Genomic DNA, 72,089 nt, shown 5'->3' on the forward strand with positions numbered 1-72,089 from the left:
ATCTTGCTTACTGAACTTGAGCCTGGAACTGATTAAATTCGGGGAAAACTCTCATTTTGTGAAGCTTCTTTCTGATTGTACTGTGTGTGAATCGAGAGAGAGAGCTAGAATCAAAACACCATTAGTTGAGTGATATTCTTCATCTTGTAATTGAACAGAAAGTGTTATGTTCAATAGTGTGCTAAGTGTGTGTAAACTGTATTTGATTTTCATCATATTATAGTGAATCCTTTCGGTGGTTGGAAGAAGGGGTGACGTATGAGAGTTTCTCCGAACATCCATAAACAAACTGTCGTGTTCTTCATTTCTGTCATCTTTTCATATTTATCTTGTGCTTCAAACCCAAGTAAACAATTTCGCCTTGAATCTGTTTCAAGTGTTTACACAAGTTTGCGTAGAATAGAAAGAGATATTAATCCCTAACAGGATTTCTATCAAACCGTTTTTCATAAGCCTTCATCATTAGCCAGACCCCGTCTCTATTGATAAAGATGATCCTATCATACTATTGCAAACATTAGACAAACAATAAATTATGTAATAATGATATTATGGCTTTTAATAAAAATATTTAATTTTTAAATTATTTATATAATTATATATTATTTTTAGATCTTAATGCCTTAAAAAAATATATGCATCTCTAGGACTTGAAGAATTATCGTTTAAATAAAATGTAATAATATAAATTTTTTGAAAGCTAAGATTTTATAAAGTAGAGATCGTTTTTTAACGAATACGGAGGATAACTATGAAAGCCCTCTTCCCGATTATCACCAAATATCGAACTTAAAAAAATCTCTGGTTAAATATACGTTTATATAAATATAATTATACTCGTACTTATTAATTTACCGTCAGGTTTACGATAAAAATCCAACTAAAATATTAATTTTGTTTCAAACTACATAGCTCAAATTGAACATTCCAAAAAATTTAAAATTAAATATTATTATATTATTATATTATATATGGATATGGGTGTGATGTTACTTTTCTTTAATTTTAAATATATATTATAGATTAATTACTTTGGGTTGGTTTTAATTTGTGTTGAAAATAATCTCAATATTGTTTGAATAGTTCATTTTCTTCATCTTTTTATACATTTTCTTTTCACCACAATTCTAGCATGTTAAAACTGTAAAATCACATTCTAATGCAACTTTGCAACATAATTGTCAAACCACCTTAGTGAATAACAAAATTAACTTTGTTGTTGTATTATAAATTGCTAGTAAAAGGGAACTAGGCCCAAATCCAAGTAAAATAAAGGCCCACATTTCTATTTGTTTATGTTAAAATCAAGCAAAGTCAAATAAAATCACATTCTTTAATTCCTTTTGAATTTAGACAACAAATCCTTTTTTTCAAGTAAATTTGATTCTTAAATTGCATAGGGATTCACTCAACTTTATTTTATTTATTTGTTTTTATTAATTTCAGAAAGTTAAAGGAATTATGGATAATCTATTTACTTCAAAGTGTTTTTTTAGTAGAATAGAATATATTTCATTTGATTTTTATTTTTATAAATTACAAATTACAAATCATCCCCTTCAACTAAGACGTGTTGTTGGTGAGAATATAAAATTTTATCATCCTTTAAAACTCAACTACAGTATTAAATATTTTCAGTTATTTTTATGTGCAAACAATTTATAATATCAACCTATAAATTATATATATGACTTAAATTAATATTTAAGATTTGAATGGTCGTTTTTATTCAATAAAATTCGAATTTTAAATTGTGTTATATAAAATTACAACTTTCACAATATTAGTCATTTGAAACTTTGTCTCAAACATACAAAAGTTCATTTTTATTTTATATTAATATAACATTTTTTCTTTCTAATTACCACACTTGTAAAAGAATATCAACTCTTCCCACTTATCACGTATTTCGCATTCGACAAATTAGAATGCATAAATTTCGGGAAAAAAAAATTAATTCAAATATATAATACAATTCAAAAAAAAGTCTCAAAACTCAAATATTAATTATACCATATATATTAGAAGTTATCTTTTCTGTTTGAGTATAATTACAATTTGTTTTGAAACAAAAATTTTTTAGTTAATGTAAGATGCAATACATTGATTACATATCATATTCTATGTGTTAACTACCGGTAGAATCTTAGATCAAGTCAAATAAAGAAAAATGGAGAATTAATTAAAAGAAAAAACTATTTAATTAAGATTAAATAGGAATTTATTAAATAAGTATTTAATTAATTAAAATAAACTTAGGATAAATCAATACGACATAGTTTTAATGATGCGCTAATAATTAAGTAAAACTAAGTTATGCAAATGTGTTATGTGTATGAAGCGTGAGCAGTAGAGCTGAGAAAACGCGAGCAGACGTCTCACTTCAACAACAGAATTGAGGAAGCGCGAGCGGACGTCTCACTTCAACAGCAGAGTTGAGGAAGTGCGAGCAGATGTCTCACTTCAACAGCAGAGTTGAAGAAGCGCGAATAGACGTCTCACTTCAACAGCAGAGTTGAGGAAGCACGAGCAGACGTCTCACTCCAACAGTAGAGTTTAAGAAGTGCGAGCAGACGCATTGCTTCAACAGACATCTTACTTCAGCAACAATTTGAAGAAGCGCTGACAGTTAAGTTATTTTAGTAGTCATTTAAAGAAACCAATAGCAGTGTTACATCAACAGTTGTGTTGCGATAACAGAAGACTGTCACTTGGCATACAACCACTAGAGAGTCGACACGTATCTACAAATGAAAGTCGATTGTTACCTACGTTTCAATATAAAAGGACTTCAAAGTACAGCGTCGAATCCCTGGATTTATGAATGGCGAATCCCTAGATTTCTGAACGGCAGATCTCTGAATATTTGGATTCTCGGTACGGCGAATCATCCCGGTCAATTCACGTATCCAAAAGTCAGATTCGACCATTGCTACGCTTCAATATAAAAGAGCTCCAGAGTACAATGGCGAAAGAGTCGTTGTGACCTTCGAACACAAAAGATACGAAGAACAAACTTTACAACTCTCGATCAATCTACTCTCTCTAGCTCATCTTTCATAAGTGCATTCTGTAATGCACAGTTAATTCATTGTATTATCTGAGAGTATACTCAGTGTTGTAAGTTGAACAGAACGTTGTATGTTCAACAGAGTGATAGCTAGGAGTTTAGAAAAAACAGTTATTAAGTCTTGAGTTTCTGACTGGGTTTGTGTAGACACTATACAAACCAAAGCCTCCTAGTGGAATTCTTCTGGAAACAGAAGGGGTGACATAAAGTTTTATCTCCAAACATTCATAAAACTCTGGTGTTATTTCCTTACTGCATTTCACAGTCTTGTATCTGTCACTTCAAATCTAGCAAGCACATTCCGCATTTGAATTCGTTCAAGAGTTTACGACGATTTATGAAGAATAGAAATAAATTTTAATCTCTAACAAGATTAAAATTGCATTAAAAGTCAAAGTTAACTCAACAATATTCCACCCCTTCTATTATTGAAGTCATTCCTATCATAGAACTAGTAATATTGAGACCAAATTTAAAATACAGTTTGAGTATAATTACAATTTTTAATGATTCCTCATTGAGTTTAATTATAACTCCAATTTTTTTAAATATATATGATTTTCAAATATGCACATTAATGAGTTATGAAAGAGGCTTAACCATAATTATATCAAAGACCACCTCACATGGCTAGAAAAGGCTTCCTTTAATTTACTATTTTGTCATTATATTCCATCAAGGAGAGGCACTACGAGAAATAATATAAATCCCATAATTTAATTCATTTTCCCATTAATAACAATTTATCAATTAAAATATATTTTATTTTTTTTAATTATCATTATATATTAATATTTTTCAAATTATTTTACTAAGAAAACTAATTACTCAAAATTAACACTAATAAAATCGTTTTTAAAATAATCTCAATTTTAGTATAATAAATCTATATGAAAGAAGCAAGTTCAATTTTTCGACATTCACCCATCCTTGCCCCAATTTATGAAAATAAACATTAAAATTGAAAAAGAAAAATTAATTACACCTAAAAGATTTTATCTAAGTTACCATTATTTTATAAACTCAACATCATAGTTGTACTTTTTTTTGTGTGTTCATATATCAACTACTCTTTTCAATTTTATATATGCAAAATATAATTAGAATTTAAAGGATTTTTTCATTAAATAAATATCCATAGTTCAATTTTGACTTACACATTTCATTTTTAATATGGAGTATATGATTAATCACTTATCATCATAATTCATAATCATAACACTATTATCATTATTTAGCTTTACATATTATTTACTAAAAAAAAAGACAAGGCATGTGACTTTTGTCGCTTTACATGACTAGATTGCTTTTATCTTTCAAGCGGTATCATTTGACTTAAAAGTTTCTACTCGTAATAAAAAATAACATAAATTGAGTAATTTTTTTTATTAAAAATAACAAAATTAACATTCTCATTAGTCATTATTGAATACTTTGCTTAAAGCAAAGAAAAACATGGGAGTGTACAAGGCACACAAAACAATAAATAAAAAGAAGAGGTCCCCAATTCATATTTTTATCATTTAAGTTCAATGAATTAACTATTACATTCCCAAAATACTAAGTGTGACTTTTCTATCTTTCTGCCAGTATGCTACATTTGTTGACCCTTTTTTTATTACTTCTTCATGTGTTTGTGTTTGTTGGCAAACCTATAGAGTGGTCAAAACATTAGAAAAAAAGTAAATTTGCTCATTGTAGCAATGAAATGGTTTCAATCACTTATTCAAATCACATTGACAAATATCTAAAAAAATAAACTTATTTGATGAAATTGTGTTGTCTAATACAAAGTCTAAATTAAACTTTTTACTTATTTTATATTTAAAATAAAATTTTATTGACTCTTTTCATACTAAATACAAATCAAAATAATCTTAACTACTTAGATAATTGTGATTAAATATTTTTTACAGAAAAAGTTCTAGTAAGTTAATAGATATTTTTAAATAACTCACACTGACTTTGAATATAAGAATTATTGTGTTCTATCAATAAATGAGCCTCTTATAAATTAAATTATTATATTTTTTGAAAATATTAAATACTATGATTTTTTTAGTTTATTCACTTTTTCAATAAAAAAGAATTTCTAAACAAATATTTAAAAATAATGCTTATCAAATAAGTTGAAATACAAAATTTGAAAAAACAATTCTTGTATAATTTATTATTACTAGGTAAATATATCATCATAAATATGTTAAAATTATGCCGCAACTAAAAAATAAGCCCTAGGAAAAAAAACAAAATACCTATGATCGTGGACGGACCCAGAATTTCGAACGGGGTGAAAAACATTTATGGTGGACTTAAAATAATAACGAGAAAATTTTGAAAAATATAAGTATATAAAAGTAAATTTTACCATTTTTTTAATAATTAGATAAAAAACAATGAATTATATTAAAAAAAATTTAAGAAATTAAGGGTAATGTCATATTTCTACCGTAAAAAAAAGGCAGGGTGAGCTTCAGCCCACCCGAGCCCCTACATAGATTCGTTCCTGCCTATGATAGTACATTGTTTGAATAAAATTATCTCCTATTTTGATAATATATATGTCAATTTAAATTAGACTCAGGAATTTATAAGGTATGAGATTTGAATGTGAAGGAGATAATATTTACATGCAGGGCCGACACTGAGAAGCCCTCGAATTTTGGGGGCCTATGTAAATTTAAATTTTGGGCCCTTAAAATAGTAAAAGAAAAAAAAATTAATTTTAATTAATAAAATAAAATATAAATAATTAATATATTATAATACAAGACTAAAAAAAAGATAAAAAAGTTATTTTTATAATATATATTTAATATTAAAGGAGAAAAAAGAAGAAAAAATAATATTAATAATATAATATTATTAAATATAAAAAATGGAGCCCTATAAAAATGGGAGCCTTATGTAAGTGTATTGGTTGCCTTACCCAGGGTCTGCCTGTTTACATGTACTATTGCAAACATTAGATAAACAAGAAAATGTATTAGTAATATGTAATAATGATATTATGGGTTATAATAAAAATGTATTTTAATTTAGATAATAGTGTTATTTATACTATAGAATATGTTCCACACATCTAATTTAATTATTATCTTTAGAAGATAAATGAAAATGACCAACAAATGAGACTTAGATGGATATGATTTAATCTTAAGGAGGTTAAGTTTTTAAATTTGAATATCATTAAAAATAAATTTATTTTATTAAAATAGGAATCAGGAGCCATATTTATGATAGTATTTGGTAGAAATTAAATCCAAATTAAAAATACTAAAAAGGATTTTAGTTCTAGTATTTATTGGTATAAATTATGCACAATTCTAGAATGTTTTAAGATTTAAGTGTGTTTGGTAACACAAAATTGGAATTGAAGTATAATTCTAATTACTATGTTTGTTTATATCATTTAAAATTAAAAATTAAAAATAGAATTATAATTATAATTTCAGTTGAATTCAAACGACTTTATAATTTTCAATTTTATTAATTTAAGCTCGGAAATATAATTTTAATATTTATTTTTTTTATGTTTTTTAAACAAAACATATTATTATTTTATAATTTATAACAGTTAAACCGGTATTTTTTTTATTTTAATTTAGAAAGTTAAAATATAGAATTGATTTTTTTTAATTTTTATAAGTTAACATTTTAAACTGTATTTTTTTTTAGCAGTTTTTTAGAATTTAAGAAGTTAACCAATCTAACTAATATATTTTTTATTTTATTTTAGTAAGTTAATATATATATATTTTAATTAGAATTTAACTATAGACAAAAACACTTATCAAACTAATATTTTAATAATATAAATAATATATATATTCAAATTACTTTTATTATATATTTTTTTAAAAATATGAGAATTCAATAACAGTTATAGTGAAATTAGAATTTTATTGACAATTTTAATTATCTAAACCTACCCTAAGATCTTATAAGTAATTAAGTTGTTCCTCTTTAAAATATTGAAATAACAGTGTATATATTTTACTCACTCAATTTTATTTTTTATACCTTACAAAATAGTTTGAATCCATTATTTTGTTACTATGGATTTACTATATTTATATACATTATTTCAAAATAAATTTATATACATGACTTTGTTAAAGAGATAAATGGTGAAATAATGGGGAAAGTCGACACGAAATAACCTATTACAACGACACATTTAATTGAGGAGACGAACATTCTCTATGACAATTTTATTAAATAGATTTTTATTTTTAATTGATGATGTCATTTATAATAATATTTTAAAAAACACCGTGATTCAGAATAGATGCATATAGTAGTTCTCATTATCCGCATATTCTTGGACATACCATAACTGATGATGTATATTATTGCTATTATTTTGGATGTTGTTTTTTATATTTTGTCTGATGTATTGTTGTTTCTGTTTTCAGTTGTTGTATTTTTTTTTCCTGTTGTCATTATTTTATACAAATTAATAAAGTTAGCGTTAACCCTTAACCCCATGATTTTTTCTTCTTTTTACTTTGTTTAATTAATTATTTTTTAGATACAAATAATATAAATTTAATTTTTAATTGGTCTAATCAAATTATTACTCTATTGGGTCAATTGAAATTTGAATTTTTTTTCATTTTCATTATTTGAGCCTCCTGTTATTCAAGTTATACAAAACCATATTTTTTTTTATTAATTATGGTGGTCGTGAACTTATTCACTTATTATTTGTCTAACATTTATAAATAATTAAATAAAATATTTACGTAACTAATTTAACTATTGAATATCAACTAATTAAGGGTGTTGAGTAAAGTGTTCAACAATTATTTTTGGATTATTCGAATTTCTCTATTTGAATTTTTAAAAGATTTTTAGCGAAACTGAACCGAATTCAAATAAAATCGAAACGAAATCAATTTTTTAAAATATGTTCTATAATAAATTATTTTAATTATTTAATTTTATGTAATAAATTATATAATATATAATTAAAATAAGAGAAACAAAAAATTCAGCGAAAGCAAATCCACGAATCCGACGTGGCCTGCCACGTTGCGTCCACGTCCCAAAACTCACATTTCGGGTCCCGAAAGGTTATTTCGGGACCCGAAATGAGCATTTCGAGACCCGAAATGACCATTCAGGGACCTTTTTAATTTTTTCTCCTACCCACGTGCATTTTGGGACTCGAAATGAGCGTTTCGGGACCCAAAAATGCATTTTTAGGATCCGAAATGAGCGTTTTGGGACCCAAAATTACCGTTTTGGGACCCAAAATTACCGTTTTGGGACATTTTTAATTTCCTCTCTCCTACCCACGAGAATTTCGTGATCCGAAATAAGGGACATTTTTAATTTTCTCTCTCTTACCTATGTGCATTTCAGGACATTTTTAAAATTTTCTTCGTCCTACCCACGTATCATGTCACGTCGATTTGTTTTCTCTGAAATATTTTTTGAGTTTATCATTTTCTTAAAATAAATAATAAAACATAAATTCAATTTTCAAGTTAAAACTGGTCAGATATTCAACCCTACTCTTGATTACTGATTCTAGTCAATTCACTGAAATTTGATATTAAAATTATTGACATGTTTTTTTTTTTCCCGAAGTTTGAATATATTGAAAAAAAAAAAAAGTTAGAAAGGCTGAGAAAAGAGTTTGAAACATTGTAAGCCTAAATTTAAAATTTTGGCCATTTATATATTTCTGATATGTGTAGTTTTATTACAACAGTATATATATATATATATTACAAAGAAGATAGTTTATGTGTTCTTCCATCTCCTTCTATTGCTTAAAATATGCACCTAACAGTGACTATGGTGGTCTCCTCTGCTCCCCAGTCCACCGTCTCTCTCTCCTCTCTCAAGCCTCCATAATAATATATTAAGTTATCTCCATTTTCCTTCGTGCTTATCGAGACGATGGCTATCTCACTCTTCTTCACTTCCAATCCACTCCGAGATCTCTGCTTCCGACCTCTATTTCATCTTTGATTCTCATCGCCTTCACTTTTCTACTCCATCAATCTCAACGATTTTTTTTGGTAATCCATTACTAACTTACTAATTTCTTGATGAATGCATATTCTTAATCCTGTTGTCTTTCTTCTCAGACTTGCCGATTGGAAAAGCCGGAACGAACAAGTATAATTCGATTCTGCAAGGTTTGTTTTCCATCTTCATGTAATTGCAAGAGATTACTTAGCAGAATCAACGAGGATAGTGACAAGAGATTGAGTTAATTGTTATTGTTATTGTGATTGTGATTTGTGATTGTGATTGAGATTGAGATTGTTCACGTGAAGTTTGTGAATATGCCGCACCGTACGACTTACTTTTTTCCGAGGCATTTTCCGGACAATGAATCCGAATCCTCCTCAACAAAGTTTGTAAAGGATCACGAGAATATAACCGCACAGACGAACTTTAATGACGATAGTGACTTTAATAATCGGAAGATTTCTTCGAACGAGATCGGGGGAAAAGGAAAGAGTATTTCCACGGATGATCTTTCCACGGGCGACAAAGTTCACGAAAAGCATCGGTCCGCATTCGTGAATTGGTTGGACGATAGGAAAGTTCAGAAATCTGGTCACGTGAAAATAAGGTTGGAACGTAGCGACGATAGCGATGGAAATAATGAACAAGAGCCTCTTATGCCTCCAGAGTTACCATGTATAATTAATGATTCATTAATTCCGTCAACGAGGACGACGGATGTCAGTCGTCGGGAGGAGACTGGTGCTAGCTATGCGGCTTCATCTAGGGGACAGAGTACTAGTTGCACGGGGTTACCGTCTTCATCTTCAGCGCATGAAATCTCCACCAGTTTTGAACCGCCATTGGATTGGAATTTATGCAGTAATGGGGGAAGTCTGTTTTCGGGGACAACATTGGATTGGAATTCTTCCAGCGGCATTAAAGGGGATGAAGACAACAAGAGAGTGACCTTGATGCAGAAGTCGCGAGAGAGCTACTGCTTGCAGCTCAATTTCGCCCGAAGGTTATCGGATGAATCCTCACTTTCCGGTGAATCATTGCTCCTTCAAGATTTTTGCGGACCAGGTGTGGTTGGAGTTCTTTGTAAAGCAGAGACAGTCTCCTATCGGCTATGGGTACTCCTCTAAGATCTCTCTTAATTTATTTATCTTCATAGGATTCTCTGATTGACATCTAATTGCTATAACCTAATTGTATCCTATCAGATCAGTGGATGCTTATCATATTCTGATAGGATCTCAGATGGATTCTATAACATTTTAGGAATGAATCCATATCTATGGGTAATGTGCAATGAATATGAAGAAGGTAGGCGTCTGCCATCTTTAACAGAACTTAAAGCTGTTGAACCAAGTGATTCATTAATGGAGGTAGTTCTTGTTGATACAAATGGAGATTCCCGTCTTAGGGAGCTAGAAGATAAGGCACAAGAGCTGTATTTTGCTTCAGAAAATTCTTCTATGTTGGTGGAGAAACTTGGGAAGCTTGTCGCTAATTATATGGGGTATGTCTTGACATTTTCTTTGCTTATTGCTTCACCATTTTTTCTCCTTGTAAAGGTTTCCCTTCATATTTAAGGGGCTCTTTTCCTGTGGAACAAGATGATCTAAATTCCCGGTGGAGATCGGTTAGTCAGAGACTAATGGACCTCCAGAAGTGCATTGTGCTGCCAATTGGCAGCTTGACCTCGGGGATATGTAGGCATCGTGCTATACTTTTCAAGGTGACATTTCTAAATTTTATACTAAAGAAAATCCTCTTTATCTGATTGATTTCCTTTCAACATAGATCATAAGAAAGAAAGAAACCATATGTCAATTAAAAGCGTTTGTGTTCTATTCATGAATTACTTATGATGGAAAGAATCCTATTTGGAAACTAGTATTTTATCCTCTTTGGATAATTGTCTAACATACAATTGAAAGTAACTTTTTTTTTTTGGTTTTGTAAAGGTTAGTTTTTGGATCATAATCAGATTTATTATTTCATTTGGTACTTAATTACTTCCTTTAACATGATTATAGTGTATTTGTTTTACTTCATTTGGTATAGACATTGTTTACTTCATAACCAGATTATATTACTTTTTAAATAATTGTGATTTTTTTAACAAAGTTCATTTTATTGAGTTTTTAATAAAATGGCACAATGCCGTTTTCAATGATCTATTTTGTGTCAATGTTTTGATACTTTTGCAAAGATCCACCCATGTGCAGACCATTGTGATTCTATACTAACACAATAAATAAATATTTCAGATCATGATCAATATAATACTCCTTTTTATAATTCCCAAAAAAAATATTCCTTTTTTATAACGAAACAGCCCAATCATTCACCAAAAGGCAAAAACACAAAGAAAAACCCTTACTAGAATCATCCCTATACTCTCCAATTATTTTTATTTTCCCCGTAGGAACTAATTCTGTTCATTATTTATTTTTCTTCTGAAAAACGATAATTTCATAAATAACCATAGTCTATGGTAGAAATACAGGCTTGTAAATACAATGTCTATGTTAGATAACAACATTGACATTATTTTCACTGATTTATGTTCTCTATTGTTTATCAGAAATTGGCAGATTATGTAGGCTTACCATGTAGAATAGCCCGGGGTTGCATGTACTGTGTAGCTGACCATCGTTCTTCCTGCCTTGTTAAGATTGAGGATGGAAGAAAGATTTCCAGGTAGCTATGGGTTGGCTACTGAACATATACATTTCTTATCTTCCACGAGAAAATTTAAAGTTTGAAACTGTTGTATCAGTATATGTGACTCTGCTTGGATATAAAAGTTTGGTGGAAATAGACTGTAGAATTCCATTTTTGAAAATGGCTTGATATGCTATTAACCAACAGTTGGATAAATGTTTGTTAACAGGGAGTATGTAGTTGATCTAGTTGGTGAACCTGGGAACATCCATGCTCCAGGTTCCTCGATTAATGGAGGAGCTCGTTTATCGCCATCACCATTTCGAGTTTCTCACCTTACAGAATTTCAACATCCCTCTGTGGATAATGTATCATATCATCAAATCCTGAGCTCAGAGCATGGATGCACTATGGAAAATTCTCCATACTCAGGTCATTTTTCTATCTTAGTGTTCTTCCAAATCCTTTCTGTATGATAACTGGTTTTCTAGAGTCTCGTGGCCTCAATTCAAGCATGAAAAAGTTTAGATATGACGAATGTACAAAACGATTTAACATCAGGTTTCAATTCAGAGTTGAAATAGGATTCTAAAGTTGGGGTGTTCATTTGATGGCCTAAATGAACTTGGATTTGGATTATCTAACTTGGTCTCAAAGTCTACATTGGTCAAAATCTTTTAAGGCCTTTGAACTGTAAAAGCTAAGGGTCTAAACTCTAAACTATAAAAAGCTTAAAATTTTCCATTTCTCAAAAAGTTCATAATACAAAAACACTTTATTTATAGAATATTAAAATTTCCCAACATCTATCTAATGGTCTATAACTTCTCAGAACTCATGCCTAAAACACATTTATAAGGCGCAAAATGAATAAAATGAATTTTCTTCTTTTTTAGAAAATGAAAATTTCATTCAATCCATACTCAACGCCCACATTGGCTATGATATAAATATAACCAAGTATGTACAAGCCATGTCATGTGTACATGGTCATAAATTTAGAAAATGACAAACAAAGGGCGATGATGCTCATTAAGAACACCCAGAAACTGTATGAATCTCAGGATGACACTCAATTTCTAACTGTCATAGTTGACCCCTTGAAAATATAGGATACTGTTCTCTTTCCAATTTTGTCATCTCCTTCTTCTTGGATCTAGATTTCTTCTTTCTATTCTGATCCTTAATGGTTTCTTCAACACATTGAGTGGCTTTGTGGAAAACAATGGACATATCATTCTGGCTCGTGGGGATGCTATCACTTAAAGAATAAAATGAATAAATGTGTTGAAACTATAAGTGAATCATCATGTTTTCATTTTTCTGTATCCAAAAACATAAACCAGGTCTTCAGACGCCACATTTTTCTGAAGTAATTTCAATTTTGAAGTCATACTTTTGCAGGCAGACAAGAAGGTTCCCAGCATACACAGAGTGTTAACTTACAGGAGAACCCAAACAAAGTTGCTCTATGCCAGAGTAATGATCTCTGCATAAGAAGTTCATCCAGAATTAAGGAATCTGGTGTGGTTGAATCATCGGTAGATGGATACTTGGGACCTAGTCTAGAAAATACAGTTCTACAAACGGAGATTCTCTCGACTGAAAGTTCATCAACTGTTGCGACAACAGCACAACCTGAACTGACCAATTGTTTACCAAGATACTTGAACCTCGAACCTTCTCTTGCAATGGATTGGCTTGAAATCTCCTGGGATGACTTGCACATCAAGGAACGAGTTGGAGCTGGTAATCCTACTGCTAGATCTTTATACTAAATTTGTTCTTAAAAGGATTTTTATTATATTTCTCGAAAGCAATTACTTGTTGTAATTAGTTCTTCGTTCTTGCCTCAGGTTCTTTTGGAACAGTGCATCGAGCAGACTGGCATGGATCGGTTAGTGTTACTTCTCCTCTCAATTAAAAAACAAAATAGTAGATTTGAAGAGAGTAATGATAAAGATCAGTTAAAACTAACTGAAGAGTTTGAGTACTCTCCCTTTCATATATTTAGATGTAAAAAATATTTACTCAAATTAGCTTATCTTTTCCCCTTGGAGGATATGAGAATACTTTCTGATTCCATTTCAGGATGTTGCTGTGAAAGTGCTAACAGTTCAGGATTTTCAAGATGACCAGCTAAAGGAATTTTTAAGAGAGGTATTTGTATAGGGCTTTAGCATCATATCATGAGGCCATTTAGATTTTGAGATTATAAAAATCTGGTGATAAAATATTTCTTGAAGGTTGCAATAATGAAACGAGTTCGGCATCCAAATGTGGTTCTCTTCATGGGTGCTGTAACGAAGCGTCCACATTTATCCATAGTGACTGAATATCTTCCTAGGTGGGTGATCACATTGCACAATTAAGTCTACACTTTAAGAGATTGAATTTGTTATTAATTTTCTTGTAACTTTGTGAAACAGGGGTAGCTTGTTCCGTCTGTTTCATCGCCCTTCTGGCCCTGGTGGTGATATATTGGATCAAAGGCGGAGACTACGCATGGCTTTGGATGTGGTTTGTACTGAAACACTTATCAATTCTTCTTATATAGATAAAAAAAAAAAGGTTTGATTGATTTTCTTATGCAGGCAAAGGGTATTAACTATCTTCATTGCCTTAACCCACCTGTATTGCATTGGGATCTGAAATCCCCAAATTTGTTGGTTGATAAGAACTGGACCGTAAAGGTAGAAATTAGTATTTGTCACAATTCATTTGAAAATCGCCAAAATTAATATTGTAAGTGATTGTTTTTTTATCCATACTCAGGTATGTGATTTTGGGTTGTCTAGATTCAAAGCCAACACATTCATATCATCAAAATCTGTGGCTGGAACGGTACACTTATATATTTTGTAATAAGTCTTGATATATATTAGTGCATTATTCTCATTTATTGTTTATTTTGTTGAATTAATCAGCCGGAGTGGATGGCACCTGAGTTCCTTCGCGGTGAGCCCTCAAACGAAAAGTCTGATGTATACAGCTTTGGAGTGGTCCTTTGGGAACTTGTGACAATGCAACAACCTTGGAACGGGCTTAGCCCTGCTCAGGTGTCAAATTTTATAAATAATTGTGTGAATAAGTTAAAATTTTCAAAAAATATTCATAAATTGGTGGTCAGGTGGTTGGAGCAATTGCTTTCCAGAATCGAAGGCTGACAATCCCACCCAATACGTCGCCTATATTGTCTTCACTGATGGAATCTTGTTGGGATGAGTAAGTATTGAATGAATTGATGTTGGTCTAATATATATCTTGTTAATAATTAAAAAAAAAATGGAAATCACGCAGCGAGGCAAGTATGCGGCCAACGTTTGGGAAGATCGTGGAGACGCTAAAGAAGATGTTAAAGTCTCCTTTGCAATTGATGCAGATGGGAGGGCCAATAATAACTAAATAAAGTATGTAATCTCTCTTCCTACTCAACTAATTAATCATTCTTTTTAGTTGAAGAAGAAACTTGTTACCTGCTACATGCAATTGTAAAAGCAGAATAAGTGGTTACTGGTTAGGCATCATTATCATAGCAATAATAATAATTATAATAATAATTCAAGTATTTTTTTCTTTCTTTCTTTCTATCACACTGAATATGGATTTGGAGTTATTTGACAAGTTGTGTAGTATGGTAATGTTTAGATTTAAGATGGTAGTGCCAGATTCAGCTTATTTGTTAAGTTATAATTATAATAGTTTGGAAGAATAAGTTATTTACTAATAAACTGAATCCAACAATGGTGAATTAGTGAATAAGTTGAACTAAATAAATAGGGAATAAGTTGAATCAAACTAAATTTAAATGATAAACCAGTTGACCCTAATATGCTAGATATTTAGGACTATATTTTGTTTATGATAAATATACTCATTTAAAATCATAAGGTTAATTATATATATATATAAATATATATATATATATATATACATATATATATATATATATATATATATATATATATATATATATATATATATATTACTTAATAATGCAACATTTTTTATATTTAATTTGGATTATGTGCTACTTTCATTGGATATCTCAATAATTGAGTTAAGATGAATTATTGTTTTTCTTGTTTAAATAATTAATTGATTATTTCTTTCCATTTCACTATTTTTTTTTTGCTAAAACTACTTAACCATTTAATAAATTGAACCGAAAATCAATTGAAACAATAAAATGAAACTGAATGATCGACTTGTGTATGAAATCATTAAACCAAACTCAAAGGTTTGATTAATTACCATCTTGCTCCCTTATATTCTTTGGGATTTTTTTTGTTGCTAGTATCTCCAATTTTGGGAAATCATTGCATTAATATGCTTATACCATATTAATTATAAAACAAAATATTACAAAATGTAATAATATGTTTTTTTATATAATATATTTAAAATTAATATTATTATAAAGAAATATAAACTTCTCTTATAAAAATAAAGAATAAATAATATTAGTCATGTTAAAGCATCCCCATCTGTAGGTACAAATCTGATGGGTACAAATCAAGAGATTACTGGTACAAATGAGAAAAAGTGGTTCCCACCCCCACTTTTTTATGAAAAAAAATAAACATTTAAAATTTTTAAAAAATAAACAGTTTTATTTAATTTTTTATTTAAAAGATTTACCGTTTTTTAAAATATGACCGTTTTTTCAAAATATGACCGTTATATTATTTTTTTTATTCATATGATTTAGTAGTCTATTTTTTTCAAGTATTATTGTGATGATAATTTCCTAAATTATTTTTAAAAATTATTGATTTTTTTTAATTTTTTGATATAATTTATAAATATTAGTTTTATTAATTTAAACAAATTAATATAATAAAAAATAAAACAAGATTACTTGAATTATTGAATTAAAAAAATACTGTATAAATTAGATGATGTGGATAGTAGGACCACAATTGTACTTGAGATGGTTGGGGAATAGAGGTATAAATTGAGAGGTATAATTTATTTGTGATATGGCTGCTGATGTGCCACATATTTGTACCTATATGTATGGCACATATTAGATGTTTAATTTTGTTTATTTTAGTATTCGTAGCAAAATAAAAATGGAGTTGCATAGAATTTTTGTTAGTTATTATTTATATTTCATTTTCTTTCTATTTTCTCAAGAGGAATTTTTTAAATATTGTTGTGAGGACCTTAAAACTCAATTATCTTATATATATATATATTAACATTTTATTAATATTTAATTTTAGTTTTTAACATATTTAATATATTTTATTTATTTATTTATTTATCTTATTTAACACGTTTTAAACTTATTTAGCAAGTATTTGATTCATTTTATTATCTTTAACATATTTTGGACTCATTTAACATGTTTTTAGTTCATTTAACAAGTTGTTAACTCATTTTTGTTCATTTTAACACGTTATTGACACATTTAACACATATTTAGTCGGTACACATTTGGCACATTTAACCTGTTTGTTTAATAAAATATTTGACTCATTTAATCCTATTTAACATGTATTTTCTCTATTTAACCTGTTTTTTTTTAATTTTTTGATATAATTTATAAATATTAGTTTTATTAATTTAAACAAATTAATATAATAAAAAATAAAACAAGATTACTTGAATTATTGAATTAAAAAAATATTGTATAAATTAGATGATGTGGATAGTGGGACCACAATTGTACTTGAGATGGTTGGGGAATAGAGGTATAAATTGAGAGGTATAATTTATTTGTGATATGGCTGCTGATGTGGCACATATTTGTACCTATATGTATGACACATATTAGATGTTTAATTTTGTTTATTTTAGTATTCGTAGCAAAATAAAAATGGAGTTGCATAGAATTTTTGTTAGTTATTATTTATATTTCATTTTCTTTCTATTTTCTCAAGAGGAATTTTTTAAATATTGTTGTGAGGACCTTAAAACTCAATTATCTTATATATATATATATATTAACATTTTATTAATATTTAATTTTAGTTTTTAACATATTTAATATATTTTATTTATTTATTTATTTATCTTATTTAACACGTTTTAAACTTATTTAGCAAGTATTTGATTCATTTTATTATCTTTAACATATTTTGGACTCATTTAACATGTTTTTAGTTCATTTAACAAGTTGTTAACTCATTTTTTTGTTCATTTTAACACGTTATTGACACATTTAACACATATTTAGTCGGTACACATTTGGCACATTTAACCTGTTTGTTTAATAAAATATTTGACTCATTTAATCCTATTTAACATGTATTTTCTCTATTTAACACGTTTTTTAAATATATTTTTGATCCGTTTAACACTTTGTACCCATTAAATATGTTTGGACTTGATTGACACGGTTGAACTTCTTAACACGATCTCGCTCGCAAGCAACTTCGCAGACTTTGTGATAAGATAAACTCCCTATTTTAATAAGTAGAGTGATTTCTTATTAAGGAAGCAAAATAGGGTTACATTATTTTTTACTACGACAATTGAATTCGCAGTTATGAAATGAACCACTTTATTTCTTCAAACAAATATAGTTGTGTTTCAATGAAAATTACAAAATAAACCTCTTTATTTCCTCAAACAAATATACTTGTGTTTGAACAAATAAGATTAGACTATTTGAGAGTTCAATTCTAGTACTCATATAAAAATATTCTAACTAATATTTAAAGATCAAGAGAAAATTTACTTCTTACTTTCAATTTTTAAGAAAGGATAATAAACAAATAAAAATAAAAAGGTAAACCAGAAAGACCAGATCCATACTGCACACTAATAGATTACCTTGTTTGTAATTTAAAAAATGAGAAATTTGTTGGAAAGAAAAATAAAATGGCGAAGATGTGAAAGCGAATGAAGTGACGCAATTAAATTAAATGAAAAAAATAATAAATTTCCTTCTTTGTAATTCTTTTTCTTCTCTATCTTTAATTTTTTTTTTTTATTTTTCAACCTATCACATGATATTACATCATTTTTTTTATTTTTTTTTCTCTCAATTTTTCTCACTTATTATTACTCTGTTTTAAAATTATTATTCTGTTTTAAAATGTATATAATTAATGAGTACCAATATATGTATTAAATTAAAAAAATAGATTTAATTTTCATTATTAAAGTAACATGTTATATTAATTTATAATTTATATAAAATTAACTTTTATAAAAAAAAATATTAAATATAAATATGATAATCATGTTGCTTTTTCCTATTATATATAAATGGACGTATGTAGACAAGGGCGGGCTCAGGTGCTTAAATGGGCTTAAGTCCGTCCGTGTATATATATATATATATATATATATATATATATATATATATATATATATATAATAAAATTAGAAATCCGTCCGCATTAACTAATTCTACACTATTTTTAATATTGAAAAAATATCTTAAATTTATTTCATTAATTTATATTCCACTAATTCACTGTTATTTAAGTATTCTCATTTAAAATTTTATATTTATTTCTCTAATTCGATAGAATTTCATCCTTTTTTTCTTTCTAATTTACTCCCCTAATTATCATATATTTTAATTGATGTAATTATTAACTTAATTATGTATATAATATTATTTAATTTTATTATATTTCATTAAATATTACCACCTTGAGAATTTATGGTTAACTTCACTTATTTTTTTTCATAATTTTACACTATTCAATAAAATATTTATTTAATTTTTACATTACATTTTTTTATTGCTACTACGGAATAAACATTTTTAGCCAAGACGAAATTTCGCAATAAAAATAAGAGATTGTTTTGCCGATTTTTTTGACACTCTATAATAAACGAGATTTATGTAAGATTATAAATATATTTTATTATCGATGTATTTTATGTTATAAAATTTTACAAAGTTTAACTTATTTAAATATTATAATATAACGTCTTCTTTTAATATATAATTTATCATATTAAATTTAAGTTCACCTCAATGTGAGTTTATGGTTCCGTCTATCTATCAACACATATGATGCTTAATTCTAATTTGTCGGGTCAAAATTATATTAATTTGGATATATACATGTCAATGAAAACGAATATTTGGGTCGGGTCAATACAATACAATTATAATAACAAACAATAAAAAATTCTACGAAGTAATCGAAGGATTGAACTAAAAATTTTCAAATAAAAAATGGAAATAAAATAAAAAATTTATAAATCATTGTTATCATTTTTATTTCAAAAAAAAAAACTTCATACATCAAAGTAAGTTTGTGAACCCAGCATTTCCATGAAAGTATGAAAGTAGGGTAAAAAACCAAACTTTAGATATATTTATTTTATTTTATTTTTGTTTGGTTAGTGTAACGTAAAAAATTGACCCTTCACGAAAAAGTGTTTTCGTTATTCGCGACCCATAACTCATAGTGCTATTGAGTCTCGAGTGAGACGAGGAATCAGAATAGTAAGCTTGACTAAAGTGTATTTAAAAACACCGATTTAGACCAACTTGACTTTTTTTAGAGTCGTCACATAATTTACTTTTCGAGAAATTAAGAAAGAAAAATATTTTGCGTGTTCAAACACATTTTAGAGAGTCTGTTCTTAGTTCGGTACTTGATTACACATGAGAAATGGCTCCCGCAATATGTCTCACATGCCTATCACGTTTAAGTCTCTACTTTAAACTTTTGACCATTTAAAAAAAATATTATTCTACATATTTATCCAATCCTAGAGCATGCGTCTAAATATAATTCAAGTCTAAAACATGTTTCTAATTTTGTATCATTATGTTTTTATGACATGCGTCTATATTATGGTCTTAAATCTAAAACGTAAAGAATAAAATAAAATGGTAGTACATGTGAGCGAGAAATGAGTCTTGAAAAAAAGGGTGTCCACAAACCAAAATAAAAAGTTAGTTTAAAAAAAAAATAAAATCCAACCTTAAATTTAAATTCATTAATCATTTTTTTTGTATTTTATATATTTTTTTTAGTTTTGTTAATGCAAATAATAAAAACAAGAAGATAAAGAAATGGACCAATCAGGTAAAAATAAAATAATATATTGGTTTTTATTGAAAATATTGTTTTCAAGTGTTATATTTTTTTTTAGATTTTCTTAAAAAAACTAATTAAAGTAGTGTAATGCATGAAATAAGAGAAAAAAGAAAATGATCAAAACAAACTAGCCCTTAGGCTAAAGAAGTAATGAATCTAGACTAAGTGGTCTGAACACATGTGGAGCGTGGTCCAGTGAACTAATTCCTAATATATTCTAATTTTTTTTTTTTAACTTTACAAACTAATCTATTTTGTTTATTTATTTTTAAATTAATCTATATTTTATTTTAATTAATTAATTTATTTTAATTAATTAATTTATTTAAATTTAAACTTATTATTATATATATATATATTTAAATTATTATTTTTATAAATTTGATATATATATATAAATTATTATTTGTATAAATTAGATTATTTATATTTTAATATATATTTTAAATTTTTATTTTTATAAATTTAATTATTTATATTTTGCATATTTATTTTTATTCTGTTTTCTTATTTAATTTCAGCCATCCAAGCAATTTTTTCCTTGGTTTGAAAAAAGAAGAGAAGAAAAATAGTAAACATACAAATTACTAGTTTTCATAATTTTATTCATTCCTTTCCTTCAATCTTAATTCACTCTTGTTAAATCCTAAATAAACACACAATTCTTAAAACATAATCCAAACATCATTATCAAACTCTCAAATATCAGAAAAATCCAGATTTTTCACCCAATTATTTTTCAACAAGAAACTCTTGGATGCCTTTTAAACATTTAGAACATTTCTAAAATGAATTTAGAGAGTGCTCACCAAATTAAAATATCAAAGTCCTATGCAGCCTCAAACTAACAAGTAAATGCCAACTATAGCTTTTCAAGCACAGATCAGACAAACACAAATCATAAGGTAGAACATAAAATAGAAACTAATCTCTTTAACGAATCAAAATAACTTTCAAACACAAAGATTTTGGTTGTCTTTCAAAAATGTTAATCATACCCAATATTATATAAATTTTGATAATATCATTAGTATATTATATTATATTATATTAGTTTTTTTATAATCTAAATTTAATGTTTATATAATAGACTTAATTTATTTAATTCAATATACCTTTTATTCTAACAATACCTAAAACAAGCCGGCGTCACCACAATAATCAAAATGAAACATGCACATAATGAGTTTGAAGAAGATTTGAAATTCGATTTCTCTTTGGGTCTATTTTTCCTATTCAGAACATTCAATATTGTCATATAACATACTTGGAAAATAATCACATCATAAGATCAAAGACAGGACAATTAAAAAATATTGATAATATCTTAATTACATCCGTTTTTGTTTTGAAATGCAAAGTTTTACATCTAAATAAGAGTATAGTAGGGGATTATGACTTAGAAGTAATTTCAAAGAAAAACAAACGAAAGAACTCTAAATCCAGCCGTTGAAAAGTCCAGAAGCTCCTCAAAAAATCGTCGTCTTTGTTTTTTCTCCTCCTCCTCCTTTGAAGACCTAGGAAACTTGTTTTAAATAGTGGCTTCTTCATGGGCGACGTATATATGATTTCTTGGCGTTTTATCTTGATTGATTTGATCCAGCGGATCTGAAGCTGTAATCCTCTAAAGAAAGCCTCTATTGGCTGCGATGAATTACCTCAGGGAGAAAGGAAAGAAGCAGTCCAGTATGAAAAGAGAAAGGGCGTGCCATTAGTGTGTTGCATGCTTCTGGGCATTTTATAGGTTGAAGAAAAGGGTCTAGGCATGCCTTCTGTGCCTCGTCCATGTTTGTTTGTTATTTTGGGTTTGGATGCTTTATTGTATCGCCTTGTTTGATGTGTTCTTCTTTTTTGTTCATCTGGACAAGCAAACAACAATATATAATTTATTTTAAGACCATTCAATATATAAAAATTATACAATTAGAGTATAAAATTAGGGTGTCTAATGTCTTCTTTGACCAAGTTTGAAAATTAAGACAATCTTTTGAAAAATGCATATCCAAGTTTGATACAATAGACACTATATTTGTGATCAACCTAATTTATAATTTACTTGAACTTATTTTTAATTATTTATTTAGAAAATCATTAAAGGCTATATAGATAAAACATGAAGATCACATGATCGATGATACCCCAATTTCGTTACTCGTTAGTTGCCTTATAAGAGGGTTTAGTTCTTTAAAGATGTTCGCATTATTTCATCTGTGAAACGTGGTAGGATTGACTTTTAACTATGGACAATGTGTTGACTAGTGACACAAGTGTCTCATGCATGAATATCGAGGCATTATGAAACATTGCATGAGGTTTGCATCATCTTTCGAATCGATGAAAACGATGTGTTAATCTCAAACTATTATGGTTCGAAGGCCAGCTATGTGAGATAGCCAAATGTTTACATTATTATGAAGATTTATGAGCGCGATGTATTGATTTCAAACTTTTATGGTTCAAAGACGAGCTATGTGAGATAACCGGAGAGTTTTGCATCCTTGTGAGGGTGGACGTCTTACATATACATAAATTTCACACTACTATAGTCCGTAGATCAGCTGCGTGATATAACTAAGCGGGTTTTCATCGTCTTTCAAATCGAGTGAAAAACAAATATATTAATTGATAGAGATTAATCCCCTGGTTATTATTGATAAACAATGTTACAATATATACTAGTCAAAAGACTCTTAATAAGGTAAACCACTAATCTAGGAATCTAAACAAGGTAACCCACTAATCTAGGAATCTAAACAAGGTAACAAGATATATACAATATACTAATACACCCCCGCAGTCGAAACGGGAGATTCTCGGACGCTGAGACTGTCTCTGAAATCTTCAAATAGTATGCGCGGAAGTCCTTTGGTGAATATGTCAGCGATTTGAAAACGAGAAGGCATATGAAGAATGCGAACTTTACCTCTATCTACTTTTTCCCTTACAAAGTGTATGTCCATTTCGATGTGTTTGGTACGTTGATGTTGGACCGGATTTTGGGAGAGATAAATCGCACTTATGTTGTCGCAGTAGACCAGTGTGGCTTTGTCCAATGAGATACGAAGTTCTAACAATAAATTGCGAAGCCAACAGGATTCGGAGACAACATTGGCAACTCCTCTATATTCAGCTTCAGCACTAGAACGAGAAAGTGTGGATTGCCGTTTTGACGACCAAGACAGAAGATTATCGCCTAGGAAGACGCAATAGCCAGATGTAGAGCGACGGGTATCTGGACATCCTCCCCAGTCTGCATCAGTATATGAAACGAGTGTAGACAGTGAGGATTTGTAAAGATGAAGGCCATAGTGCTTTGTACCCTGTAAGTATCGAATGATTCTGTGTAAGGCAGCCAAGTGAGCCTCTTTCGGATCATGCATGTGGAGGCAAATTTGCTGGACTGCATATGAAATATCAGGACGTGTGAAAGTAAGATACTGTAGTGCTCCGGCTAAACTTCTGTAATGAGTGGGGTCAGAGACTGGTGGACTAGTTGATTTTCCAAGTTTGCCATTTGTATCGACCGGCGTTTGTGTTGATTTGCAAGTAGACATTCCAGCACGATCAATAATTTCTTCAGCATATTTCTTCTGACTAAGACAAAGTCCATCCTTAGTATACGATACAGCAACTCCCAAGAAATAGCTTAATTTACCTAAATCCTTCATAGCAAATTCTGCGCCTAAGCTTTTCATGAGAGTCTGACGTAACTGATCAGACGAAGCCGTAATGATAATGTCATCAACATACAAGAGTAGATAGGCAATTTCGGACCCATGTTGATAGATAAAAAGCGAATGATCAGTCGTGCTGTGTGTAAAACCGATTGTAGAGACAAAATCTGCAAACCTTTGATACCAAGCACGAGGAGCTTGTTTTAAGCCGTATAAAGATTTGCGCAATAAACAAACATGGTCGGGAAAGATTTTGTCTCTAAAACCGAAAGGCTGATGCATGTAAACTGTTTCGTTGAGATTACCATGTAAAAATGCATTCTTGACGTCCATTTGGTGAATGGACCAAGACTTCGATAAAGCAATGCTCAGAACAGTTCGTATGGTGGCTGGTTTGACAACAGGACTAAAGGTTTCTTCACAATTGATTCCAATCTGCTGAGACCTGCCATCACCAACAAGACGGGCTTTATGCCTCTCAAAAGAGCCGTCAGAGTTAGTTTTATGCTTAAAAATCCACATGCATCGTATAATATCAACACCCTGAGGACGCGGAACCAAGTCCCAAGTCTTATTACTAATTAAAGCGTTAAACTCATCGTCCATGGCGGCTTTCCAATTCGGGTCTGATAAAGCTAACTTTGGGTTTTTGGGAATAGGCGATGGAGATGTGAGTGTGTTTAGATTGAAAATGCGTTTTGGACAGACAATCCCATCCATTGCGCGGGTTCGTATTGTCCGTGTTGGATTGATGATGGTTGGTGAATGATTTGGACGGTTTGGTCTTGTGGACGGGCTGGTCGTGTTTGGGTTTGGGCCTGGTGAAGTGGTGATGGGTGATGGTGGGTTTGGTGGAGTGTGTTGAGTTGATAATGGGCTCGGTAATGGAGTGTTGTTTGGTGGGGAAATGGACTCGGTGATGGGCGGGGTTTGGATGTGTATTGGGATGGTTATTGGTTCGGATTGAGATGGGTGAGTTGAGTTTGGGTTTTGGACAAGAGAAAAGGGAAATTTTGTTTCGTCAAAAATGACGTGACGAGAGATGATAAATCTTTTTGAGGCTGGGTCGTAGCATTTGTAGCCGCGATGATTAGAGGGGTATCCTAAAAAGACACAAGGGGTAGAGCGTTTATGAAGTTTGTGAATAGTGGTTGGAGGAAGAAGAGGATAGCAAAGACAACCGAAAATTTTTAGGTGAGAGTAAGAAGGAGTTCGGTTATATAGAAGTTGAGTGGGTGAGAAATTTCGAATTTGTTTATTTGGAAGAATATTTAGGAGATAAGTGGTCATTTCGAGGGCGTGATGCCAAAAATTTAACGGGAGAGAAGCATGAGTAAGCAATGTTCGAATCATGTTATTTATGGTGCGTATTTTTCTTTCTGCTTTACCATTTTGAGGAGAAGTATAGGGGCAAGAGAGGCGAAATTGTAGACCATTTTTGTCACAAAATGTACGAAATTGACTGTTGTTATATTCAGTTCCGTTGTCACATTGGATTGTTTTAATGGGCTTTTGAAATTGTGTTTGAATTTGATTTTGAAGTGTAGAGAAGACGGAGAATACTTGGGATTTGTTTCCAATTGGAAAAGTCCAAAGGAAATTTGTGTAATCATCAAGAAACAGAATATAGTATTTATGTCCATTTGTACTTAGCACAGGCGACGTCCACAAATCACTATGAATAATATCGAATGGGGAAGTAGTATAAGAGACAGAATTGGTAAATGGTAACTTAACTTGTTTACCAAAGATGCAAGACTCACAGAGTTTAGACCCTAAAACGGGCTTACAAGAAATAGAATTTGATTTATTGAGAGAATGCAAAATATCGACACCGGGGTGTCCTAATCTATTATGCCATAAATTTGACGAAATTGCAGTAAACGAAGAATTAGTTGGGGGTTTTTGGCTTTGGCTCGACAGAGAGAGTGGGTAGAGATCCCCCGAGCTATTGTTCCTCATGATAACCTTCCCCGTCTGGAAATCCTTTACAGAAAAACCAAGTGAGTCAAATTCTACAGAGACGTTGTTATCACGAGTAAACCGACGAATAGATATAAGATTTTTAATGAGTTTGGGAGCATGTAGAACATTGTTCAGAAGTAAGGGTGGTAAGGGTGGTTTTAAGTTAGTTTTACCAATACCGCGAATCGGGATTTCCTGTCCACTCCCAACAATGATATTTTTAACACAATTTAAATTAGAATAAGGCGAGAGACTACCTGAGTTGGGTGTCATGTGTGAAGTTGCTCCCGAATCCATGTACCAAGTATCGTCAGGCGGAGTAAGGGATAAAGTGTGCATCGCCTGATTGATATCGGTTGCAACGTAACTTTGGGGCTGCTGCTGGCTCGTCTCAGCCATGTAGGCCTGCTGTGGCCGAGAACCGAGTACGCCTGCTCCTGCTGTCCGAGTGTGTTGCTGCTGATAGCCAGAACCGCGCCAGGAGGCGCCTTGTTGCTGTTGACCAGATGCGTGCCAGGGGGCGCTTTGCTGCTGCGGCCAGATCTGTTGTGTCGGGTAGGGACAAGGGGGTGCTGTCCAGCCCGCAGGCGCCCACTGTGCCCATTGCTGTTGGCCAGGAGGTGCCCAGAATTGCTGCTGCTGGTGGTATGTGCGGCTGGTGTTGCGACCGCGTCCTCTGCCGCGCTGGCTGCGTCCTCGGCCCTGGCCGGCCTGTTCCTGCGCGCTAGAGGTGCCCTGCTGCTGCTGCTGGCCGGTAGCACGGGCTGATTGGCTAGAGTTGTTTCCGCGGCCTTGGCTACGATCGTCCGAGGCAATAAAAGAGGTGTTTGTGTGGACGAATTCATCCTTCCTTGTTTCAACAAGGAGCAAATCAGATCTAGCATCGTAGAAAGATGGGAGAGGCTTCTTTTGACCTATTATGGTGGCGATTGTTTCGTAGTTTTCATTCAAACCCCCAAGTAGACGCAACACCAGTCGATTTTCAGAAACGGGGCAATCAACATTAGCAAGTTGATCCGCAATCATCTTCAATTCAGTGCAATAAGCACTCATGTTTGGGAAATCATTGAGACGAATTTGAGAAAACCTATTTTCAAGATACATAGCGCGAGAACCTGTGTTATCTTGAAATATATTCGCTAAACGTTCCCAAGCCTGAGCAGCCGTCATACCAGGTTTTTGGATCGTGTTTAGTAGATCCTTGGATATTGTTCCAAATATCCATTGCTTGACAAGGGCGTCAAGGCGTTTCCACAGAAGAGAGTCGGTCTCGGAAGATGTTGAAGGTGTTTCGGAGGCGTTGGGAGTTTTTGGTTTGAGATGTTCGTAAACATTGTGAATCAAGCAGTGGTTTTCGAGAAGGTCTGCCCAAGAGAGATATTCCTCGCTACCCATCTCTAGGGTGATAGGAATTATGGAGCGGAGATTGTTAACAGAGAAAGCAGAGTGGTATTGAGAAACAGACATGGTGGTGGGCGTCTGACTTTGATTGGAGGAGGAGTCTGAATTAGTAGGTGGGACAGACATTAGAAGTTTGTGCGTGAGGCAGCAAGGTGGGAGGAAGAGAAAAAAAAAAATTCGATTGATGATCTTGAGAGGATCTTTACTCTGATACCATGATAGAGATTAATCCCCTGGTTATTATTGATAAACAATGTTACAATATATACTAGTCAAAAGACTCTTAATAAGGTAAACCACTAATCTAGGAATCTAAACAAGGTAACCCACTAATCTAGGAATCTAAACAAGGTAACAAGATATATACAATATACTAATATTAATTTTTACGTCATTATAGTCCATAGACCAACTGCGTAGATAGTTAGGGGTTAGCATCGTTCCTCATGTGGGCGACTATATCATTTTAACCTCACAATCCTAGTCTCGTGTGTGTATATAATTATTTCGAGTGTACGTGTCTAATTAGTTTGAGTTTACGTGTCTAGTTAGTATGAGTTACGTGATAGACTTTGTGAGATAGCTAGAGGTTTGCGTCAACTTGATAGATTTGATTTCTGAACAATTTTACCGGTCATGTGATTGCGAGTTCAAGGAGTCAGACGCCTGATTACAGAAGGGTGGTTTGAGTTGCGTCACTTGTACTGTGTGCGACTTACTACTTAATCTTTGCAACTACTTTATGCCTTGGTGGAGCGCTTTTGTGCAAAGACATTTTGGATGATTGTTGGCGTACAAATCTCACAAAGGCATATAAATAGGGAACTTGGAGGGCATAATCTTAAAGAGATTGTCTTGAACTGTTCATTTTTTCTTTTTGGATTTTTCAATATCCGAGTCGAGACCATCTTGTTTTATTTTTATTTTTTTGAGAAAGCACTTTTCATCATAATTTCGACTCTCTTTATGTTTAAAGATTTTGACGCTTCATTTTTTGAAAAATGGCCTTAGTGCCTGACTTGCGGTTTTCTTTTTTCCATTTTAAAGACTTTGAAGCTTCATTGATTTTGGAAAATGCCTCTAGTGCATGGTTTGAGTTTTTTTTTTCATTTTTGGAAAATTCCCCTTGTCTAGGTGTTTTGTTTTCACATATTTTTTTCTTCTCTTTTTTAATTTTTTTGGAAAATGCTCTAGCGCTTGTCTAAGATCTTTCACCCATTTATCTTTTTTTATTGCGAGTTAAGGCGTGCTTTGATCTCTCTCGTTTTGGAACAAATCCCGGATCAAAACATGTTCGGAGTCTCACTTCGAGTGTCGATTTTAGACCATTTCGAAAGGAGGTCGATTTTCCTTATATTTTTTCTTTGACGCGAATGTCATAAACATTTCACTCAAATTCGTGTTCTTGTGATTATTTTGAAAAACTTATTTTATGAAAGGGAATTATGTTTTGATCAAGCATCATTTTTGACGTCTTAATCAAGCTTTCTCTTTGTGCCACGTGCTTGTAATTTTGTCCCGATTGCTTTATTAATTTTTTTATTAGAGAGATTATTCTTCATTCTCGGCTTGAGAGAACTCTTATTGTACTTGGAGTACTATTTGACAAAATCGGTATACTAGTGTTGCTTTAGGAAAATCATGACACGAGTCTCAATAACATGGAGTGATGATTTCACTATCTCTTCCACTTTGATTATTATTATATTTTTTGTTTTATGGCGACATGGTATATTTGATAGAATCGATACACATATATTTTTACTTTTAGCAATCAAGACGAGAGTCTGGGTGAGCACTATGTGATGATTTCAAAATCCCAACCATGAGGGAAGTTTTTTTTCTTTATTTAGCAATATGGGTACATCTTACATAATCGATACTACACTCGCGTTCTTGTTATTATGCAATAAAGACAAGAGTTTATATGAACACGCAATGGTAATTTCAATGTCTCAATCATGATGACTATTTTGTCTCATTTATTATTATTTATTTATTTATTTTCAATTCTAGAGTTTCAAGTCATCTCCAATTTTTGAAATATTTTTCTTCTTTTAGGAAGAGGAACAATTTTCTTCATTGATGTGGTTTAAGCTTAAACTTTGATTTTTTTTTCAACGAGCATCCCTTTTCTTTATATTCTTTTAGAATTAATCGCGAGTACACAAAACAATGTAATTAGATATTCTTTACTTGAATTGTCTAGGAATTTCTCGAGTTTCTTTTGAAACGATCGTCGAAAGGACACTCTCATCTCGACTCATACTTGTTTTCTAATATCGTTATTTTCTTACTTTTTTTTAGAGAGGAATCTTGGCAACATTTCCTCACAATATTTTTTTCGAAAATGCATAGTTATAATCGAGCCTCGAGACAAAGGTTGCCTAAGTATCTTCTTGATTGAGGAATCAGGCGAAACGTAATTCAAGGTGTAAAACTGTCACTTTTATTTTAAAAATGTCATTATTGTGAACTAGGGTTTATTTTTATTATTTTTTATTTTTTTGAAGTGAATTAGGTTTCTTTTTTCTTTTTTGAATGGTTTAGAATGCCCTAATTGAGGTAAACGACTTAAGTTTATGACCTTTTTTTTTATTTTAAGATGGCTTACAAGTTAGAATGCGTTATCGAGGATATATATCTTATATTGCATTTATTTTTTATGAATTAAAATGCTATATGAGAGATAAAAAGTTTTTAAAATTTAAAATATATTATATGAATATTTAATTAAATAAATATTGAATATTTCAAATTTAATTATACATATATATTTAATTAATTAATTAATATATTAAATTATATAATAATTTTAATTTTAAAATATATTTTCATAAAATATTAATTTTTTTAATAATTATTTAATAATTATGATAATATATATATATAATTAATTATTAATAAATATATATATATATATAAAAATATTAATTATAATTTAAATTTAATAAATATTAATTATAATTATTTTTTAAAAAATAGTTAAAGCTAATTTTATATTTTCTCATCTATCCCATCATCTCTTTTGATTTATTCATTTTCTTCTTTAAATTCTAAATTTTATTTTTCACCGTATTATTATTATTAGTATTTTTTTATTCTTACTAAACCTTAAAATTTATAAAAATTTTATATTTTTTAAACACTAAATCTTATTATTATATTTTTATTATTTTCTCCAAACCTAAGTTAGAAAAACAATCAGATAAAAAAAAATCATTATTAGTGTATGTTCTACTTTTCTTTCTATCTTCTCTCTTTCATTCCTCACATGAAAATAAATAAAAATAACTTTTACCCACAAGAATAAAAGTATTATAATATAAACCTTAAACCCTAAATCATATCATAAACTCTAAACTAATTATAATATATATATATATATATATTTGTAACCCCTGGAAAATTCTCTAGTTTCGTGGTAAACTCGAGGTTCAAGAATTTTAACCCGTGTTAGAAATATGTTTAAAATAAAATATTATTTTAAAAAGATTGTAAATAGTTTTGGACAACTTTTAAAATTAATTATAAAAATAATTAATTTTAATTCAAATTTAAATAATTCGAGAATTTGCGGTAATCAAATTACAATTGTTTTTTTTTAAAATACGTTGTTTAAATTAATTAAAAACAATTAATTTAAAAGATAATTTCTTTGAAACAGGGTCGCAAATGGATTTTCAAGAAATCAATAAATATGTCATACATGTACAAACGTATTTTTAGCTAGAGTTTCTTTCATTTCGTAGTTTGTTGATATTCGAGAAATGGCTTTCGTGCTTCATCCTCCGTACCCGTTTTAAAAAACGGTCTCTATTTATAAATTTGGCTTTTGAATATCGGTTATATACCGTTTAATTTTAATCAATTATTCTTTCGATACTAAACATGCGTAGGTTTTAGCATTATTTACAGAATTGTAACAACAATGATTTAAATGTTGGTACTTGTTGATGATAACTAAAGAGGAAAATACTTGAAGAACATCAGCTTAAAAGACATTGTGGTATAAAAAAAATCCTAAACAAGCCTTTGTCAAAACAAAAATTAAAAACATCCCAAATATATTTTGTAATAATTTTCTAATTTTTCGGGATTGTTAGGAAATGGTTTAAGGTTCCAAAATAACAATAATAATTTTAGAATTTGAAAATGGGAACCAAACAGGCCTTAGGACCGTTGTCATAGGTCTTGGGTTCGTTTTATTAGTTGAGGGCTAAGAGCCCGCGGTCCTAGGTCGGAACCCCTCAGTTCGAGGTCGGGAACCTCGGTCGGGATGCGGGAGTCCTTCAGTCGGGGTGCTAAGACCTCTCGGTCCTTGGCCAGAATTCTCGGTCGGACGCCTCAGTCCTACGTGGAAACCATTGGTCCTAGGTTCAGTAGTTCTCAGTCGGGTGCAAGACTCCTCGGTCATATGTCTAAATTCTCGATTAGTCCTCTTCGTCCAAAGTGGAAGTCATCGGTCCTAGGTTTAGGAGTTCTCGGTCGGAAGCGAGACTCATCGGTCATAAGTGTAACTTCTCGGTCAGATGTAAAAATCAGCAGTCGGACCTCTCGATGCTAAATGAAGAACATCGGTCGGACCATTTGGTCTTGACTGAAAAACCTTGATCTCTCGGTCCTATGTTAGATTTCTCGGTCAGGATCGATGATTCTCGGTCGGACCACTCTGTCCTCAAGAACATCAAAATTATAGGTTTTGCAATTATGATAGAAGCTTGGATTCTTTGATCCAAGTGCCTTTGTAGCTTCTCAAATCTCCCAAGAACATTTAGAACATCATCTCAAAGTAAAGATTTACATGGATGATAATTAATTCATTCAAAACAGTTTATGGAAAAAATTGGGTTTTTTGGTTTTAAAGTTGTTTTGAAGTGTAATGAGCTTGTCAATAGCTTCCTTATACTTAATATATTTGATTGGTACCAAAACATGAACACTAGCTGTTTATTTAGACTAAATCAAGAACTCAAAATTTTCAACTATTTAAAAAATTTTGATTTTGATCAAACATGATCGGGATGGATCAAACATGATTCAAATAGTTGTCCAACATCATTAGAAACATGTTGAGAAGCTTTTTGAACTACTATTCTCGATGATTAGCCCAAGAACAACAAACCCGATTTTTGGATTTTCAAAATTCAAATTTGGGTTTTTCTATATAAGGTTGATTAATTGATTCTAACATAAATAGAAAGATTGAAAATGAACCTTGGAAAAATCCAACAACCTGACAGCATACAAGCTTATGAAAACTGAAATATCAAAATATCAAAATTTCAAATTCAAATTGAAATTATGAATTAAATAGTGATTGGAAGCATACCAAGGATTTGAGAACACTTCTTAGACCTTATGAAAGATTTGGGGATGCTCAGATCGCCTTAAGGCCTTATGCTAAGATTTCAAAAAATCTAAAAGCTTGAAACTTTAATGGTAGATTTTTTGTAAATCGCGATTTGAAGTCGGTTGAGGGCATCAAGTGGATCGAATCAGCCAAAATTCATTTACGCTATTTTGGTTGTTTTTCATCCAAATTATTGATAGACAGAGATTATGCCTGTAGATGTAGGGGAAATGATCACCGAAGTAGGGGTGATCATTTCACTTTTCAAATCAGCCGAAAAGGTTGAAATGGTCGAGTTCCATCTTTGAAAAATCAAATATGGCGGTTGTTTGTATCATTTGGCAATCGCGACGAAGACGCGTTCGAAAGTGAAACGACGTCGTTTCGGGCATATTTGGCGAACGCGGAACGCGTCGTTGGCGTTTTGTTGCATTCCATCATCGATCTGGGCACTCCGCGCGTTTCGGCTTAAGGCGCTGAAGTGTGCATTGGATGATTATGTGCGGCGCGGGCGCACGCTTCCTTCGTTGTAGAGGGGTACGCGGGCTGCTCTTGAGCGTTAGATGATCCGGCGTCCATCTGAAGGTTATAATTCATGTTTTAGTGAATCCTTCAAGTTTCTGCTACACTGGGTTGTTGATTTATTTTTATTTTTAAAACTTTAAGGATTTATTTGAAATTTATATTTTTTATATTTTTTTACTTTTACTTTTTTTCTTTTAAAATACATAAAATATTAAAAATAAATAAATATTTTGTCAATTTATTTTATTTTTAATAATTCAAAGAGAGAAGATTATATATATATATATATATATATATATATATATATATATATATATATATATATATATATATATATATAAAAGTTTATAAATTAAAATATATTAAATATCATATATAAAAGTTTAAATTACCGAATATAATTTATATTATTTAATTTATATTATTTAATTAAATAATTTATAAATTTATATAATAATTTTAAATTTAAAATATATTGTCATACATTTTAGTTTTTATTACATATTATTATTTAATAATTATGATTATATATATATTATAATTAATTATTGATATATTAAAACAAATATTAATATAATATAATTTTCTTTTTTATAAATATAAAATTTATAAATTATTAACTAAATATGTAAGTTAAAAGAAATATAAAAAAATTAATATCAACGGTTTTAAAGAAAAATGGTTGATATTGAGTCTTTTATTTGGTTTATATTGACATTAACAATTTTTAAAACGATTGATATTAATCATTTTTATATATCAATTACTTTAAAAATAGTTGATATTAATTTGATGTATATGAACGTTAATATTGAACCGTTCTATATTAACTGTTTTTAAAACTATTTTAAAACGGTTGTTTTATTCGGTATTATTTTTATTTTCTACTATTAATGATTTTTTATTTTTGTTTTAATTTTTTTGACTGGTGGTTATAAACCTATTCAATATATATATATATATATATAATGATGCTTAATTTTTAAAGTGTCCGGATTGCCGAGTCGAGAGTTGTGATTAATTTAGGTACTTGGGTCGGATTGTGGGTTGACCCGCCTTTAAATTTGAAACAGTTAAAAATAAAATTAAAAATGCTAGAGGTATGTTTCAAACTTGCAACCTAACAAAACAAGTACAACTCTTTAACCAACTAGGCTACAAAGACTTTATATTTTAAATTCAACACCAAATTTGATAAACGCGGGATGTTTTAATATTAATATAAGTTTAACTTTTTAACTAACTAATCTATATATATATATATATATATATATATATATATATATAATGATGCTTAATTTTTAAAGTGTCCGGATTGCCGGGTCGAGAGCTGTGGTTAATTTGGATACTTGGGTCGGATTGTGGGTTGACCCGCCTTTAAATTTAAAACGGTTAAAAATAAAATTAAAAATGCTAGAGATATGTTTCGAACTTGCAACCTAACAAAACAAATACAACTCTTTAACCAACTAGGCTACAAAGACTTTATATTTTAAATTCAACAACAAATTTGATAAACGCAGGACGTTTTAATATTAATATAAGTTCAACATTTTAACTAACTAATCTATACATATATATATATATATATATATATATATATAATATATATATATAATGATGCTTAATTTTTAAAGTGTCCGGATTGTCGGGTCGAGAGCTGTGGTTAATTTGGATACTTGGGTCGGATTGTGGGTTGACCCGTCTTTAAATTTAAAACGGTTAAAAATAAAATTAAAAATGCTAGAGGTTTGTTTCGAACTTGCAACCTAACAAAACAAATACAACTCTTTAGTCCGGATTTCCGGGGTCGAGAGCTGTGGTTAATTTGGATACTTGGGTCGGATTGTGGGTTGACCTGCCTTTAAATTTAAAACGGTTAAAAATAAAATAAAAAATGCTAGAGGTATGTTTCGAACTTGCAACCTAACAAAAACAAATACAACATTTTACCAACTAGGCTACTAAGACTTTATATTTTAAATTCAACACCAAATTTGATGAACGTGGGACGTTTTATCATTAATATAAATTCAATTTTTTAATAACTAATATATATATATAATGATGTTGAGTAAATAGATACTTGTGTCGGATTGTGGGTTGACTCACCCATAAACTTAAAACGTTTAAAAATAAAATTAAAAATGTTATCCGTAATTTTTTTTCACAATTTTTTATATTATTAATCGTGCAAAAATGCTAAGGACTAAATGCTAGTTTATATAGAAACAATGAAAGTGACCTGATATAAATAAATGTTTCCATATATGTAGTTGGAGTAACATCTTATTAATATTTAATATGTTAAGTGACAGTTTTCCTAACTTTCTAAAATTAAAAAAGAAAATAAATAAAATGAAAATGAAATATGTAGATCAACTTTAATACAAATCCTTCCCTCTTATAAACAATTAATATATGGGTCAACTGTCAATTCCTTCCGCCTGCCATCTATATAAATCAATTAATGATTCAACTATCAATGTTTTATACACTACAATAACAATAATTTTGGAAGAAATTTTACCATTTAAAAAATTATAAATTTTAAATTAATTAAATTATTACGTTTTAAAAGTGAAAATCTAATATTTTAGAACCTTATAAATTATTTTGATTTTATAATTTTATATGAACTAAATGAACTTATAAAATTGAGTTTGTAATTATAATTGATTTTAAATTTGTTTATTATTATTTTTCAATTAAAATTTTATTTTATTTTATTTTATTATATATATATATATATAATAATAACAATAAAATATAATTAATATTTTTGGAGGAAAGATATAATTAATATTGTTTTAAATAAAATATTATAATTTTACGAATTTATAAATATACAAATGTACCACGATTTTAATTAATGTCTCGAATTTAAATATTTATTATGTTTTCTCTATTGTAAAATTAAAAATGTTAATAACGATATAAAACTAATGCTGTGAAATTGTCAAGATTAGGCATAAATATACTGTCAAAAACTATTTAAAATGTAATAAATAAAATTAATAAAAATTGAATAATTTTTTATTTTTAAAAAATAAAGCTGAACTAATATGACACCCCACAATCCTGACCCACTTAAATTCAAAATATTTTCAAAAAGTTGAATAATTTGAATATTGTTTACAACTTTAAGTTAAAATAATTAATACTATAAATTATTATAATAATAAAAGTTAAAAAATAAATAAAACAATAAAAAAAACTATTATCACGGAAAATTTTGTAAATGACTTAAAAATACTATGAGAGAGCTTTTTACAATCTTTTAAAATTATATGATATCACCATACAAAATTTTATGAATAAAAAAAATACAGTTTTTTTATATAATAATATATCATAACTTATATGTTCGTGTTAACAAATAATTATATGTTCGTTTATAATCTTTTAAAATAAAATAAAATAAAAAAATAGGTCAATTCATATGTCATTTTTTAAATTATTTATCACAATTTAATAATTTTTTTAACAAAAAATAAACTTTTGTTATTTAACATTATAAGATGATACTTATTTGTCCATATAAATGACTCACATATTCACTCTAAATTTTACTCACTTATATTTTCATCAAACTACATCTTTAAATTCTTATTTTAATAGGATAAATGATTAAAAAAAATAATTTAAAAAAATTAATAAATAAGGATAATATGAAGCAATTTGATTGATTAAAAAAATAATAAAATTTTATTTCTACCCTCTCTTTCTATTTTTTACCTTTTTTTCAATTAATAACATAATGTCATGTTATTTTATCTCTTAAACTTTTACATTATTTCTCAAATAATTCTTTTTTAATTCAAATCAAAATCTCAAATATAAAGTGTTACATTTTAACTATTAAATTATTTGTGATAGTTTAATTTATATATAGTGTAATTAATAAATTTTTGTAAATAATTTTTTTATGATCTGTATATTGATGGATGAGTTATTCACAATTATTTACACTCGTACCAAAATTCAAAATGTTATGTCTGAGCACGTGGCTGTAGGTTAAACATCATTGTTATTCTATATTTTGTATTTGGTTGATCAACTTCATTTTTTTAAAATTTACATTTTTATAATTGCAAAATTAGTTCTAATTTTTATTTCTGTGAATATTTTAATTATAGTCTACAAGTAATTTTTAATTTATAATGCTATTTATTCTTAGAGTATATTATAATTTTTCATGAAAAAGTGTAAAGTGATATATAATAGAAAATAAAGAGAATATCATAATATATATATATATATATCATAAAAGATAAAATAGACAAATATATATATATATATATACAAATATATATATATATATATATATATATACACAAATATATACAAATATATATATATATATATATATATATATATATATACACAAATATATATATATATATATATATATATATATATATATATATATATATATATATATATATATATATATATATATCGCCAAATAATGTTGTTTGTCTCCCTTTACCAATATTGCAGAAAATAATGTAATGTTCTAGTAGCGATGTTTTTATATATCTTACTCCTAAACCTATTAAAAAAATAAAATTCGTTATAATATAAATTAATAAAATATGAGTCCAAATTTAATATATAAAAAAATTAAATCAACACACATCAATATAAACAAAATTATATACATATTTTGTTACAAGTTAATCACAAAATATCAAAGAATAAAAAAAAAATCCAATAAAAAATTAAACAAAAACAATAATCATAAAACTTGTATTCTTAAATTTCTTGTCGATGAACTTTGCATTGACAATATTGTTGAACTAAATTATTCTTTGTATTGACAATTAGTTTTCGATGTCATAAACCAAAACACACAAGGAAGAAAAAATAAACCAAAAAAATAATTGATCTAATATAATTGTCATAGTATTAGCATAATTGAGATCATATATAAAGATAGAAGTAGAATAAGATAAAATTTATTTATTTAATTTTTCTTTATAAGATAACCACCCTATTAAAGCACTCATTTATCAATAGTTTTTCATTTTACTAGGGATCAAATGTTTATAACTTATAAAAATGCTTTGTAAATTTGCAAAAAAGTACTAATGCTAATAGCCACTAATTGATTACTAACTATTTTTTTACATTGATTAGCAACTCAATTATCAATATTTAATCTCATTAGTATTATTTTTTCAAATATATATATATATATATATATATATATATATATATATTAATTTTAGAAAGTTAGTAAACTAACACAATTATTATGAATCTCATAATTCTCTACTTTAGTTTATGATAATTTTTTAGTGGAGTCAAATTTAATATATTGAATTAAAAAAATATTTTTATTTGAAGTATCCTAATATAATAAATATATTTGAACTTTATACTATGTCTGGTAACACAAACACTATGATAATTTTCATTGCAACAAATTTTGCAATATGTTTTATAACATTTTCTTTAACTAAATTTGGATTAAAATTTTATTGTTTATACTGGAACTTTGATTATAAAGTATATTTTTCAATTAATTATGCATTATTTTAACAACTACTGTTTATTGCAACAAAACATGCAATATGTCCGGACACACATTTTGTAATTATTATTTTTTTTCATTTAAAAATATAAAATTATTTTTATCAAATAAAATCTAAATTAATAAAACAATACAAATCAAATTATGACATATAAAAATGTTTAACAAATACACATTCCTACTTAAAAAAAATTATATAAATTAAAAGTAAATAGTTACCAAAGATTATTAGTCCGATTTCATTTATTAAAAACAAAAAGAATATTCATAAACCATTTGCATCTTTTCTTTTAATTTATTATTTATAAGATTTAAATATATTAAATATATTTTGTTGTGACCATGTAATATCACAATTCAGATCTTCTGCTACCGATTCTCGTGTTCCCCTGTTATGGACCAATCAGATTACAGCACTATTATTATATTAATAAATCAATCTAGGTAGGAGACGGAGGGAGGGAGATCCGGAATCTGGGTTTCATTCCGGGTTCACACCAGACGCCGTTAACGGCAGCGCCTGTTAATGCCAGGAAATATTATAATATTCATATGAAACCCGGATAAGATATCTTCGCTCAGGACACCGTGTCATAGGGAAGGGTGAGATGCGATGGGAGCGAAGATTTGCACGCCCCGTTGCCCTGACCCTCATGTAAACCCCCCATACCCAGCCATTAGAAGACCGCTTGCCTTTCATGTAAATACACTTACCCGTCTATGTAAAGACCAAAATGACATGTATTTTATATTTCCGTTTATTAAATATTAATTCAATGAATTAAAAATGACATGCAGCGATCTAATATTCGCTTCAATTAATTCATTCTTATTTTTTACTTTATTTATTTATTTATTTGCTGGGAGACGCTCAGGAGCGAAGACCTATTCGCTTCGAGTAATTTTAATAAAAACCTCATGTAAACCCCCCAACCCACCCATGAAAAGACCGTTTGTCTGCCATGTAATTACACTTACCCGTCTATGTAAAGACCAAAATTGACATTATTTTTATATTTTCATTCTATAAATATTAATTCAATTTATTAAAAATCACATGCAGCAACCGAATAAATCTTCGCTTCAATCACTTCACTATTTTTTTTTTATTAATTTTATATTTCCGTTTATTAAATATTAATTCAATTAATTAAAAATGACATGCAGGAAACGAACAAATATTCGCTTTAATTACTTCACTCTAATTTTATTTTTATTTTTTTATTTACGCGTAGTCGATTGAAAACGAAGATTTCTTCGTTTCAATTATTTTTAACCTGACGTTCATGTAAAACCCCCTTCCCTACCATGAGAAGACCGCTTGCCTTTCATGTAAATACACTTACCCGTGCATTTACATCCCGCGAATAAATCTTCGCTTAAAATAATAATTTTTATTTTTAATTCATTTTATGAATTTTTTTACGAAGATACGATATAGAACGAATATTTCTTCGCTTCAATTACTTGTTGTTATAATTTCAATTTCCCGCTACAATCCCACTCTCCATCATTTTCATTTTCATAAGCAACTGTTCATATTCTTCTCTCTCTATCTCCCGACGATCATCCAAATATTCAACGTTGAAACCCTAGAGATTTCTTCTATTCTACAAGGATTTCTTCTGAAGATGTCAGAGAACCAAGGCAACAACATGGAAGTGGATACCATCGACTCCCGAGAGGTCGTCTTGCAAGTTTGTAAGAGCATAAACGAAAACGAAACTTCCCCCAATCCTGCATCCAACGTCAATCCCTGCAATAAACCAGAGAGGTAGGTTAATCTTATTGTGTTTATATTTTTTGTACTAATTTTACACATGTTTATTCCATTTATTTAGTTGAATACTGATTTATGCTATCCCACCAAAAATAATGACTTCGAGGTTTAATAACTTGGTTACATATGAAAGGAAGAGGAAGAGAAATACGAAGACGAATACGAAGTCGTCATCGACTGCTGAATCAGTTTCCACAGTTGCTGTCGAAGCTACTGATATTGCTGCAGGTACTACACATTTTGATGAGATTTTACCACCACCTTTTCCCCCACAAAAAAACCCAATGTTATTCCTACATCCACTCCACCAATCGATGAAGAGTTACCAGAACCACCCCCAGAAACCACTAATATTTCTCCGTGTACTACACCATTCGATGAAGAGTTACCACCATCTCCCCAAAAAACCAAAACCATCAAGAAACGGAAACTGACGTTTCTAACAAGATCATCACCTTATGGCCTCGCTCAACTAATTCCTAAATTGAGCGTAGAACAGAGGGAAGCCGTGAAGCAAATTGTGTTTGGTTCTCTTCTTACAATGGGGGTCTCCAAGTGCCCGACGCATTTTTCGAGACACGTAATCCAATCTTTTGACCCGGACAAGAGTTCTCTGGTATTGGCCAACGGTGAGGAGATCCTTATCGATGAAGATCTTGTACAACTCGTGATGAACCTCCCTAGAGGGGCAATGAACGTAGTTGAGTCCGTTGGGGGGGGGGACAAGACTAAAGACCCTGATTTTTATAATTTCTTGAGGGACTGGAAGACCAGATGGACCGGGGAAGACTCAAAAGCTCCTGAAACACTTTCTATGATACCCAAGATATTAAGTAACACAAGTGCAGACAACGATTTCAAAATCGACTTTGTTGTCTTTGTTGTCTCAAGTTTTTTATGTCCAGTTCAAAATTCACGAGCCAGGTAAACATGTATTCAAACCTATTATATATCTAATTGTATTTGTGATTACTGACACATGTATTTTATTCATTTCAGGTTCAAAATTCTCAAATCCTTAATGGATGTTGATAACATAAAGGATCTGAACTGGTGTCACTTCACACTACAACGATTGGTTGAAAGTGTAAGAAGTTGGAAAGAAAAAGCAAGTAAAGATAAAAATCCATATTTTGATGGACCTATAACCCTTTTATTGGTAAGTAATGGTGCCTCTCTTGTATATGATTTCTAGATATCAAATATTTACTAACATGTTTCCCATTCATTTACTCCAGATTTGCTACCTAGATGGTGTTTTTGTGGAAGGTGAACGTCTGGCTTATGAAAGAAAATTTCCAATAATCTCTTGTTGGGATGACGTCACCGTGTTAGAGTTTACCAACTTAGAAGTTCGTGCCGGTGGTTTTGGGCTGGGCCGGGCAAGGGCGCGCCTAGAAGCTAAACAACCCGAGAATCTAGTTGACTCGGTTGAAGTAAAAGAAGATGATAATGAGGTATGTGGAAACAAGAAATTGACTCACATTTGTCTATATTTTCCTGTTTTCAAGACTAATGAAATCTGTTTTTCATAATCTACAGATGTTGACATCCAAAATCCTGCAAACTTTTAAAGATACAGCCCAACAACTTAATTACCTATCCGGGGAGTTGGAGAAACGCAACATCGATCCGAAGCCTTATTTTGAGGCCGATTTCCTGAACCTAAGAGAGTATGAAGGGTTCATGAAACACTTGAAGGTGGTGAATGATGGTGAGGTTCGTGTAGGTGTGGAAGATCCTCCAAGTGAGGCACTTGGGGACACTTTAGAGTGTGCGGGCTTGAAAATCAATAGTCCCCCGGTTGAATACCCCTGTGAGAATGCAGTGAAGGACAATGCAGACAATCCATCAGCACGGGTTGAACTGAATGATTTTGAGGATGCAGTTATGCAAAATTAAGAAAATATCTCAGATCACGTTGAACCGAATGATCTCGATGATGCGGTTCTGCACAATGAAGCTCAGTCACTCCCTGTTCAACCGAAAGATCTTGAGGATATAGGTCAGGACATTGAAGATCAATCACTCCTTGTTGAATAGGAAGATGTTGAGGCTGCATTTCTGCACATTCAAGCTCAGTCACCCCCTTTTCAACAGGACGAACCTGAGGATGCAGTTCTGCCCAACAAAGCTGACTCACCCACTGTTGAACCAACTGATCATCAGGGTGAAGGGAAGGAACCGGCTGAGGTACACAAAGTTCAGTCACCCACTGTTAAAGACGATGATTAGGGTGAAGGGAAGGAACAGGTTGAGGAACCCAAAGCTCAGTCTGTTGAACCAAATGATCAGGGTGAAGGGAAGGGACAGGTTGAGGCTTCTAAAGCCGTTGAATCTTTTGAGGATGAGGATGAAGATGATGGGGGGGGGGGACGCATCAACATCAGAGACTATCCTAAGCGGAAGATCACTAAAATTCCTGTGCACCTTCGATCCCCTTACATGAAAGAGGTTGCGGATATGTTGGACCACAAAATAACCAACAAGGAAAATAGATTAGCCGATTTTGTGTTTGATCAAGACCTGCCTGAATTGTAAGTTACTTCGCATGCTACTACAAATTTGAAATATGAAATTAGTTATTTATGTTCTTCTAAATGAATCTATTTTGCAGTGACGTTCTGTACGAAGGTCCACCGGGTAATATCACCCGTCATCTATTTCGAACAATGAAACTGGGTGCAGAAATTGCGAGCGAAGTGGTGGACGCTTGGTCCATAATTGTGCACTCCAAATGCCGTAGGTTGCCAAGGCATGAACCACGAATAATTTATTTTTCAACAATATCACATGTAAGTGCTTCTCTTGTTTTGTGATATGTATCCTTCAATGTTCATGACTTTGATACTCTACCCTTATTTTGCAGGTTAGTCTTCAACATGATTCCACCTTATTTTGCCAATCCCTTGAAGAAGACATGAGAAACTAGCATGTCACAAAAGAAGACATCATCTTCGCTGACCTGGTATGTACATATCCCTCAATTCCAAGTAACGAGTATGCAATAAAATAATAAATGTTTGTGTTCTTTTTACAGATATTCCTACCTGTCGTCTTTTCCAGACATTTCTTTCTTGTATGTGTGAATATTAAAGACTCCAAAATCAATGTATTAGACAACTCCGGTCGTCCGCATAAAATGAAAATTATGGAAAAGTATGTCACTTTGAGGAAACAAGTCGATAGTTTTGTGACTTTCTTGGAAAGTCAAGGCCTAGAAAGAATTTCTTCAAAGGTTAAAAAATATAGGATAACGGCCCCAAAGCTGGTCTGGCAAGACCAAACAAACAAGACAGACTGTGGTGTATATTTAATGAGACATATGGAAACATATAGAGGAGCGTTGAAGAGTTGGGCTATTGACATCAACGAAAATAATGTAAGTGTTATACCATATGTTAGTCTATGACATTTAACAATTTTAGATGTTCTTATACTTTCTCTTGTTCTTTTGAAGGCCCAGGAAGCTTTGAGTACATTGAGGATCAAATATTTATACGCAATTCTTATGTCTGAGCACAATGTCAATAGGTTTAAGTTAAAGAATGCCATTAGATCAAGATTTTAGAGATTTGTATGTGTTATACGGAATTATACTTGTACAGTAACTCTTATGTTTACACAGTTCAATTGACATATGTTTAATGTTTTGATGTTTGATATGGAATTATAACTTATAATGTATTGATTTTTGATATGTCTTCTTGTACCCATATTTTTAAAATCATAAACGAGGTTATTTTCGTAACTCTATGTTTTCAACTATATGTCTTCTTAACTAAATATTTGGACCGCATGTTGGAATCACACCAAAAAATATTCGTTATCAAATCGTCCGCATCAAGTTGAAAAGCATTATAAAAACCATGATCATTTGATTGTTTTTTCTGCAAATACTATAATACACCCCCTGTTTCCCCAAAATTACACTCTCTGGTTCTTTTCGTTCGCATGTAATTTTTGTAATCCTCGGGAAGAAAACCTAGATTCTCCCTTCCACCGATTTGTTTAGACATTAGAGCATGTGATGACTTAGGAGGAATTCCCACGTTAGTGGCCATCTCGATATGTAACCCTGCAACTGCAGAAATATTCCTATGGCATCTATACAGGTGAGTTTTCTTTGGACTTGCAAGAGGATGACAATGCTCACTAATAAAATTTACCACTTGAAACTTTCCATTGTCTGCCCTCTTTATCCTCAATTTCGCTTCACAACCGAACCTCGTCAAAGAACGGCTACGTCTCACATAGACATCACGTTTGTCTTTTACCCGTTCACCCTGTGCACTACAACAAAAAACTCTATCCAGTATTTTACCGTCGTTGTCAACATGTTTTGAACTGCGCCTTATACCAAATCCTATTAGTTTAGCGTATGCTAAGTAGAATACGTAGCCTTCTTCTTCACTCTCAAATTCCCTACCTAAATGTGGAATTAAGTTGGCTTCGATGTCCTCCAAAGGTTGGCCGTTTCCATCGAAATTCAATTGACGACGACAACTAGCAGATTCGCTGTTCAATTTGAGAACACGTGGAAAATAAAGCTTCAACTAACCAAAACTTGTAGATGATTGTAAAATGAAGGCAATATAAGCGAAGAACGCTTCACTTCAACATTAATCACATTGTAATATTAGACGAAGAGAGTTTCGCGTTATAAGCTATTATCAAAAATGCTCTTAGTGAAGAGATCTTCGCTTACATATGAACGAAAAAAATTAGAAAAGTTAAACAATATACCTTAAATCATTAATATCATTCTCGTTCATATCATTCTCGCTCATATGTGTTCCTTCTTGATAATCAACAAGAACAGAACATTTCATGTCGAGTATTCAAAAAACATAAAAAAGGTTGGGACGAAAAGTAAGGAAGGTAGATGACATTCAAAAACATACCATTTTAATTTAGGAAGATGGATTGATATTATAATAAACTCTCCGGCGAAGGAGAGGTCGATGGTAGACAATGGAGTATCACTCCGGCGAAGAAATGGTCGAATGCTTGTCGTACATGTGAGAGAGAAAACAGTACAAATTTTGTCTAGCTTAGCAGCATGCATTTAATGAAAAGGTGGGGTGTTAGGTGGCGGCGGTGAGGTGACTTGATAAAGAAAATATTTCAATTTAATAATTAAATGAATAAAATTATTATGAATTAATATTAATCAATCAATCAATCAGAAAGCGAAGATTGCTTCACAATATTATTTTGACAATTGTTTTAAAATTTTAATTTTGACAATTGTTATAAAACATATATAATTATATTTATCACATTAGGGGCGCTTAAGTGACATAGATTGCTATGTATTAATTAATGAATAAAAATTTAAGTTATACATTATTTCATGTTTCAAAATTTCGTTTAATATAATGATGCTGTTTAAAAAAAAATACAATTCTAAGAACAAAAAGAGAAATCTGAAATGAAAAATAACATTAACAAATGCAAGAATGCCAAATATTCAAATATTCAGTAACAAACCAACACATGTCTATTACAACAACAAAGGCTGCAAATCACAAGCAGCAATGGATTCAAGCAAGCTTGTGTGAGGAACACCAAATACATCCAAATATGTCGTCAAAGGATTCACTACCTCAAATACCCAAACAAGTTCATTAACATCGTGCCGAGACTTGTCGTATAAACTATAGTTTTGTCGTCCTCGGGCTCAACAAATGGTTTTTCCATTTCTTTAGTCGTACCTCCTCCAGCAATAACAAACCCCATAAGATCCAGTTTGTAAGCCGGGATGAATTCCCCTGCAAATATAAAGGTGTAACCGTCGAACAGTTTCGGCAGCTGAAAGAAAATACAAAACATTTTTAGTAATCATGGAGAATTAAATATCATATGGAGGAGGAGTAGGAATAAGACAAAACTTACATTGTTCAAATACCGCATTCTGCCAGCTCTTGGACCGCCCACAGTCCCATGATTATCTCGCTGCACCTCGTACGGTTCCTCGTCCACGTAACAGAATCTGATTGATGATTTTATCCCTGTACAAAAGCAATTGGTATTTTTAGTTTCATATATGTGAAAATGAATATTGAGTTAAGAGTAAAGAGTTAAGAATAATAGAGTCTCACAATCAATGGTAAGGACCCAACTCCCGTTCAATATTGCCTTCAATACTTTGATAGTGCGACCGCATCCACCATTAGCATCGGTGGATGCTATGACGTGGGTCACATCGTCTCGCCACCTCATTGTCACTGTGGCACCACATGTGTTAGCATATTGTTGCATCAAGTGTTGTTTAAGAACAATCATAAATATTTAAAATAAACAGGATGAAAACTTAAAAAATATGGAAAAAAATGGATATATGTGAAGAATAGTACTATATCTTCACTTGTTAATTGATTTGGGCATAAAATCCAGTCTTTGCCAAAGTTTTGGACGGATGCATTAGCGGTTGCCTGCACATGCATGAAAAAAAAAGTCTTTGTTAGTATTTACTAGGATTTCATGGAAATAATATCATAAACCCTAACACTAGGTAAGTTTTCCTAAATACGATGGATTTTTATTGAACGTGACATTTTGAGAGTAGGGTTTCCTAAAGATTAACGAGACAACGACATCACATAACATAATCTAGTTGAGTGGTTTCATAATCGTAAATATGAAAAGTTACTATTCAGGAGTACGTACCATTGTGGAGACGTGAAGATGTCAACGGGGAGCCGGTTGCGAATCGCCGTGAAAGGAGGCAGGAAGAGAGAGAGATGAATCGGGCGGAAATGATTATAAAATAATCATATTAGGGTGTATATATATTCATGTAACCTGGGCGAACATGTCTTCTTTCGAAAAGCGACTATTCATTCCATTTCACAGGACACCTGGACTAGGGGCGAATAATTGTTCTCTCGAAAAAATGACTATTCAATCCGTTTTACATGGAACATGGTCTTGGCGAACATATATTCTCTCACAAGGCGTCTATTCATTCCATTGAATCTGGGCGAAGGGGTATTCTCTATGAAAATCAATTAATTGAAGCGAATATGTCTTCGCTCCTGAGCCTCTCCCCGCAAAAAAAATTAAAATAAATAAATAAAAAATTGTGAAGTAATTAAAGCGAATATTTGTTCTTTTCCTCCTTGTCATTTTTAATTAATTGAATTAATATTTAATAAACGAAAATATAAAATTAATAAAAAAAATAGTGAAGTGATTGAAGCGAAGATTTGTTCGGTTGCTGCATGTGATTTTTAATAAATTGAATTAATATTTATAGAATGAAAATATAAAAATAATGTCAATTTTGGTCTTTACATAGACGAGTAAGTGTAATTACATGGCAGGCAAACGGTCTTCTCATGGGTGGGTTGGGGGGTTTACATGAAGTTTTTATTAAAATTACTCGAAGCGAATAGGTCTTCGCTCCTGAGCGTCTCCCGACAAAAAAATGAAATAAAAAAAAATAAAAAATAAGAATGAATTAATTGAAGCGAATATTAGATCGCTGCATGTCATTTTTAATTCATTGAATTAATATTTAATAAACGGAAATATAAAATCCCTGTAATTTTGGTCTTTACATAGACGGGTAAGTGTATTTACATGAAAGGCAAGCGGTCTTCTCATGGCTGGGTATGGGGGGTTTACATGAGGGTCAGGGCAACGGGGCGTGGAAATCTTCGCTCCCATCGCATATCACCCTTCTCTCTGACACGGTGTCCTGAGCGAAGATATCTTATCCGGGTTTCATATGAATATTATAATATTTTCTGGCGTTAACAGGCGCTGCCGTTAACGGCGTCTAGTGTGAACCCGGATTCCGGATCTCCCTCCCTCCGTCTCCTACCCAGATTGATTTATTAATATAATAATAATACTGCAATCTGATTGGTCTACAATAGGGGAACACGGCAATCAGTAGCAGCAGATTTTAACTGGTAATATCAACCCCACCCCGTCTCAACAAATCTTGTAATATCCCATGAGGTCACGACACGTAGTTTTGTAATTCTTTTATTTTTTATTTTACAATAAAATCAATTTTCACATTTTCATAAAATGAAAGCAGTCTTAAGCGTTATTTATTTTTTTTAAAAATTAAGAGAAAAAAAATTGAATGATGAGTGATAATTTTGAGAAGGTAATGATTATTTTTGATAAAAAGACTTGATTAATAATAATTTGAATATACAATTTGTTCATGAAAAGACCTACCAATGATTAGGATGAAATTTGAATTCTAATCATTGAAAAAAAATATTCATATATATAAATAAAATATAAAATAATAATTTAAATTAAAAGGTATTTTAGTATTTTGGTTAATAAAATAAGTGATATAATTGGTGAGAAATGATTGATTAAAAAATTAATTCGGTAAAGATTAAAATAAAAATCTGTACAAAAATGCCATAATATTAAAAGAAATGAGTGGAAGGAGAATAAGATGTTTGGTTGAAAATTAAAATAATTTATCTCTTTTTTCTATTTTCTTAGATTTTTTTATTTTTTTTTATTTTTTCAATATTAATGAGGTGTCGTTTTCTTTTTCTCTTCGCTACTCTAATATTAATAAATACATTAAAAATCAAATTATGACATATAACTGTTTCGGAGTTTTTTTTTCTATATTTTATGAAATTTCACCTAAAATTTAATTATCACGTCTTTTTTTAATTAAATAAATATTTATATTTTTTAAATAAAATATTAAATTATCCCTTATTTAATTTTTTTTATAATATTATTACTAAACAAAATAAAAGTATGTACTTAATATATACTTATAGAAATATGTTTTTGTAGAACAAAAAAAATCAACATCAAACAAGCTCTTATAGACATTTTTTAAATATATATATATATATATATATATATATATATATATATATATATAAATCAAAAGTAATTCATTGTGAAATTATTATTCATAGTTAGACAATTTGCATCCTCTTTTTTCAATTTATTATTTATAACATTTACAAAATATTAAATATATAATACAAACCCCACCCCACCCTCACCCCACCTACATCTGCAAATTAATTTAGGATGCCAAATTCTTCTCTCTAAATCCATATTTCATTAAAATTTCTTCTGTATTCTGATCAATCTCTGTAATGGGTTCAATGGGTACTAATCAAAACAGAGACTTGATTCATAACATCAAACTATCTTCGGTTGTGCCATCAAAAGTGTCCGGAGAAAACAAAGTTCATGAGCTGACAGCCATGGATAAAGCAATGAAGCTTCATTATATAAGAGGCCTTTATATTTTCAAAAAAGAAGCAGTTCAAGGATTGGATATAAACGAGATTAAAAAATCATTGTTCATGTGTCTCGACCTTTATTACCCTGTTTCCGGCAGGATTCGCCGGAGAGACGTCGGAGAAGGTGGTCTTGTCATTAAGTGTAACGACGGCGGCGTACGTACTGTGGAGGCTGATTGCCGGATAACTGTTGATGAGTGGTTGTTGATGGCAAAGGATGATCAGTTAATTAATGATCAGCTTGGTTATAGACAAGTTCTTGGACCTGATCTTGGATTTTCACCACTCGTTTACATTCAGGTTTAATCATTAACTTTATCCATTCATATTTATTAGGGTTTCAATTTGGGTTGACATGTTAGCGGGTTTAACTATACTAACATTAACCTAACTACATTTAGCTATTTAGTAATCCAACTCAAAATCTTTAACATCAACTTTATGTGACTCAATTAGGACTAAACCTGATTTAATTTAATATAACTTATTTTAAATTAAAATGACATTAATATAAAACATAAATTTAACTAAATTATAAATATGTTTATAGGAAACCTAAAATAAACCTCAACAAAAAAAAAATTGTAAAACGGGTTGACCGTCAACTACTTAGGTAGATCCGATTTTAACTCGTTTATTGACCAGGTTTTACGAGTAGACTTGATTTCGATTCAAACCCAAAAATACATAACCATAATTTCATTTTTTCGTGTTCTAGTCGTGTTTTTGTGTCAGGTAAAAATTTGACGGTCATAATATTTCGGTTTTATTTGTCCATTTTTATTTTTAAAATATAAAAAAATAAAAAAAAATAATTTTTTTTGATATTTAATAAAAGATACATGTTTTAAAATAAAAATATAATAATAATTTAAATAATATAATTAATAAAATAGTAAAATAAAGATTTATACCCGAGTGACAAGAGGACATTAACTCATAAATTTTAATTTTTTAATAGGGATTACAATTAAAAATTGCAAAGTTCATAATCGAGCCTATCCGAACTAATTGATGCGAATTTTTTTCACTTTGATCGAAAATTGGAAAAAACCTGAAATACATTGACCAATAAGCGGGACGAGAGGATAATTCTTTGCCCTGCTTAGTGTTCGTTCCGATAATATTATATTGTCACAGTATATTTATATATTTTATATTATTATAATATGTATAAATATTTGTATTATAAATTTTAAGATAAGAAAGTAAAAATTTAAACAACTTAAACTAATAAATCAATCTAACTAGCAAGAGCATCATTATGAAAAGAAAAACAAAATTCTACTTCTCTCAAATATTTCACCTCTTCTTTTATCTTCCCCATAGATTTCTTTTCTAAGAAGATTATAAGTAAATTTCTTTTTCTTGTACTATTTAAAATAAGTGTTAAAAATTATTATTTATATAAAAAAAACAATTTGAATGTTTGGTGGTCCGAGAAAAATTTATATCGGGAATTAGGGTGGTCCCCGCCTTATTGTCATCTCACTACCTAGGTAAGCTATTTTTTTTTTAAAAAAAATAGTCATATTTATTGATAGCTCTTTTTATATTTTCGCCATTAATTAATTAACTATTCATCTTGAGATTTATTTTTTAAAATTAAATATTAATTGAAATAATATAAAATTATATATTTTGAGTTCCAAGGTCATGTTAGTTAAAATAATTTATTCTTATTAAATACTTTTAACTATTTCCATTAGATTATTAACTAACATATTAATATATTGTTATTCATCATAACTAATATAAAAATGAAAATAATCATATAAGCTAAAAAAAATACATTTTGTTTAAAATGGATAGATAAAACAAGTCCTTAATATCAATGCACAAATACGTTATTTATTATCATTTAGGTTTAAAAAATAAAAATATGTTATTTAGATTTTAATTGTTTAATTATTATAATTTTTTATTTAAAATTTATGAAAATAAATAATTCAAATAAATATATATATATATATATATATATATATATATATAATAAAAAAAACCATTAAAAAAAATGAGAGAATACAAAATGGAACAAGCTATTATTATTATAGCAGCATTAATTAATGAAATGTGACTGCTATCTAACTTAGCAGGAAATTAATATTATTATATAATAATGTAACTAGTAACCACTGTTTCACATGCTTGTTTCCTCTTTATTGGGTTTTTTTTTAAAGAATTATTTTTTTAAATATTTTTATAATTTTAGTTATCAAATTTCTTAATTTATTTATAATTAAAATATTTTTAGTTATTTTATATTAAATTTTAATTTAACAAAATCAAATAAAACACATCAAAATTCTGAAGAAACCCTAAATCAAACAAGCTCTTGGAAAGAATTCCACAAGTTGAATCATTTTATTCCTACTATTCACATCATCTTTGATATAATATTTTTAATATATATATTTATATATTTTAATTAGTTTATTTTCGATAAGAATTTGAAATTTTGACTATTTTCATTTATGTTTGATGAGTCATTTAATTACTTAATAAACTAAAATTAATTATTTCACACTAAATTTATATGTGTACCATTATGTACAGGATATTTAATAAAAAGAGTAAATAAACTTATTAAAGATAATAAATATTGATAAAAACTCGAAAAACGTTGTAATTAAAGTGGGAGATATTAATATGAAATGAATAAATATAATTATTTTTGTCAAAATAATAATAATAATAAAGTTACGAAAAGATCCTGATATATAATTGTTATTACGTTAGAAGAGGACTTGAATTTCCACTAATTATTATAAAAATAAGTTAATTAAAGATAATTATCAAAAATCTAAATAGTTTAATAATTTATGTATTTGACGATCTTGCACCATGTGCATGACCTAATTTGATAAGCTATTAGCATTGCTCTGTCTTTTCTATTTTTGTAGATTAAAAAAGTGTTTAATTTTTTTTTTTTAAAAAATAGTTATTGTATAAAAACTCAAACTCTTAATTTAGTTTATCTTTTTTTTATCACTGAGTTATGAATCTACACTATTAATTATTTTAAAATTATATAATCAATTGAATTAATATTTCAGTTTACTTGGTTCAAATGCGGAGGATTATCGATAGGATTGAGTTGGGCTCACATTCTTGGAGACCTATTTTCGGCTTCCGAATTCATCAATGTTTGGGCCACTCTAGTGGCGGGTCAATTCCATCCCCCCAAAATCTCACCTTCTCCGGTTAATCCGATCGTCGGAGAAACATCGCACATTTCCTTTAAAACAATTACATCAGTGGGAGACTATTGGCTAGTTCCAACCAATTCCGAAATGGGTACTCACACTTTTCACTTCACACCTAAGCAAATAGCCGGTTTACAACATCTTGTTTTGGACAAACTCCGACCTTTCCATGTCTTGGCAGCATTCATGTGGAAACATTTGTCTAAGTTAAGGAACGATAATGATCATAAGATTTTAATAGTTTCACATGAGAAGTACTTCGGCCGAGGAGAAAACGAGTTGCCGAGTAATACACACGTAAGAATTGGTACTGTCGAGGCTGATTTCTCCATTGCGAAATGTGATCTAGAACGGTTAGCGAATTTGATTTGTAAAGAAGTAATAGACGAAAGTGGTACAATTTACAATAATATTGGAGGGGAGGATTCGGACTTTGTCGTGTACGGAGGATCGTACTTGACATTCGTAGATGCGGAGGATATCGATTTATATGGATTACAAATGAACGAGGAAAAATCCGTGTTTACAAATTATATGGTGGCTGGAATCGGTGACTGTGGGGCGGTGTTGGTGTTACCTTCGGGATTTGAAGAAGACGGTTTTTATGGAAGAACAGTTACGGTTACTCTTCCGATTAATGAAATCAAAGAATTGAAGATTGAAGTGAAGAATGAAATGGAGGTTTTTTCATCTTGATCAAACATATAATTGATTTTTGTTATAAGGTATGGTTATTATTGTATTTGGTATGGAAAATATTCAATGCACTAAAATTATCAAATAATTGATAAAAAACAGTTTTAAAAATAATGAATAAAGTTGTATATAATATTATTATTTAATTTAAAATTTAATAAAAATGTTTTTTTTTTTCAAATTTGGAAATGTACTGATCATCACATGTAGAAACTAATTATATCTCTGTATAACCAAGTGAAATGTACCATCTCTTAACAATTTTTTTTTATAAATATTTAAAATTTTATTTTTAACTTTTTTTTTTTCTCATATTCTCATATCTCTGTTTTTATTTTTTCTCATATTCTCATATTCTTAACTAATGTGAATATTTGAGTTTTGATGTTTCTTAAAAGAAGATGTTTATGATATTAAATTATTTTATTTTATAAATTGATAAAACATTATTAGTAAAAACACATTTTAAAGATTTGATGATATATTATTAGAATATGATAAAAAAATAACTTTTATTATGAATAAATATTAAAATTAATATATAAAAATTGTCAAATATATATTAAAATAATATATACAAACTTAAAATTAAACCACAATTCATTATAAATGTATTTGCATCAGTTTTAGATATTAAAATATATGAGTAAACATATCTTTATTTATATCGATTCAACTGCATCATCCATACCAACAACGTAATTCAACACATTTAAACATTATATTTAGACTTAACTTCCACACTCATAAGTCTTTCCAAACAAGTCAAAAATATATATAATATATATATATATATTATAATTTTGTAATTAGTATATAATATAAAAATATAGGACAATATAAAATGAAATTTAGTTTATGTTGTCACATGACCTTAGTATTAGTATTGTTGCCGAGGGGCAATTGCATGAGTGGTAACATTCACCGAGTCTGAATCTTCTGTGGCGAAATTTATCGGTCCTGTTACGACATCAAAACGATATTGTTTTGCTTCATTTTAATTGAGTTATTATAAAAAAGGAAAAAAAACTGAATAAAAGCTCGACTCATTTTTGACTAAATGTTTTCCCGCTCCGTCAATTCATCTATCATAATCCTTATTCCACATGAGTCCAGAACTCTTCCAATTTCACTATTTGATTACGATTACGATTTTCTCTCTAGATTATTCATGATTTGCAGCCCTATTTCATGATTTTTTTTCCAGAAGTTTGCGAAACTTTACGAATCCTTGCCAGAAAAAAACTTCGTAGTGCACACAAATGGTACGTTTTGAACATTATTTGTACGAAACGAAAGGTTTGGAAAATAATATGACTATGTGAAAGGTTCTGTTTTGTTCGCGTGAAATGTTCTATTTCGTTAATATTTAGGAAACAAACAACAACAACGATATTGATGGGATATAACGTATTTCATTAATACCATGTTTTTAGTATTTCAAATTGATAATATGATACAGACAAAAATGATAAATCTGAAGACTGATCTTGTGGAGGAGAAGAATCCACCTGGAAATTGAACTAAATAAACAGTTCCATACTTGACTTTGTTTAAGAGTTTGTGAAGACTTGTGAAGAATAGAAACATATATTAACTACTAACAGAGTTAATATCGAACGGTGATTTTCGCGGTTAACAATACTTGATCAACCCCCTACTTTTGTTGACTCATTTCCTAACAGACCAGATGCAGATTAATATTATGAAGGGTTATCAACTTTTCAAGCTCTTGATGATAGGAGGGCAAGCGGTCTTGGTTCAACTACAAAACCGTGGGGAACATCAAGGACACTTCTTTGTACTTATAGAACAAGAGCCACATAACACTAGTGAAGAGCTTGAACAGATTCTAAAACAATTTGAAGATCTATTATAGGAGCCGAAGGAATTACCACCACCAAGAGGGCATGATCACCATATTCCCTTGAAAGAAGGAACGATGCCTATCTATTTAAGACCCTACATGTATCATGCCCTACAAAAATTAGAAATTGAAAAGATGGTAGAGAAAATGTTACAAAAGAGCGTTATTCAACCAAGTCACAACGCATTTGCAACTCTAGTGGTCATAGTGAGAAAGAAAGATTTAACCTAGAAACTATGTATCAATTACCAGAAGTTGAATACAAAAACCGTTAAAGATAAATTTTCAATACTGGTGATTGATGAACTTCTTAAAGAACTCCACGGGTCAAAGATCTTCTCCAAATAGGATCTCTAAGCTGGATATCATCAAATAAGAATGAAACCAACTAATTATCATAAAACGACATTTCGAACGCATGAAGGACTATATGAGTTTCTTGTTATGCCTTTAGGGCTAACCAACGCAACTTGAACTTTTCAAAGTCTGATAAACTTGATCTTCAAGTCGTATTTGAGGAAATTTGTTCTGATTTTCATTGATGATATTATGATTTATAGCAAGTCTTGGAAGGATCATCTTCAGCACCTTCGAATGGTCCTAGAAGTTCTACGAATAAACACTTTATTTGTTAATAAAGGAAAATATGAATTTGGTTGTCTATAGATCACATACATGGGGTCATATAATTAACTACAAAGATGTAGCATCAGATCCCCACAAACTGGAGGCCATGAGTTCTTGGCCAATATCCAATTCGATCAAACAACTTTGAGGGTTTTTAGGGTTGACGGGATATTACCGAAGATTTATTAAGGGCTATGGTATGATTGCTAAACCAATGATAGAATTATTAAAAGGGGTAAGTTTCACTAGTCTAAAGATTCCAATTTGGCTTTCAATCAGTTGAAACGAGCTTTATCGACACCCCCTTATTTTAGCCTTACATGACTTTAACTAGTCATTTGTGGTGGAAACGGATGCAAACAATGTGAGAATTGGCGCGGTTCTAATCCAAAATAATCGACCAAATGCATATATTAGCCGAACACTTTAATCTGCTAACAAACCTGTATTCACCTACGAACGAGGCATTGACATTTGCCGTGGAAAAGTGACGACCTAACCTACGATATTAACTATTTATAGTTAAAACAGATCATGAATCTTTGAAACACCTTTTGGATTAGAGAGTTCAAACGCCAGCCCATGAAAAAATGCTACAAACTAGTGGGATACGACTTCACAGTTTAGTACCATAAAGGAAAAGAGAATATCGTTGCTAATGCCCTATCATAGAGAGAACGAACAATGTATTGTGTCGGGTTCTCGCTCTATCACTCACCAATATTAAAACATCTTAATGATGTTTGGGCTACAGACCCTAATATGGTGAAACTTATAAATGAATTAAAAGAAAATGAGGATGCACATCCAGTGTATACCTTCATCAATGGAAATCTAAGGAAAGAAGAGAAGTTGGTTGTCGGGAAGTAGCCTATAATTGCTGAAATTTCACTTGCTTAGAGCCCAAAGTTGAATGAAACAACAACACGATAAATATCGAACTGAAGCCTCGTTTCAAATTAAGGATTAGCTGTTAGTAAAACTACAACTCTACCGTCAATTATCAATTCGGGAAAATCATCACAAGTTGCAAGCCAAGTTCTTTGGGCCATACTAAGTATTGGAAAAAATAGGAGAAGTCACTTATCGTTAAGAGTTACCATCCGATGCTCGAATCCACAATGTCTTCCATATTTCACAACTTAAGCAAAATAGCGGTACACCAACGTCAATTGAAGAAATTCCAAATCTTGTGACCTGATTCCTGAAATGATTTTGGAAGAACGACAAACTAGAGCAGACAAAAAACCAACTAAACAGATGCTAGATAAATGGCGAATCAAAGTAACGATGATAATACATGGGAAGATGAAATGGCTCTAAGTTTACGATATCCCAACTTGCTGATCGATTGAAGCCAGAAGAGAAGGCGTTCGGTTCGATTTTGCAGAGGTCGTTGAAACGTTGGAGGAGTGACTCATGATACTGACAAAAATAATAAATCCAAAGACTGATCCTATGGAGGAGAAGAATCCATCTAGAAATTGAAGAGTTGTTAAGATTAGAATAGCTGTTATACAAATTATTAAATAAATCATTTATGTTTGTTATGTTTCAGTCAAGTTATTAGGCATTTTCATCTAACAGAATTCTGTTAGAATATTCAGACCTTCCAGATAAAAGATATAAATATTCTAAATAATTACTTACGTAATTTGGAATTGAAGAACATTATCTCAACAATATTCTTCTCATCTTCTTCTTGGTATCAGTCTCTTCTCTTTTCTCATCTCTTTTCCTGATTTACCCGTGAAACCCTAAATAATCACTTCACTGTATCATAATGATGGTTGCTGTAAACTGATTATGTTTTCTAGTATTTCAGTAGTACATGATAAGCACGCTTCACATGGAAGTTCACACAATCTTTATTTCACATGGCTGATGTACGTTCTAATGTGATGCGCGCTTCACATGTCAATAATGTATAGAAAATCGCTTCATATGTCATTGTTATAGAGCATCTATGTGAAACGCACTTCACATGAGAACGTATAGTACGCTCTAATGTGAAACACTTCAAATGACTATTGCACGCTCTAATGTGAAGTGTGCTTCAAATGTTGTTGTTGTAGAGCAACCTTATGAAGCACTCTTTACATGAGAGCGTACAATACACTCTAACGTGATGCACACTTCACATGTCGTTGTTGTATGCTCTCATGTGAAGCGCCCCAAATGTGAAGCGCGTTTTTATTTATCATTTTTTTTTTCAAAATAATATATATATATTTATAATAATATTAATTATTTTTTATTTAACAATAAAAACATAATATTTTGTATTAAAATATTCAATTACTATAATTAATAATTTTAAAATAAAATACAATTACTATCACACGGTTGGTGGATTCACTTCACATGAATCTTCATTTTATTTTCATGTTCACCAATAATTTTTTTCTTGATAAAAAATTGAGAGTGAATCTACGAGTGCCTTCGTCAATTAAATTTTGATCAAAATGGTCAAAATTTGGAGAGTACTACCCTATGAATTTCAGAAGAATTTATTCCACATATGGGTAGGGAGTTTGAGAAGAAAAAAAAGATGTCTATGAATTATATTTAGTATATGCTAAAAAAAAGATTTTGTATAAGGCGCAATTCAAAATATAATAATAAATGGGAATAATGTCAATTTTACACACCAAGTTGTAGGAAGGTGTCAAATTTACTTATTAAGTATCAAAATTCTATTTATATGTATGAACTTGTCAAAAAGTGTCAAATATATTTAAAATAACAGAAATGTTAAGCGGTGTTAAAATTTTTGCCACATGTAATATCCACATATTTTTTATTTTTTTAAATTGACATTACTTTAATTATTTTTCCATTATTTTTTAATTTAAACAAAACTTATTTTTACTTTCTCTCTCATCCCTCCACAACTCTCCATTTTTTTTTCTAACTTTTCTCTCTTTGATTAACTCAAGTTCTTTTGGATTTTTACCTTCTTCTAACCTCCAAGTGCTTCCTAACTGAACTTTAAATAGTCATCATCGTTGGTGGAAGTTTTGTTGGCCGATTCCTAAATCATAAATGTTGTGGCCAAAATCTTCATTAGTCGAACCCTAAATCATTGTCGCCATTAGCGGACAATGCCGAATCAAGGTAAAATCTCCCTTAACCGACTTGTTTTAATTTTAGTTTTCATAATACTCACCCTGTTAAACTTTATCAGCTCCCAGACGTAACCCCCAAATCCAAGTCTTTCTCAGTTAAACCTTACACTATCATCATCATTGGTTGAAACATTCATTGATCGAATCCTAAATTGTCAATGTTGTGGTGAAGTCTTTGTTGGCTGAATCCTAAATTGTCAGTGCTATGGCGAAGTCTTAATAACTCGTTACTTTTTAGAATAATTTTTATAATTAATCAATTAAATATTATTATTAATAATAAAATTACCCATAGATGGAGAAATGAAGAGAGAAATATTTAAAGAAAATGGTAAGTTGTGAGGGTAAAAAATAGAAAATAAATAAGAAAAAGTTTAATGTTTTGTTTGAATAAAAAATAATTAAAGTAATGTCAATTTAAAAAAATAAAAAATATATGGATATAACACCGTTTAACATTTCTGTTATTTTAAATATATTTGACACTTTTTGACAAGTTCATACATATAAATGGAATTTTGATACTTAATAAGTAAATTTGACACCTTCTTACAACTTTGTGTGTAAAATTGGCATTCTTCCCAATAATAAATCAGGTTCAATACTTGAAAGAGATTTTGGTTATGGTGCACAAGGTCAAAAGGGAAAATACAAAAGAGTTGTTTATGTCAAATATAATCGTCCTAAAATAATGTTGGGTTGTGAGACTAAAATGAAGATAAAGAAGGGAGACAATGGAATGTTTAAAGTAGTGGACTTTTTTAGTGAACATAATCATCATTTGTAAGTCCAAGGAAATCTCACATTTATAGATGTCAAATGAATATATGTGCATTTGCAAATTTACAAATTGATATGACACGTGATGTAAAAATCTCTCCAAATGTACTACATGCTCTTATGGCCAAACAAGTAGGTGGGAGGGACACTTTAGATTTCATTACAGAATATTACAAAAACTACTTGTGATCTAAAAGAACAAGAAATTGTATGATTGGGGATACAAGGGGTGTGTTAAAATATTTACAGAAAATGCAATTTGATGATCCCAATTTTTCTTATGCTCTTCAACTTGATGTTGATGATTAATAACGAATATTTTTTGGGCTGATGCTAAGATGCGATCTAATTACGAACACTTTAGAGATGTTGTTTTGTTTGACACGACCTATAGGAAGAACAATAAAGGTCGTCCAATTGCATTATTTGTGGGTGTTAATCATCACAAGCAATCTATAATTTTTTGTGTCATTTTTTTATATGATGAAACTACTTTGACTTTTGAATTATTGTTTGAGATATTTACTTGTGCTATGTTTTACAAAAAATTGACAACTATTCTTACTGATCAAGATGCGACAATGACAAATACTTTAGGTTCAAATGGCCTGAAACAAATCATCCTCTATGTATTTGGCACAACCATACATTTAAGCGGAGTTTTTCATGAGTTCAAAGAGTTTGTCAAGGATTTTACTTCGTGTATATATATATATATATATATATATATAATTTTGATGAAGAGAAAAGTTATCTGGAAGGCTGAAATTTAATGTTGACAAAGAATGCACTTCAAGATAATGATTAGGTGAGGTTTATATTTTTCATAAAGAAAAAGTGGGATTTAGCATATGGACGATATATATTTTGTGTAGATATGACTACAACCCAAATAATTGAGAGCATGAACAATATTTTGAAAATGTATGTCTCTTATAAACACAAGTTCTTAAAAATTTTCAATCACTTCCAAAGACTCCTTAATGATCGTAGATATGAGGAGTTAAAAGCTAATTTTAAATCAGTTACTAGTGTTCCAAGTTTGTCTTGCCTGATTGAGGTCTTAACGAATGCAAGTAATATTTACACTCCTAAACATTCAAGTATTTTAAATGATAATAGTTTATGTCTCACGAATGTGGTGTATAAATTTTTGAGGATATTGATACACACAAAATATAAAATTACTCCCCACAAAAAGATATACCATCATATAGTTACAGTTGATAAAAAATTGTGATAAAATAAAGTGTAGCGGTCGGAAATTTGAATTTGGTAAGATTTTATATTCTCATAATCTAAAGTTATTCACGATGATAAACATCATGAAAATTTCTACTGAGTTGATATTAAGAATGTGGACTCCAATAACAAAAAATGGATATTTTTGAGTTACAAATTAAATAGTGAATACTTTAAATCCAAAAGTATTTCAAAATATGTGATACAAATAATTGTGTGGCTTGTCTATGCATTTGATTACGAATACTGCATAAAAGGTCACTTATAGGGATGTTAAAGAATGCTTGTTGAGCCAATGTAAGATCGTGGATGATAAGTTATAAAAAACAGTTTGAGTCAAACAACCGTTGCATTTGATTCTGGTGATGGTACCTCTATGAGAGTAAAAGGAATTAGAGCAAAGAAAAAAACCCGACCATGGTAAGATTGAAAAGTGGCTTAGAGAATAATTCTAGGAAAATAAAAATCAATTTCAAGTTCAATGTCAACAACTGCTACAAAATCAACTCCATAACATTAAAATTAAAGTTTGAGCATGACAGTTGACACTTCATTTACCGAACTTTTGTTATTTCAACTTTCTTAGATAGGGCCGACTATATGTGAATGACATTCACTTCAATGACCACTTTAAATAACTTCTATCAATACTGAAATTATCCAAAGAATTGTAGATATTTATCAAAAGGTTTCAGACTTTATCCAACCGTGGGTGAAAAGGAGGCTCTTTTCAAATATAAAATAATATATATTTAATATATTATAAAAATATTATAAATTGTGATAATATTATTATTATATTATATTAGTTTCCATATAAGTACCTCAATAATTCATCCAATGCAATTTCTCTTTCTCATATTCTTACATGGTACAGAGCTAGAATCATAAATGATTTAAGCTTTGGGGCCATATTCTCTCAATCTTTGGTTATTTTTTTGTTCTTATTTCGCTAAGAACTCTGATTTCAAATCTTAAAATCTCCAGGTTCTTCAATCTTTTACTTTACTAGACTTATTTCACTCTGAGACTTAGTCCTCAAAATTATTGATTATTGATTTGTGAAAAAGAATAGAATTGTGGATATATCTATTTTGGTGAAGCTAAAATCAATTTAAAGCCATGTATAACACTGAATCAGTTGTGATTCTAGTAATTTGAAAGGAGAAAACTATCTCGTATGGAGTAGAATCATGAGAACAACAATTTGTGGACGAGGGTTATGGATTCATGTTGAAGGAACCAAGCCTTCGCCAAAACTCATCATAAATAAATGGAGACTCTAACTCTACCATCAAAGAAAAGGAATAATAAATCAAGTTGGCACCAAATATAAATGGTTGTTCTCGATCTCCTTCAAAGTTCCCTTGATGCGTCTATTCTAGAGGCATATTCCTATTGTGAAGCAACAAAAGGATCTTTGAAAACTCTAAAAAATATCTATGCCAACATCTCAAACCTCACTAGAGTATTTTAAGTCAAGAAAACCAATTAAAAACCTCAGTCAAGAAGACATTGAATTCACCGAGCATTTCGGCATATTTAGATCACTTTCGGCCGAGTTAGATATGTTAAGACCTAGCACCATGGATTCAACTATGATCAATGAAATAAATGAGCAAGAAAAAATATTTGAATGACTTCTCACCTTAAACCCCTCATTTAATGATGTCATTAAGCATCTCTTGAGGGTAGACAAACTTCCAAGCTTCGATGAAATGTGCTCACAAATTCAAAAGGAGCAAGGATCATTCGACTTGTTTAACAACACAGGAGATCTTCCAATGGCTAAAAAATTAGAGACTCCAACAACCAACAAAGATGGATACCAAGGCAAGAACTTTATCAAGCACTACAAGCCACCATGGTGCACCCATTATAAGAAAAAAGTCACCTAGTTAAAAAATGCTACATATTCCATCCACACTTAAGACCAAGCTTACCAAGGGCAAACATTTCTCAAGAGGTTGGAAGTAGTAAAGCTCAAGCCATCTCATCTAAAAAAATGAAAGAAGTGGCAATGGAAACATCTCGTGATGATCTAGTGAGGAAATCAGACCTGGAGTCTCTCCTCAAAGTAATCGCCAATATAAATCAATTCGGTATCCACCTTATTTGCCTTTAAAACAAGTAAAATCTTAGTAATAGATTCTGCAACTTCCCATCGTATGATTAACAATCAGATCTATTAACTAATATTAAACCTACAAATAAAAATTTTATAATTATAAATGGGGATAAAATATCGGTTAGAGACGTAGGAGAACTAAAATTATTTGATAAAATATCTATTGCCTTTTATATTCCAACTTTCACTTATAATTTATTATCTGCCAAAAGGCCACTAATAATTTGAATTGTTACACTATATTTGGTCTTAATTATGTGAAGTTGTAGAATATTGAGACCGGAAAGTTTCTTGGAGAAGAAGGCACTAAGGGAGACTTATATATTTGGAGAATCTTTCATTAAGAAATCAAGCCTTATCTTTTAATTCATGCTTAGGTAATAATGCCTTGGTGGCACTCTAGATTAGGTCATCCACACTCTATAACTCTTGAATTGTTTAGTATCTCGTTTAAAAATACTAGTTGTGAAGATTGTATCTTATGGAAGCATTGTAAAACTGTTTTCACTAAGTCTTCTATTATATATGAAAAATATTTTGACTTAGTAAACTCTGATGTTTGGACCACACATTGTCTATCTAGATAGAGTATTAGATGAGAAATTCAAATACACTTGATTAAACTTGCTTTCATCTAAAGATAAAGTATTTGATGCTTTCTTAACTTCAGAACTATGTTACTTCTCAGTTTAATGGTAGAATTAAGGTACTAAGATTGGACAATGGTGGAGAATACACAAGCCATAAGTTCAAAGAACATCTAGCTAAAGCATGAAATTATACATCAGACGAGTTGTCCCTATACGTCTCAACAAAATAGAGTTGAAAGAAAACATCGACATCTTATGGAAGTAGCAAGGTCAATGATGTTTCACTCGCATGTGCCAAAGAGATTCTAGGGAGATGCTGTAATGACTGCATGATATCTCATCAATAGATTTCTAATTAGAGTATTGAGAGATACATCTCCATTTGAGGTACTAAACAAAATGAAACCTCTCTTGATCATTTAAAAGTTTTGGGTGTGTGTGCTTTGTTTTGGTACTAGGTGATCAAATAACCAAGATGGATGCTAAAAGCACAAAGAGTATCTTCTTAGGCTACTCAACAAAGAAAAATGAGTTTAAGTGTTATGATCTGGTCAACAATAAATTGTTGGTGTCTAGAGATGTGAAATTTATAGAGAATCAAATGTACTATGACAAAATGGAGTGAAAAAGTATCAAGGATCTCTCCATCTCTACATCAAATAGAATGGAGAGTCTTTGATATCAGCCAATTAGTATTAGGACTAATCAAGAAAGTACTAGTGCTCAACCAAATCAAAATGAGAATCTGGAGACTGATTTAGAAATGAGAGATCAAAATGATCAAGATTTAGTGGAATCATATCAAAATGATGAGTCTCTAAATCAAGCTAAAGGGGAGACTGAAAGTGAACCTATTATAGATCAACACCAAGTTACGGATCAAGTGAAAGAATCATTTGAGGATATCATTACACTAAGAAGAAGAACTAAACAAATATTTGGCTCGAAAAATTGGAAGTAATACAACAATCAAGATATTGCTCATCCAATGCAAGCTTTGTGTTCACTTGACATTTTTCCATTAGATATCAAAAATTTATTAGAAAGATTGATCTACATCACATAATTCAAAAACATAAAGAAGTTAAGGAGAGTTAAGAATTTGTTACAATAGTTGACGGTAAAATTGGTGGCACAAGTATAAACTATACTTGGGATGAAACTGAATTACCTTCGGGAAAGAATGTTTTGAGCTCAAGATGGATCTTTATAATCAAAAGTATACATGATTCACATATGATTTATTTGAACACCTTAAGTTTAGGGATAATTCATAATAGTCGCTACGAGATGCACCACCGACACAAAATTATTAATTATAATAAGAGGTCTCGTGCGGGTAATATAGTGCATCATTAACTCATTTACAACAACACATATGTTCATTTAGATTAACTCGAGTTATATGAATAGTCACTTAATCAAATCAAGTAATGTAACATACATTAATCTTACCGGTTTAATGATATCATATTTCATTATACCTACTTTAGAAGTTGGAAATCCCTTGTCTTGAAAAAGATCAAGGTTCAAGAAATTTCAACCTTTGTTTGTGTGTCCAAAAATCTATAACAAAATATTTATACAAAAATTTATTTTGATATTTAAAATTAACTATAATAATAATAATAATAAATTATTAATCCAATTTAAATAATCTTTAAGATTCGAAAATAATCAAATTATAATTTATAAAGAAAATCTTTATTTTTAAATTAATTAGAAATAATTAAAGAATAAATGACAAATTTAGGACTCTATTTGAAAAGATTTTGTCAAATTTAAAACTCTTCTATTTTTTTCGTGTTTAAAGAACTGTAATAATAATATTTTGTTATAATTAAGACTCTTCGTTTATGGCATAAAGTCTGTTAAATATTTAACTTTTATTTTATTTAATTATTTAATATATTTTTTTAATCTTCATTCACTTTTCAACCCCACCTCACTCATCTCTCTTTCCTTCAATTGTTTCATTTGCAGCTAGGCTACCAGTGCTACCCTTCGACCTTATCACCGCCACACTCATCTCTACCATCTGACTCTATCACCGCCACCTTCATCTCTCCTCTCGCCACCTCTTCTTGCAACTTTTTCGATCGGCCTAGCATCGATGTCTTTTACAAGGTCTAACATTTCTCTTTAATAATCTTAGGATTGATATGGAACTCAGGTTTGGTTTCCTATTCTGTACTATTTAACTCGAAAAGAGCCACCCTGAAACCACAAGCTAAGTTGAGATACTCATAGTCCTTGTAATGAGGTCAGTGAAGAGAGAATCGAGAATGTAGGTAAAAAAAAGAAAAAAAGAAGAAAAGTTACTCTGTTGACGGCGGGAGGAGTTTAGTACAACCGATTAGTCAAGAGTAAACAATTCTATGAGTCTCTGACATGCAGAGAGTGAAGAAGATAATGCATCTTTCCCACCTTGTGAAGAAGCATAACTAGGGTGTTTTCATATATTTTTTTTTTAGAACGCTGGGTTCCGCTGCTCCTATGGAGTGCGACTACTTATCCATACTTATCCATTTAACCGGGCGCAGAACTTGCCGCGTGCGACTACTTATCCATACTTATCCATTTAACCAGGCGCAGAACTTGCCGCCTGACAGGCTCGAACCCAGGACCTCATGGAAGCCTGGGGATATCCACCTCTTGTTGCCGCTAGACTAGAAGAGAGGATGGGTGTTTTCATACTTGATAGTCAATTGGGAGAGAAGAAGAATGGAGCGACTTTATATGGAGTACGGACACCGCGAAAAGGGAGAGATTCGAAAATGAAATAAATAAAAAATAAAATTGTAAATAGTTTAACATATTTGTAGATAAACTAACATAGTTAACTAGAAACCTTAAATATAACAAAATATTATAACTACTTTCAACGACAAAAAGTTAATAGAGTTCTAAATTTGACAAAACCTTTAAACGAGAGTCTTAAATTTGTCATTTATCTCAATAATTAATTTAAAATAATTATTTATTTAAATGAAGACTTGCGATTTTTTTTAATTTAATATCAATAAATATATTTTTATACGTATATAAACAAATTAGTGAGGAAAACACTTGAAAAATATGTTTAAGGTGTTATAAATTAAAAATAATTTCAAACTGATCTTTATCAAAATATTTTGAAATCATTTTTTATTTTTTTTTTCGAATTTTTAAAAAATAGTTTAGGGCTTCTAATTTTTAATAAATAAAATTTAAAAAGTTTTAAAAACCAGGCCCTAAGGCAGGTGTCCAGACCAAAAATTGGGTTGGACGCTCGGGTTTGGGTCGAATTTGAACCAGGGTCAATGGGTTTGGGCATCCGGTCAACACGGAGAAAGGATCATCGATCGTGCGTGCTGCTTCTTGGTCGGTCGTGCATGCTGCTTCTCAGTTGGTCGCACAATTCTTTGGTCGAGGTGGAGATTTCTCGGTCAGATATGAGATTTCTCAATTGGATATAAGGGATGGCTGATTTTCTCAGTCAAAAACCAGACTTGGGCTAAAATTCTCGGTTAGATGCAGGATTCTTCGGTCGAATGTCAAGAACACTTGTTGCATGTTTTGGGATTTTGATACGAGCTTTCATCCTTCAAACTAAAGGCTTGCGAAACTTCATCTACTCATAATGATCATTTTTACTATCATCCCGATGTATTAATCGATCGTGCTGAGGTTCAATTTTATCCGAGCAGTTCTTGAGTAAAAATAAGTTTTTTTATTATTAAGCTTTGATTTAACAATTAATGCTTACCAACACATGTTAGAATCAAACAAGACCAAAACATGAATACTAACCATCAATTTTAACCAATTCAAGAATTAAACTTTTCTAGATTTTTGAAAATTTCAATTTGTGTGTAAACCTACCTTAAACTGATTAGAATTGATCCAAAATTACTCCTAACATCCTTCAAAAGAAGTTAGAATTGAAATTCTTAAGCTATAACTCAAGAACAAAAATTCAATTTTAAAAAATTTTAAAATCAAATTTGAGTTTTTTTTTTATTAAGAGTGATCCGTTCAAATTAATTTCAGCAGAAAGTTTTGAAATGATCTTAAAATCAAATTCAAATCAAGAAAATAGATAATCAAACAATATTTAAGACCAGTCGAACTAAAATGTAAAAATTTTAATTTGAATCTGTAATTGAAATTACAAGATGAATTGAAGCTTATAGTGAGTTGGAGAACACTCCTGAACTCTTTATGAAATTTGGAATGTTCCAAAAACTAACCTTAGAGCCTTATATAAATTTCTAAAATTTTCCAAAAGCTTGAGAAATTTTGATGGTAGATTTTGTAAGTGTTGGATTGGAGGCTTGAGGTTGATCCCTCTACTTTATCTTGGCCGAAAAAGGCAATTTATAGCCTCCTTAAATCGATTGTGGATGTAAATGGATTGAATTTAAGATAAAGGGTCATTAATTCCTTTTATCTATTATTGATCAACTTCATCCGTTTAGGCAATGATCAATCCTATGATCATATATGAAATGATCACCATGTAAATTTTCCAAAAGCTTGAAAAATTTTGATGGTAGATTTTGTAAGTGTTGGATTGGAGGCTTGAGGTTGATCCCTCTACTTTATCTTGGCCGAAAAAGGCAATTTATAGCCTCCTTAAATCGATTGTGGGTGTAAATGGATTGAATTTAAGATAAAGGGTCATTAATTCGTTTTATCTATTATTGATCAACTTCATCCGTTTAGGCAATGATCAATCCTATGATCATATATGAAATGATTACCATGTTAGGGTGATCATTTCAAATTTTGAATGAGTCAATTCAGTTTTGTATCGACGGAGTTCTATCTTTGAAAATTCAAAGATTACGACTGATCTTTATCATGTTCGTCGCGATAAAGAAGACGATCCATGGTTGAAAACGGCGTTGTTTCGGACTAATGCATAAACACTTGGCGATCCACCCACGTTCTGTCAATGTTGGGTGCTCCTTTTGCGTTTGGGCTAACGACGTTGTGGCGCGTGTTAGTTGATTCGGTGCTACATGAAAGTTTTTTCCTTCCGTTACAATGGGCGACGTGGCTTGCTAATGTCCGTTGGATGTGGCTTATGCGTTCATTTGATGACTGTGTGGTCTGTTGTAGATGTTCCTTCTATTTTTGGTTGTACTAGTTTACAAACCCTTTTCAGCTTTGGAGTTTATTTGAAATTAATTTTTTTATTAATTTAACTTTATTTTCAACTTACAAAAATATTTAAATAGACATAAATATTTATTTTGTCTGTTTATTTTATTTTTTAAATATTTTGAAGGCTTTATAAATGGTTCATTTTGGGATTTAATGAATACAACATTAATGTCAAATTATTTATTTAATTTATTTGAGCCATTAATATTAATTTGGGATAAAATTAATATAACATTTATATCAATTCTTTTTTTTATTTTTGTTGGTGTTGTTTTAATTAATTAAGATTTAATTAGTATAATAATTAATTCAATTAATTGTTTAATTTTGGTTTGACTTTGATTTTAAATATTTTGAATTAATTTATATTTATAAATTGGGTACGTAAAATTTGAGTGCTTATACCTATCAAAAACTTTCTAAACAAAAATCAAAATCTACCATTTTAGTTTAAGCGAGGTTAAAGACGAAGGGTAACTCAATCAAAACTCGGACCCTACGCCTAAGTCATCTATGTGTCGTGTCTAGTCCACCCGCTCACTCGTGTTGACTACAGCCCAAGCCACGTTGACACCCGCCTAAGCCACATCCAAACCGGCTCAGACCATTCCTGAATCGTGCCCGACAAACCAACGGTCCAGTATGCGTCCGGTCTAGCCTAGGGTCCATTTGTTTTCTTTTTTATTTTCATATTTTTAATATTTTAAAGACCCTAAATTATTTTTAAAAAAATTGAAAAAAAATATAAAATACCTTTAAAATATTTGTAGAACAATTACAAAAATATATTTTTATTAAAGATGCATTTGGATTTATTTTTAAATTTAAATTCTTTAATTGATATTTTTAAGTACTTTTTATCTACCATTCTCTCCATTATTTCTGCCTGTATCAATATTTATTTTAATATTTTAAATTAAAATTTTAAAACCTAAAGATATGTTTAGAATTTAGAAATATAAAATTCACTTTTTTAAATAGTTAAAATTTTGTGAAGTAGAACAGTAAATAACGGGTATAAAAGATATAGCACGAAAACTTTTTCTAAACGTAAAATGTTTTCTTGATTTTTAAAAATCAAATGACAACTCTTATAAATAAAAGGTCATATTGTTTTAATCAAATTTATCATTTTGGTTCATTATTAGGAGATTTAAAAGGAATTTAAGCTTTGAGATTTTGATTATTGAATTAAAATTAAAAAAATAATGGTTTCCCAAAAATTAAAAGAATAACATGCTCCCAATTTTGATTCTTTTAAATTTAAATTAATCTTTTAATTAATTTAATATTAAACATGCTTTCGGTAAGACATTTGAAGCTCCCAATTCCGGGAGTTACAAGTTGCATTTATTATTTTAAAATTTGATATTTGTATTAACAAATTTATTATGTTTTACATAGATGCACTAAAATAAAAAGAAAAAATAACACATTGAAATTAATAATTTCTTGGAGCTATATATAGTTATAGTTGAAAATATATGAATCATTTATATATATAAATAATAATTTAGTTTTCTTAATTACCTTTTAAACCTCACCACAAAAACTTAACTAAATATTCTCTCCACATTTATTTCTTAATTAACATATTTATAATATATATATAACATTCCATATATATAAAAAATTTATCTCCTTATTTATATCTTAATATATAATATTTATAATTAATATATATATATATATATATATATATATTTTTTATTTTCTCATAATTAAATATATATATATTCTCATTTTTTAAATCTTAATATAATTATGAGATTTTTATAATTTATTTTATATTTTTACTATAAAAATAACAATCAACCTAATCGGAGAACAGAAATCAACTAAATATTCTTTCCGTATATATATATAACTCCAAGTATGTTTTGGATAATAGAATTAGAATTAGAATTAAAATTGACATTAAAATCCCAATTCCAATTTCATGAGAATTGGTATTGATTTATAATTAAACTAACCAACCATCTTTCACTTTAATATATTCACTTGATTTTTACTACGTTGATTTCCATTACAGTCGAACACGTTTTTGGCACATTTAACACATTTTAAACATGTTTAACACCTTTAACACGTTTTCTTACACGTTTTTCAAATTTTGACACATTTAAACACGTTTTGACATGTTTAACACGTTTTCACACTTAAAACACATGTTTACACGTCTAACATGTTTTTCACGTTTTGACACGTTTAATATATTTTTGACATTTTTAATACGTTTAACATGTTTTTTACACGTTTTGACAAGTTTAACACGTTTTTGACATTTTTAACACATTTTTGACATGTTTAACACGTTTTTGACATGTTTAACACGTTTAACACGTTTTTGACATGATCAACACATTTTTCACATGTTTTACACATTTTTAGTACGTTTAACACGTTTTAAACATGTTTAATATGTTTTTGACACGTTTAACAAG

General features: G+C 30.1%; 2 protein-coding genes across 2 annotated transcripts; both read left to right on the forward strand.

The window, feature by feature from the left end:
* The first annotated feature begins 9,168 nt into the window (after positions 1-9,168).
* On the forward strand, positions 9,169-15,301 carry LOC124920013 (serine/threonine-protein kinase CTR1-like). Its single transcript, XM_047460400.1, has 15 exons — positions 9,169-10,176; positions 10,267-10,565; positions 10,640-10,784; positions 11,637-11,752; positions 11,946-12,148; positions 13,121-13,465; positions 13,573-13,613; positions 13,808-13,876; positions 13,963-14,063; positions 14,146-14,236; positions 14,311-14,409; positions 14,492-14,560; positions 14,644-14,775; positions 14,847-14,941; positions 15,017-15,301. The coding sequence occupies exons 1-15, from the start codon at positions 9,376-9,378 to the stop codon at positions 15,123-15,125; spliced, it is 2,715 nt and encodes a 904-aa protein (XP_047316356.1). The 5' UTR covers positions 9,169-9,375; the 3' UTR covers positions 15,126-15,301.
* A 34,719-nt stretch (positions 15,302-50,020) lies between these two features.
* On the forward strand, positions 50,021-54,243 carry LOC124946134 (protein ECERIFERUM 2). Its single transcript, XM_047486704.1, has 2 exons — positions 50,021-50,530; positions 53,287-54,243. Exons 1-2 carry the CDS (start codon positions 50,081-50,083, stop codon positions 54,130-54,132), a joined length of 1,296 nt encoding a protein of 431 aa, XP_047342660.1. The 5' UTR covers positions 50,021-50,080; the 3' UTR covers positions 54,133-54,243.
* The last annotated feature ends 17,846 nt before the right edge of the window (positions 54,244-72,089 follow it).

The sequence above is a fragment of the Impatiens glandulifera genome, chromosome 1 (genome assembly GCF_907164915.1).
Source record: "Impatiens glandulifera chromosome 1, dImpGla2.1, whole genome shotgun sequence".
Taxonomy (NCBI): domain Eukaryota; kingdom Viridiplantae; phylum Streptophyta; class Magnoliopsida; order Ericales; family Balsaminaceae; genus Impatiens; species Impatiens glandulifera.

Excerpts from the sequence above, each read along its gene's own strand:
- LOC124920013 (XM_047460400.1), top strand. The coding sequence starts at position 9,376 with ATGCCGCACCGTACGACTTACTTTTTTCCGAGGCATTTTCCGGACAAT. Across the intron at positions 10,177-10,266 it reads CAGTCTCCTATCGGCTATGG|ATCAGTGGATGCTTATCATA; the intron begins GTACTCCTCTAA and ends GTATCCTATCAG. Across the intron at positions 13,466-13,572 it reads CAAGGAACGAGTTGGAGCTG|GTTCTTTTGGAACAGTGCAT; the intron begins GTAATCCTACTG and ends TTCTTGCCTCAG.
- LOC124946134 (XM_047486704.1), top strand. The coding sequence starts at position 50,081 with ATGGGTTCAATGGGTACTAATCAAAACAGAGACTTGATTCATAACATC. Across the intron at positions 50,531-53,286 it reads CACCACTCGTTTACATTCAG|TTTACTTGGTTCAAATGCGG; the intron begins GTTTAATCATTA and ends TTAATATTTCAG.